This window comes from Entelurus aequoreus, linkage group LG08 (genome assembly GCF_033978785.1).
Source record: "Entelurus aequoreus isolate RoL-2023_Sb linkage group LG08, RoL_Eaeq_v1.1, whole genome shotgun sequence".
NCBI classification, from domain to species: domain Eukaryota; kingdom Metazoa; phylum Chordata; class Actinopteri; order Syngnathiformes; family Syngnathidae; genus Entelurus; species Entelurus aequoreus.
In genome coordinates, this window is record NC_084738.1 from 11,075,297 (window position 1) to 11,136,244 (window position 60,948).

At 37.8% G+C, this 60,948-nt stretch overlaps 4 protein-coding genes across 7 annotated transcripts; 2 read left to right on the forward strand and 2 right to left on the reverse strand.

Moving 5' to 3' along the window:
• Nucleotides 1–7,045: 7,045 nt before the first annotated feature.
• On the forward strand, nucleotides 7,046–25,954 carry LOC133655399 (catechol O-methyltransferase domain-containing protein 1-like). Of its 2 annotated transcripts, none has more exons than XM_062055520.1 (7): nucleotides 7,046–7,144; nucleotides 12,398–12,519; nucleotides 12,593–12,698; nucleotides 17,209–17,327; nucleotides 17,528–17,582; nucleotides 25,383–25,516; nucleotides 25,597–25,954. In XM_062055520.1, exons 2-7 carry the CDS (start codon nucleotides 12,418–12,420, stop codon nucleotides 25,747–25,749), a joined length of 669 nt encoding a protein of 222 aa, XP_061911504.1. In that variant the 5' UTR covers nucleotides 7,046–7,144; nucleotides 12,398–12,417; the 3' UTR covers nucleotides 25,750–25,954. The 2 variants fall into 2 exon arrangements, with proteins under 2 accessions (XP_061911504.1, XP_061911503.1); XM_062055519.1 differs by lacking the exon at nucleotides 7,046–7,144 and adding an exon at nucleotides 7,889–8,088.
• A 208-nt stretch (nucleotides 25,955–26,162) lies between these two features.
• On the reverse strand, nucleotides 26,163–33,435 carry LOC133655397 (voltage-dependent anion-selective channel protein 2-like). Of its 2 annotated transcripts, none has more exons than XM_062055517.1 (9): nucleotides 33,313–33,435; nucleotides 32,935–33,006; nucleotides 32,821–32,870; nucleotides 30,610–30,762; nucleotides 30,474–30,526; nucleotides 28,928–29,155; nucleotides 28,713–28,863; nucleotides 26,810–26,867; nucleotides 26,163–26,735 (listed from the first exon to the last, which is right to left on the reverse strand). In XM_062055517.1, the coding sequence occupies exons 2-9, from the start codon at nucleotides 32,999–33,001 to the stop codon at nucleotides 26,644–26,646; spliced, it is 852 nt and encodes a 283-aa protein (XP_061911501.1). In that variant the 5' UTR covers nucleotides 33,002–33,006; nucleotides 33,313–33,435; the 3' UTR covers nucleotides 26,163–26,643. The 2 variants fall into 2 exon arrangements, with proteins under 2 accessions (XP_061911501.1, XP_061911502.1); XM_062055518.1 differs by having other exon boundaries at nucleotides 32,935–33,003; nucleotides 33,313–33,430.
• Nucleotides 33,436–36,056: 2,621 nt separating this feature from the next.
• LOC133655396 (sphingomyelin synthase-related protein 1-like) lies at nucleotides 36,057–52,909 on the reverse strand. The gene is made up of 6 exons (XM_062055516.1): nucleotides 52,661–52,909; nucleotides 48,077–48,653; nucleotides 47,919–48,014; nucleotides 39,348–39,465; nucleotides 39,129–39,279; nucleotides 36,057–36,978 (listed from the first exon to the last, which is right to left on the reverse strand). The coding sequence occupies exons 2-6, from the start codon at nucleotides 48,631–48,633 to the stop codon at nucleotides 36,674–36,676; spliced, it is 1,227 nt and encodes a 408-aa protein (XP_061911500.1). The 5' UTR covers nucleotides 48,634–48,653; nucleotides 52,661–52,909; the 3' UTR covers nucleotides 36,057–36,673.
• Nucleotides 52,910–55,613: 2,704 nt separating this feature from the next.
• On the forward strand, nucleotides 55,614–60,453 carry LOC133655400 (dual specificity protein phosphatase 13A-like). 2 transcript variants are annotated; one of them, XM_062055521.1, is made up of 3 exons: nucleotides 55,614–55,755; nucleotides 55,830–56,053; nucleotides 60,132–60,453. In XM_062055521.1, exons 1-3 carry the CDS (start codon nucleotides 55,649–55,651, stop codon nucleotides 60,320–60,322), a joined length of 522 nt encoding a protein of 173 aa, XP_061911505.1. In that variant the 5' UTR covers nucleotides 55,614–55,648; the 3' UTR covers nucleotides 60,323–60,453. The 2 variants fall into 2 exon arrangements, with proteins under 2 accessions (XP_061911505.1, XP_061911506.1); XM_062055522.1 differs by having other exon boundaries at nucleotides 60,156–60,453.
• Nucleotides 60,454–60,948: the final 495 nt, after the last annotated feature.

Here is a 60,948-nt window from a genome sequence, read left to right on the forward strand (position 1 = left end):
GTCGCTTAAAACTTTTGACGCGTCTGCTAAATAATAAAGCCTTAAAGAGTGTGTGGGAGAATTTCTTTGGGTGGGTGGGGGGTATCAGAGGGACGATATGAATCGCAATTATTGTGCAGACTATAAAGTCAAAGAGTCGCACAAAAAGTCAAGAGTTTCAATCAAAGTCATTATGCAAGACGTCAGTCTACCTAATGAGACATCAGTTCAGTGAGCATCTGGACGACTTCTGCTTGTGCATCCCAGAGCTGCTTCCACCTTGTTCCACACACCGTACACCCAAAATCTTTATAGTGTACGCATTCTTTATTAATAATACAGTGCATAGCATTAGGACTGCAACGATTCATCAATAAAATCGATTAATTTTGTTGCTTCAATGACTGATGATGATTAAAATTCAGACTGCATGGAGTGCCCGGAACCTAAAATAAGCAAACATTGTTTCTATATTGAGATGTATGCTGCGCTGCTGGTGATGTGGCCTGTGGTGTGTGGCGGGGACTGAGCAGTGGCTAGAAGAAAAAGGAGAGCAAAGGGCCCAAAGAAGACGAGAGAAGCTCTCAAAAGGTTTTGCAATCATATCAAACTGAAAAAGACAGGCATTGTGGTGAAGTGTTTGCACTGTCAAATGTAGCTGGCACTTCACAATAGTGTAAGATAACGATGCAGCACGTAACCAGAAATTACTCTTCATATTTAAGAGCAGCAAATAATCAGAAACAAGATAAAAGCCTATTTTGGTAGCTAATGCCATATATTTGACTTACATAACTGAACTGGGCTGATAAAACGATAAATATATATTGGGATTAGAGATGTCCGATAATATCGGCCTGCCAATATTATCGGCCGATACATGCGTTAAAATGTAATATCGGAAATTATCGGTATCGTTTTTTTAATATCGGTATCGGGTTGTTTTTTGTTTGTTTGGTTTTTTTGGTTTTTTTATTAAATCAACATAAAAAACAAGATACACTTACAATTAGTGCACCAACCCAAAAAACCTCCCTCCCCCATTTACACTCATTCACACAAAAGGGTTGTTTCTTTCTGTTATTAATATTCTGGTTCCTACATTATATATCAATATATATCAATACAGTCTGCAAGGGATACAGTCCGTAAGCACGCATGATTGTGCGTGCTGCTGGTCCACTAATAGTACTAACCTTTAACAGTTAATTTTACTAATTTTCATTCATTACTAGTTTCTATGTAACTGTTTTTATATTGTTGTACTTTCTTTTTTATTCAAGAAAAGGTTTTTAATTTATTTATCTTATTTTACTAATTTTTAAAAAAAAGTACCTTATCTTCACCATACCTGGTTGTCCAAATTAGGCATAATGTGTTAATTCCACGACTGCATATATCGGTTGATATCGGTATCTGTAATTAAAGAGTTGGACAATATCGGAATATCGGATATCGGCAAAAAGCCATTAACGGACATCCCTAATTGGGATAGACACTTTTTCAATATAAAATGCACTCAGTAAGACATTCGATATATATTTATATTTTTTGGTCGGAAGAAACCAGAAATTATAAATCAAAATTTGTTTCATGAAGTCACTCGGACTTTGGGAACCCAACAAACAGGAAACGGGAAGTGTCACTAAGCAATGGGAGGGACATCACCTAACAGCATCAACTACAGAGTGTTACACCTTTCCTGCTGTTCGGCTCACAGACCGTAGGTGAGGAGCGCAGGGGAGACGTTCCTTCTAGAGCCGAAGTTCTTGTTGGGGGTAATGTCACGCCAATTTTCTTCCCATTACAAAAACCTTCCTACCCCCCATTTACTTCCGGGGTCATTTCCGCTTACGTCATTTCCTCTTACTTACGTCATTTCCTCTTACTTACGTCATTTCCTCTTACGTCATTGACAGCGATCGATAAATCCAAATCTCCTGAAAATGGTGGTGTCACTGGATGATATTCGTCTTTATCTGTCCCAGGGGACTTATGTCAAACACCAGCAGGCTTCGCAACATTTCAAGCGGAGTGTTAGGGCGGCTGCTGCGAACTTCTGTCTTCGTGGTGACGTGCAAAAAATATTAATTAATATATAATACCGTTAAATGTCTGTACTACTTTAAATCAACATTATTGTTGAAACCATTTCACTAATATTAATTAATATATAATATAATGCTTTTGTTTGCCTCATTTTAAAGTCTTGAAGAAATACCCAAGGTTTTTCTTTATTTTTATGTTCTTATTCTAAATATTGTCGTTTGTCCTGACCACGGGGTCATCTGACTTCACTGGGGTACATATGTGCACATAAATGTCATTTTAATTTAGTTCACTTACACAGAGAACTAAAAAAAACGGAATTTAATGAATAAATTTAGTTTTAATAATGTTGATTGATAATGAATTAACTTATTGTACACTGTTATTCATTTCCACATATGTCCACGAGTCAAATGTGCAGTCAGGAATATCCTCAAGTTAATTTGTCCGATTAATACTTGTCCGATTAATACAGACGTTTTGTTAACGCTATATTATAAAAAATAAAAAACCCCAGCGACGGGCAGTAAGAGGAAATGACGTAAGTAAGAGGAAATGACGTAAGCGGAAATGACCCCGGAAGTAAATGGGGGGTAGGAAGGTTTTTGTAATGGGAAGAAAATTGGCGTGACAGTAACAAGCTTCACTTTACCCGACAATGAGTGTGCTAAGTTCCGCTTTCAGATCGGAATAACAAGGCCGTCGATTTGCGACAATTTGGTCGCTTTATTGTTATTTCTGCAGGACAAACCCTACACATTCCCCACACTACGCCTGCTGTACGCTGCCACTCACTCTCCTCGCTCTTTGACTCACTCAACACACTGCCATTCTTAAAAGGAGCACACATACGCTACTCTCATAACAGTAGTGTGATTGCGCCATCTTTCTGTCTCGCTGTGGATTCTCTGCATGGAGTAAGAAGAGAAACTGTAATATCTTGATGAATCAACTCAACAAAAATGTGTCTTGAGTTTTGTTGGTTTTAATGCTGACGTGCGGTAACATGCTGACACTTCAAATGTGTCAGTTTAATGAGTAGCTCCCCAAATTACTCTGTGTATTGTTCATTAGCTTATACACTACTGCTATCTAGAGCCTCAAATCTGCATTTACCTTCAAATCAAAATATTCTATTACCGTATTTTCCAGACCATAGGGCGCACCGATTATAAGGCGCACTGCCGATGAATGGTCTATTTTCGATCTTTTTTTCATATAAAAGGCGCACCAGATTATAGGACGAGTCATATTATTTATTTGTTTTTTTCTAAATGTAAAACACTTCCTTGTGGTCTACATAACATGTAATGGTGGTTCCTTGGTCAAAATGTTGCATAGATGATGTTTTACAGATCATCTTCAAGCCGCTTTCTGACAGTCGCTTCCAAATGCGCCGTTTTGTGGGCGGTCTTATTTACGTGGCTCACCTTCGACAGCGTCTTCTCCCCGTCATCTTTGTTGTAGCGGTGTAGCGTGCAAGGACGGGAGTGGAAGAAGTGTCAAAAGATGGAGCTCACTGTTTTAATGACATTCACACTTTACTTAAATTAATAACGGAGCAGCTCCTCCTCATCCGTAAACAACAACAAGGCCGTAAATGTGTCCCGTAAAAAAACGTCCGACCGGAACTCTCTAATAACTAAAGTTCCTTGTTTGAATAATGTAAACTCACTACACCGGTATGTTTTAGCGCTTTCATGGCGAGTTTAGACTTGGACTTAGACAAACTTTAATGATCCACTAGGGAAATTGCTCAGTTACAATGATGGAAAGTGTAAGGATGGAAAGGACAATGCAGGTATAAATAGACTAATATAGCGATAAAAAAATCTAGCATACATACGAATATATACATAATATGTGTACAGAATTATATATATATATACAGATATATTATATTATGTCTACTTACTTACTGACCAATATAAGTAAGAACTTTACACTACTTTATATTAGAAATGGCAACAGCGGAGGATGAATGTCCCATAACAAGAGGATAGAGAAAAAGAAGAAGCTTATCGACTACGGCGTCGCCACGGACTACAAAGGTGGACAAACGCAATTTTTCAGGATTGATGCAGATCTCAAATACAGATCAGCAGGTACCAAAAGATAAGAAAAGTTCCTTTTGCATAATATTGCGAAACAAAACTCCAGATAATATGTCTTACCTTATACACACACCATAATAATACTCCTATGTTTAATGCGCAGACAATCCACCAAGCGGTGCGGCTTCATAGCTTACCAAAGTCATACTAAAACATTTTGATAGATTTTTGAGCACTTTGTGAAATGTTCTATATTTTCAATGGAACATATAAAATATTGGTGTTGTTTACTTGAGTCATATTGCCATCATACCTCTTACAACGCATCTCTGATGTTTGACTGCCATCTACTGGTCACACTTATTACATCATGTACCAAATAAAATTGCTGCGAGGTCGGTGAGCAAAACCAGAATTATTCCGTACATAAGGCGCACCGGGTTATAAGGCGCAATGTCGAGTTTTGAGGGGAAAAAAGGATTTTAAGTGCGCCTTATAATCCGGAAAATACGGTACCTTAGCCGCGCTCATCCGACCTGGCTACCAGACACTCTCTCCACTGATAAATCGCACCCTTGGTAAGTTAGAAATTGTGTTACTGTATTTACTAGTAGGCTTAAATAAGTCATAAACAGTATCAATAATTATCGATATTGATCAATATAAAAAAACGTATATCATAATATAGTTTTCGGCCCAATCGCCCAGCCCTATACATAACCAATGTTTTAATCAAAAGGATGTGAAGACTTGTCCAAAAATCAACTCCCCCATATATACTTATTATATTCTAATTTAAATCTACAGTATTCCTATTGAAATAATGTATAACCTACTCTTTTTATATCCTATAAATATATACTGTATAACCAGTGGTTCTCAAATTGTGTTTTAAGAAATACCACCACAAAAAACACTTGGCTCTACAAGTACCACCATAATGACCGACATTGAAATACAGTAGCATAGTAGGTCCAAGTTTTCATCAAAAACAAGGCAGAGGTCGTATTTAACAAGTATATTTAGTATTTTGGCAACTGTAACATTACACACAGTAACACTGTTTGAATATAGTAAATAAAACACTGTATTTTAAGAGATTTTTTTGGGGGGGGCTCACCACTAGATTGAGCCCGCTTACCACTGTTTAAGAATCACTGTCCTATTCACTTTAAAAAATGTATGCATTTGGTTTTCGCCCTCTTTTTGTGCCCTTGAAATAGGGTGAGAAGCTCTGTCATCCGGGAGGGGCTCAAACTAAAGCCGCTGCTCCTCCACATCGAGAGGAGCCAGATGAGGTGGTTCGGGCATCTGGTCAGGATGCCACCCGAACGCCTTTCTAGGGAGGTGTTTAGGGCACGTCGGACCGGTAGGAGGCCACGGGGAAGACCCAGGACACGTTGGGAAGACTATGTCTCCCGGCTGGCCTGGGAACGCCTCGGGATCCCCCGGGAGGAGCTGGACGAAGTGGCTGGGGAGAGGGAAGTCTGGGCTTCCCTGCTTAGGCTGCTGCCCCCGTGACCCGACCTCGGATAAGCGGAAGAAGATGGATGGATGGGTGTGCATTATATTTTCTATCCTCATCCTTCCCATCCTTTGTAACTGAGCTACTGTGTGGAGCAATTTCCCTTGTGGATCATTAAAGTTTGTTTTAAGTCTAAATCTAAATCATTATCGTTTTTGTGGTACACATGGGGCAAAATACTCGATGTTAGGTACGAGATTTCATGCTACTGGAAATTACTTTTACTTTTAGCACAAACAAATTGGACAAGTTTGAGGAGATGGGCTTGATGACATCAGTAGTCAGAAAATGTATTTCAGAATAGCTTAAAAAAAAATGTAACAGTAGAAACTAAAATGTTTCACGGTACAAACGAGCACAAACGAATGGCTGTGTTATTTTAGCATTTGCAATAATAACACCGGTCAAATGTTCTGCCGTTGGCTAAAAAAAGTATTTTATTTTATAACATTTCCTGCGAGAGGTGATCAAACAGGATATGGCAATGTGGCCTGACACGTTTCCAAAGCATAAAAAGCCTGCACGGGCATGTGACCTCATAAAAAGTAGAATACACACAGTAGACCAGAGTGTGCCGGTCTATAAAATCAAATCATGCCAACAGTGTTAGACATTATTGTGACATACCAGAACACGTCGTGTGGGTGTTTCTCTGCAGACGAGAGGCTCACTCGTCCTGAGGCCAGCGCCACACCTCGGCGACATCCTCCACTCCTGTTTGGACAGCCTGGGAAGCAGAGAGCAGACATTATCTTGATTGGCTCCTTCAGAGGGTCAAAACACATCCCTCAGTATGATTCTGTAGGAGTGTGCACCACTGCAGACAACCATTAAAAAACATTTAATTTCAGGCTATTTTAAAAGATTGAGAAGCTGTTTCTATTGGGCACTGTACTTGTTTTTATTGAAACATTTTCTTTTACCTATTGCATGTTTTTGTGTTTATGTTGTAAGTTATTTGTGCTTTTAACTATAGTGTGTGACTGCTACTGTGTTTGTTGTTGTTATATGTATTTTTGCTGGCCTTGTAAAGGAGATTTTCACCTCAATACATTTTTACCTGGTTAAATAAAAGAAAATGCAAAATTTTTAATTAAATTTAAGTTTTTAGAACGTTTGTATTGATGTAATTTTAGTGGTAAGAATATGCCAAATGTGGCCAGTGGGTGTTAATATTGTCACTGTCATTCCTTCATTGGATTTACAAACGATTTCATTGAAGAAACAACACTGCCACCTAGTGGATAAACACCTTTATTGCATCTCGGTGCATACAAAAAAACAGGCTTTTCTTCTTTAAAAAAAAAACAATCTCAGCTATGTTTACATCTATGTGGCTTTGAAATAAACAATGTAACCACTAAATATATGTGCACAAATCAACGTTTAGGAGTATAAAAATGTTATATAACTAAAATGCTGGCGCTTTAACGGTGCTTGTCATGTGACCACACAGCCTTGTTGATGTTTGTCGAGGTTCACTAGAGGGCTGGAATTCAGAGAGGCCAGCAAATCCCTGCTACACAACGAGTAGAAGGTAAAAAAGGTGGCTATTATCACTATCAAGGATGCTTCTGTTTATTTGTTCGGCGTTTGTTTATACCACAAATGTCCCCGTACTGCGGGAGCACATTGAGAACTCGTTCAGTTGCGCCAACTCTGATCATACATTCGCGCTATTTCGTTGCAAAAAAAATAAAAGTTGTTATGGTAAGGTGAGAACAAGCTGTGCCTCTTTACGCAGCAGTACGGTAACAGGTCCCACATAACTAATACTGACGTCATTCCTAGGGGCTACCCCTTAACGTTAACACAGCGTTAACAGTTTGTCGGCTAATTTAAAATGCACGTAGCGGCGGCTTCTAACGTGTTTTTTTATTTTTAAATGGTAGGGCGGTGTCACGCCAAATGTCTTCCCTCTACAAAAACCTTCCCTCCCCCGTTTACTTCCGGGGCTGCGTCCAATAAAATCACAAAGTTGCTGGGGGTCCTTTACCTGCACGCGACTGTCCTGTTTCGCGCCTGTACAAAAAAACAGCAATAATCGATTTCTTCAGATTCCAGCAGCTGTCAAAGACGAAGTATCCTTCCAGCGACGGGCAGTCAAAGCCGAAGTGCTATCGATCGCTGTCAATGACGTAAAAGGAAACATGACCACGGAAGTAAATGGGGGAGGGAAGGTTTTTGTAGAGGGAAGACATTTGGCGTGACAGCGGTCGTTGTCAAGTCATGGTGATGTGCTGGCTTTTTTTTTTTTTTTACGCGTCGCCTCTATTCGCGCAGTTACGGTAAAGAGGCGGCCACATGTGTGGCGACTCTTGGTGACGTCATTCCAGTGAAGCCTCGCATGATCCGCTCAGGTCATTTTTGATTATACTCCAATTAAAAAAAACCAAAACATGTCTTTTCGGAACATATCCAAAGAAGCGCTGGCTGGATCTGTCACGTTGGGATTCATTTTCGTAGCGGGCTATTTTCTCAGTAAGGACAGACACTTTTGCTATTTTTTGACCACTACTGCTTGAAGTGCTATTGTGCTTATTAGCTTACAAGAGAGCGTCACTATTGATTATGCGCACAATGTATAGTTGAACAAGAACGATGTCACATTTGAATGCGGTATGAGTAGTTAATAACTTATTGGAGAGGAAGAATGCATGTAAAAAAAAAAACAAAGTAACCATAATGTCCATCCATCCATTTACTACCGCTTATTCCCATCGGGGTCGCTGGAGCCTATCTCAGCAACAATCGGGCGGAAGTCGGGGTACACCCTGGACAAGTCGCCACCTCATCGCAGGGCCAACACAGATAGACAGACAACATTCACACTCACATTCACACACTAGGGCCAATTTAGAGTTGCCAATCAACCTATGTTTGCTCTATATATATATATTTTTTAAATTATTATTATTTTTAAATATATATTTTATTTTATTTTTTGGGGGGTGGATAAACATTATCTATGTATTTAATATGTGTTTACTTACTGTATTTTTCAGACTATAAGTCGCAGTTTTTGTCATAGTTTGGCTGGGGGTGCGACTTATACTCAGGAGCGACTTATGTGTGAAATTATTAAACACATTAGCGTAAAATATCAAATAATATTATTTAGCTCATTCACGTAAGAGACTAGACGTATAAGATTTCATGGGATTTAGCGATTAGGAGTGACAGATTGTTTGGTAAACGTATAGCATGAGTTATTATTATATATACAGGTATATTATATTATTGTTATAGTTATTTGAATGACTCTTACCATAATATGTGACGTTAACATACCAGGCACGTTCTCAGTTGGTTATTTATGCGTCATGTAACGTACACTTATTCAGCCTGTTGTTCACTATTCTTTATTTATTTTAAATTGCCTTTCAAATGTCTATTCTTGGTGTTGGCTTTTATCAAATAAATTTCCCCCAAAAATGCGACTTATACTCCAATGTGACTTATATATGTTTTTTTCCTTCTTTATTATGCATTTTCGGCCGGTGCGACTTATACTCTGAAAAATACGGTACTATGCTATATTTATTTATTCACTATTCTGTTACAGAGAACAAGGAAATTGGATAAAATTGCTATGGTGTGAAAAGGGGTAAGCTTAAATAAGCTCAGCTTCTCCCTATTCCTTTTCGGACGTGCTGTAATGAAACAACTGGAAATATGTGATGCATTACATTGTATACAATCGTATGCATGTTCAAAATAAACTGAAACTGATGTATGCTTCACTTCACATAAGTGAAGTGAAGTATATTTATATAGCGCTTTTCTCTAGTGACTCAGAGCGCTTTTACATAGTGAAACCCAATATCTAAATGACATTTAAACCAGTGTGGGTGGCACTGGGAGCAGGTGGGTATAGTGTCTTGCCCAAGGACACAACGGCAGTGACTAGGATGGTGGAAGCGGGGATCGAACTTGGAACCCTCAAGTTGCTGGCACGGCCCCTCCACCAACCGAGTTATACCGCCACACCTATAAAGAATGACAAAGGTCCCATATTATACAATAAATGACTAAATAATTATCAGGACCCACAATACAATAGTATTGGACCTGACAACAGTAAAGGCACGTCATCGGGTCATGATGCTGGAGTTTTGCCGGTATAAAATTACTGTACGTACAGTATGTTGGTTTCGTGTGTCTGTAGCTTTAATGCTAATGAGCCGTTTTCCACCACGCCTTTTCTGACTCCAAAAAATGGCTCGACTGTATTCCTTTTTTTTAATGTATATATTGTAACGACAAAATCGACACGACTCATTACATACAACAACGTAACGTTAAAGAGCGGGACGAGAGGACAAAAATTTTACACATTTAAAAAAAATTAAAAATCACATGCACATAAGTATTCACAGCTTTTGCCCACTACTTTGTTGATGCACCTTTGGCAGCAATTACAGGCTCAAGTTTTTTTTGAAGGAAGGATGCCCATGAGCCCACTTTTTCTTTATTTTCATGACTATTTACATTGTAGATTGTCACTGAAGGCATCAAAACTATGAATGAACACATGTGGAGTTATGTACTCAACAAAATAAAGGTGAAATAACTGAAAACATGTTTTATATTCTAGTTTCTTCAAAATAGCCACCCTTTGCACTGATTACTGCTTTGCACACTCTTGGCATTCTCTCCACGAGCTTCAAGCACACCTGTGAAGTGAAAACCATTTCAGGTGACTACCTCTTGAAGCTCATTAAGAGAATGCCAAGTGTGTGCGAAAAAGTAATCAGAGCAAAGGGTGGCTATTTTGAAGAAACTAGAATATAAAACATGTTTTCAGTTATTTCACCTTTTTATGTTAAGTACATAACTCCACGTGTGTTCATTCATAGTTTTGATGCCTTCAGTGACAATCTACATTGTAAATAGTCATGAAAATAAAGAAAATGCATTGAATGAGAAGGTGTGTCCAAACTTTTGGCCTGTACTGTATATTTGAAAAAGATTTAAAAAAATAAAAATACTTTGTCGGTTATTTTGTGTGGAATTTTGAGGACAAAATGTATTTATTCCATTTTGAAATGAGGCTCTAACACAGGGGTCGGGAACCTTTTTGGCTGAGAGAGCCATGAAAGTCAAATATTTTAAAATGTATTTCCGTGAGAACCATATAATATTTTTTAACACTGAATACAACTAAATGCATGCATTTTTAAGTAAGACCAACATTTTTAGAGTATAATAAGTCTCTTATTCTTTTTAATAACATTGTTATTCAGAAGCTAACCAATAATAAATAAAATACTTCTTACCATTAATGCGACTTCTTGAACGGGTGTGGTAAAAAACGGATGGATGGATTAAAATGCATGAGAATGTTTTATATTTTGTACGTTATTTTTAACACTGTGATTACCAGCGGAATTATTCATTACTTATCGTGTTAAGCAATGTAAGCTAAGATTTATCTGAGAGCCAGATGCAGTCATCAAAAGAGCCACATCTGGCTCTAGAGCCATAGGTTCCCTACCCCTGCTCTAACATAACAAAATGTGGAAAAAGTGAAGCGCTTTGAATACTTTTGGGATGCAATGTATGTGAGCTACTGCGCCAGCGTTACAAATCACATTTTACCAGCGACATCATGCTAGTTTGCTGGAGAGACAAAAGATCACACTTTCAGCTGATACAAGTAGGCAGGGCTTTATTTTAAGATGTGTAGCGAAGCGTGCGGTGGGCGTAGACACATAGATCTACCTAGGGGCGGGTCAGAGGTGTTAACATGTCCATGAGGAAGAAGCTTTTTTCTTCCTGTCATGATGGAATGAAAACCCGGAACTTCTGACTGCTGGCGTCAAAAAAATTACATTCTGCAAGATAGGGCACCTATAAGATAATATTTGCTACTAGTTGCAACAAAGTTTCCCTCGTCCAGTGTTTTTCAACCTTTTTTGAGCCAAGGCACATTTTTTTCATTGAAAAAACCCAGAGGCACACCACCAGCAGAAAACATAAAAAAATTAAACTCAGCAGCCGATATTGACAATAAAAAGTCGTTCTCGCAATTGTTGGATATGAATTCAAACCATAACCAAGCATGCATCACTATAGCTCTTGTCTCAAAGTAGGTGTACTGTCACCACCTGTCACATCACGCCGTGACTTATTTTGAGGTTTTTTTGGTGTTTTTCTGTGTGTAGTGTTTTAGTTCTTGTCTTGCGCTCCTATTTTGTTGTTGATTGTCATGTCATGTACGGATGTGATTTGTGGACGCCGTCTGCTCCACACGCTGTAAGTCTTTGCTGTCGTCCAGCATTCTGTTTTTGTTTACTTTGTAGCCAGTTCAGTTTTAGCTTTGTTTTGCATAGCCTTCCCTAAGTTTCAATGCCTTTTCTTAGGGGCACTCGCCTTTTGTTTATTTTTGGTTTAAGCATTAGATACCATTTTACTTACACGCTGCCTCCCGCATATTGTGATCATGAAAAACCATGTTCGCGACATCTACAAAGCAATTAGTTACCTGCTGCCACCTACTGATATGGAAGAGTATTACACGGTTACTCTGCCGATCTCTAGACAGCCCAGACACTCAACAACAACACATAATTTGCAGACTATAATCACTGGTTTGCAAAAAATATTTTTAACCCAAATAGGTGAAATTAGATAATCTCCCACGGCACACCAGACTGTATCTCACGGGACACTAATGTGCTGCGGCACAGTGGTTGAAAAACACTGCCCTAGTCAACGTCCACTTCCACTCCACTTTTCCAATGTATTGCCCTTTCTGAGCATGTTATCGTTCATTTCTGGCCTTCAGTGAAAAGAAAACCGTTCAGAATGATCTCCAAAAGTCACTGCGGCGGCAAAAACAACCCGCTGATGCAGTACGTCCTCCGTCACTCCATGAGGGAGCATCCCGCCTTGGCCAAACTCAGAGAGGTGAGCAGGTTTTATTATTATTATCTATATCAGACATGATCGCGTTTTATGACATGTGCGTTTGTGCTTTCAGACGACACTGGCGCACAACGGCAACCGTATGATGGTGGCCTGTGAGCAGTCGCAGTTCATGGCCAACTTGGTCAGGCTGATCAAATCCAAGAAGGCCATAGAGATCGGTAACGTCACAATTCCATCATTTTTGCTGCTAAAAGGACTCACTCACCATTACATACTTAAAAGCTCTCTTTCTTAAATAGGAATAGTATGTCCTTAAATAGTGCCAGAAGCATTCATTTAATCAAGTGCCAATTAGGGGTGAAAGGGTTTAATTAAGTGGCAACAAATGCATTATAATTAGATTGTTGATAAATGGCGTTTTGCGAGCAGCAGAGGTGATGGAGAGTTGGGCTACTCTGCCTCCACCCGAGGCACGACTAACTCCTCCTGGCGGCATCCTTTTCCTCCATCTGACATGGAAACTGGAGTTTAGAGCATTTAAAGAAAGGGAAGATTCTTTTTTCCACACAAATAATTAAATATGGGTTGAAAAATATACTGAATACGGTGCCGTGAATAAGTATTTCCCCCTTCTCAAGTTCTTGTTTTAACATATTCCCCACTTAAATGTTTAAGACCATCAAACAAATTTAAATGTTTAACAAAGAATCCCCTCAATTCCCCTCAAAAATTGATTAACTGGCTGGAATATAAAGACAATATAACATACATCCATAAACGTGGATGCATATGCAAAAGTGCAATATATTTATCTGTACAGTAATCTATTTATTTATATCTGCACCTTATTGCTCTTTTATCCTGCACTACCATGAGCTAATGCAACGAAAATGTGTTCTTATCTGTACTGTAAAGTTCAAATTTGAATGACAATAAAAAGGAAGTCTAAGTTTAAGTCTAAGATAACCAAAATAAACAGAAAATGCAGATTTTAAATGATTTAATGTTTTAAGGGGAAAAAATATATCCAAACCTATGTAAAATATTAATTGCGCCCCTTTATTAAATCATGAATTATCTATGGCTAATAAAACATTTTGGAAGTCTGAGTTCAGTTTCACTGAGCACACGCAAACCTGATTACCTCCAAACCTGTTCAATTAGTCTAACAAAATTAAGTCGGCCAAAAGATCTCAAAAAGCTGCAACAAAATGACAGGATCCAAAGTACTTCAAGAACAGATGAACAATAAAGTAATTGACATCGATCAGTCCAGAAAGGGTTACAAAGTCATTTCTAAAGCTTTAGGACTCCAGCGAACTGCGTTGAGAGCCATTATCCACAAATGGAGAAAACATGGAACAGTGGTAAACCGTACTAGAAGTGGACGGCCTACAAAAATGACCCAAGAGCACAGCGACGACTAGGTCACAAAGGAACCCAGGACAACATCTTAAAAAATGCCTGGCCTCAGATAAGTCAGTGTTCATGACTCAACCATTCGGAAGAGACGAGGCAAAAATGGCATCCATGGCAGAGTTCCGAGGCGAACACCACTGCTGAAGGCTCGTCTTACTTTTGCAAAACATCTGAATGTTTCCCAAGACTTTTGGGAAAATATTCTATGGCCTGACGAGACGTACGTTTTTGGAAGTTGTGTGTCTTGTTACATTTGGCGTAAATGTAACATAGCATTTTAGGGGAAAAAACATAGCAACAGTCAAACGGTGGTGGTAGTGTGATGGTCTGGGGCTGCTTTGCTGCTTCAGGACCTACACAACTTGCCATAATCGATAGAAACCATGACTTTTGCTCGTTACCAGAAAATCCTGAAGGAGAATATTCGGCCATCAGTTTGTGACCTCAAGAACCTCAAAACACACCAGTGAGTCAACTTCAGAACGGCTTAAAAAAACAAATGAAGGTTTTTCGGAGTGGTTAGTTAAAGTCCGGACTTGAATTCGATTGAAATGCTGTTGCATGACCATAACATTGCCGTTCATGCTTGAAAACCCTCCAGTGTTACTGAATTAAAACAAATCTTCAAGGAGGAGTGGGTCAACATATCTCCACAGAGATGTGAAAGACTCATTGCCAGTTGCTGCTGAGTTTGGCCCAATGAGTTAAGGTTAGAGAGCAATTACTTTTTCCACACAGTACTAGGTAGCTTTGAATAGTTTTTTTTTCTTTATTGGTATAATCACCACCTTAAAACTGCATTTTATGTTTACTTGGGTTATCTTTGTCTGATATTTAAATGTATTGATCTCAAACATTAAAATGGAGAAATGATACAAAAAAATACGAATTTGAGAAGTAGGCAAATACTTTTTCATGGCACTGTATATATCCATCCATCCATTTTCTACCGCTTGTCCCTTTTGGGGTCGCGGGGGGTGCTGGAGCCTATCTCAGCTGCATTCGGGCGGAAAGCGGGGTACACCCTGGACAATTCGCCCCCTCATCGCAGGGCCAACACAGATAGACAGACAACATTCACACACTATATATAGTGTATATTACAATATAATACAGTGACACTGTACCTCAACTTAGGAGTAGGGCTGCACGATTAATTGACACCAAAAAGACATTGAGGTTGTATTTAGTGCCATTACATAACCGCAGGATGCTGAATTTTTTTTTCTCCGCCGTCACCAGCATTTGAGTGACAGACATGTTCGTCATTCAGAATTGTTGAGCCTAGCGTTTCTTCATCTCTCGCTTCAAACAGGGAGAAAGACGTCTCACTCTGTGCATCGCTCTCAGCACCTGAACGTGTTTACTTGACAGTAGAATTAACTAACGCTCTATCCAGTCATTCACAATCTTTGTCTCGGTGAGCGACTCAGCGAGCTCGCGCACACAGGCAACACGAGAGCCATGCGACTCGCCAGTGCCAAGTGTTGCAAAGTAACAAAAATTAAGAAGAAAAAAAGCCAAATGTCCCGTTGTGGGAATATTTCAGCTTCAAATCGGATGGGCAATATGAGCCCATCAACATGGACGAACAAGCGAGAATGCCGTGATGACAACAAACAAAAAGAGAACGTCCAACCAAAATGCACTTTAAGATAGATATTCAATATTTATTTAAGGTACATTTTTTGCTTACATAAATGAGTCCTTTTTATTTTTGTTTATTTCTTTACGATAAAGTTATTTACCTTACAATTACAGTGCAATGGTAAGCAAGTCTACAGCAATGAGGAATAAAAGCGTATTTTCTTTTAAATGGTTACTTGCATTATTATTATATACTATGATTACATAACATTATAAACACTATAGTTTATCGGTTATTTTCTTCAGTTTAAGAGCATGCTGTAGACAAAAGCTCTTGAGTCTATGCAAAAAGCCAAATATTTTATAAAGTCAATTACTGCGTATTGTTGTAATGTGTAGCACCTTGAGACAAGATTACGTCAATTGACAGTCTAAAACAGTGGTTCTTAACCTGGGTTCGGTGAGTCGGGCTCAGGGGTTCGGCGGAGGTCAAGACACACCCGACTCATCGTGTAAATAAAAACTTCTCCCTATCGGCGTATTAAGGATACGGCAACAGCAGAAGTCAGACTGATTTACAGGTGTGTAATTTGTCGTGAGTTTATGCACTGTGTTGGTTTTGTTCTTTGAGCAAGGTGATGTTCATGCACGGTTCATTTTGCGCACCAGTATAAAAACATGGTAACACTTTAGTATGGGGAACATATTCACCATTAATTAGTTTCTTGTTAACATGCAAATTAGTAACATATTGGCTCTTAACTAGTCATTATTAAGTACTTATTAATGCCTTATTCGGCATGGCCTCATTATAACCCTAACCCTCTAACCCTAACCCTAACCAAATAACTCTAAATTAAGGTTTTGTTACTTAGAATATGTTCCCCTGGTGTCCAAAAAACTCTAAATTAAGTCTTTGTTACTTAGAATATGTTTCCCATACTAAAGTGTTACCAAAAACATTTTGTCTTGAATTTGAAAAAAAACATTTTATTTTTCACTAAAAAAAGGTTCGGTGAATGCGCATATGAAACTGGTGGGGTTCGGTACCGCCAACAAGGTTAAGAACCACTGGTCTAAAAGTAACATGTCTTTCTTCACTCGTTATTTTCGCTGTTTTATGCATTTTTATGTATAATATATGGAAATCGCAAATGCAATTTTGGAAAGAAAAATCGCAATTACATTTTTTTTCAAAATTGTGCAGGTTTATTTAAGAGTGTTTTTCTCTTGGCTAATCGTAATGCTTTTTGTTACAAGCAAAAATATGAGTTAGTCATTAGTTGGTGTAGAAAATGCCACAGTGAACCCTGTAAGATCTGCCTAAAACATCTCGTCTTACTCGCTAGCATTAGCTTAAAGCTAGAGATCGACGTAACTGTTTGCCAACCACGGGACGGAAGAAAGTGAGGTTTAATGACAGTGCTGAGAAGAAGTGGATGATATTCATTGAATTAAACAAAGAAATGATCAAAAACATGACCAAGCGTGTCGCCAGTTGGGCGAAGCAAATCGAGCGTGTCACTGCTAGTCTGCACCATAAAGTCATAAAGCCAGCCAAGAATGTTGTGTGGACAACATTATTTGTGCATTGTCTGAAGAAACATTTAATGGGAAGAGAGAACATAAACTTGCAAATAAAGCCAACAATTACGAGACTTATTTGTTTTTCAAACTACAATGTGCGGCGATCAATAAACATAAGTATCTCTCACGTTGTAGGAGTGTACACAGGGTACAACACGCTAAACATGGCCTTGGCGCTGCCCGAGGACGGTGTCGTGGTTGCGTGCGACATCGATGAAAACTTTGTCAATGTGGGCAAACCCTTCTGGAAAGAGGTACGTCAAAAACACTATTTGACTAGGAGTAGACTAATTGTCATGTGCTGCAAAATGTTGCTGAACGCAGAACTCGATTCATTACCAGTGACTGCTTATGAATTTCCCATGGTTTTTTGGAAATCCTTAAAGGTTCATCTTGTTGTCCACTTCTCATTGTTTGTGCAATAATCCTAAAAATGACGATGATTTCTTTGCAGGCAGGGGTGGAGAAAAAGATTGATCTGCGCATTCAGCCGGCGTTGAACACATTGGGTAAAGTTATGCACTTGGATTAGGGATGTCCGATAATGGCTTTTTTGCTGATATCCGATATTGTCCAACTCTTAATTACCGATATCGATATCAACCGATACCGATATATACAGTCGTGGAATTAACACATTACTATGCCTAATTTGAACAACCAGGTATGGTGAAGATAAGGTCCTTTTTTTTTAAAATTATAAGATAAAATAAGATAAATAAATTAAAAACATTTTCTTGAATAAAAAAGAAAGTAAAACAATATAAAAACAGTTACATAGAAACTAGTAATTAATGAAAATGAGTAAAATTAACTGTTAAAGGTTAGTACTATTAGTGGACCAGCAGCACGCACAATCATGTGTGCTTACGGACTGTATCCCTTGCAGACTGTATGGATATATATTGATATATAATGTAGGAACCAGAATATTAATAACAGAAAGAAACAATCCTTTTGTGTGAATGAGTTTAATTGGGGGAAGGAGGTTTTTTGGGTTGGTGCACTAATTGTAAGTGTATCTTGTGTTTTTTAATGTAGATTTAATTAAAAGAAGAAAAGAAAAAAAACGATACCGATAATAAAAAAAAAAGATACCGATAATTTTCGATATTACATTTTAAAGCATTTATCGGCCAATAATATCGGCAGGCCGATATTATCGGACATCTCTAACTTGGATCAATACATTGAAAGGTGAACTGCACTTTTTTGGAATTTTGCCTATCGTTCACAATCATTATAAGAGACAAAAACGCACGTCTTTTTTTTTTTTTTACAATTTTAAAGATGATAAAAAACTTGAAAGATGGGGCTAATGGGAGTCACCGTTGTAGCCTTCAAAGTCCTCTAAAACAACTTCAAAACCCTCCAACGTTTTGTATACACACTGCAAGTATATCAGTGTTTCCCACACATTCATTTATTTGTTGCGGCCCGCCACGAAAGAATTAAGGCCGCCACAAATATATATACTTTTTTTTTTCTTTTTTTTTTGTCCTGTCCAGCTTCTTAGGCAAATCATATAGTTGATGTAGATGCCCATATCGGCTGTTCAGATTTACTTTACAAAAGAGAAGTGTAGGATCAAGATTTTTGGAGCTCTTTGTTCAGTGGATGAGATGTTTGATGAAGCTCTGTGTCTATCTACAACCACTACTGTTTTCTGTTTATTTGTTACTGACTGTGGCAGGACACCTCTGCCTCTGTTTCACTTTATGTTGCTGGTAAATAATATGGTTGTAGTAGTAGGCTAAAGTTAAATTATTATTATTATGCACTAATTAAAGGGGCAGAGCTTTAACAGACATTTTAGCTTTTATATTTTTATAAGATATATTTTTTGTAAGAACCACAATTAATAAATATATTTCAGTGAATAACTTATTGTTCAAATCTGTATATAAATATGTACATAAAGTGTTGTAATTATACTGTAAAATGGATGGATGGATGGACGTTTAAAACAAAACTGTTATTATTAATTAGTAAGTATACATTTTTTTAGCCTTTTTAGAGAAAATCATATCATTATAGTAAATTATGCAAATTACTCGATGATGTCATGGTGGCCACGCCCATAGCCACGCCTCCACCGCCACAGGTATCTTGGCAGATTATGGGAAACACTGTATATATATATATATATATAATGTAGTAACAGTCTCGTTCATAACAATATGTTAGATGTTCAATATTTACCTTATTTTGATTATTTTAATAATTTCCGGAACTGATTTCTTTCAGGCATTGATTACTGTTTCCATAGCAATGCATGTCTGACTTCTGGCAACAACTTGTATTCCTACTTCTTGGAATTAAACACGAGTGTGTGTTCTAATCGTGGCAGACTTGGTAACAAGACAACAAAAACAACAATTTTTGGACAAATGAGGATTCACAGCCTTATACTTTTGAAGCTAAATGTAGTGCTGCAAAAGCGATTTTGAGGCTATAAATATATAGCTTGGAGACAAGCTATTTCGACATAAATGGCGTGCTTACCCAAAATCAACAGGAAATGTCCCCGGCCAGCTGGACCAGACGAACAACTGTCTTTTGAGTGAGTCACTTTAATATCGATCATGAGACACTCAGCACGTAATGCGTGTTAGTACAACTTCAGTCCAAACGCCGTCTGGCTAGCTGTGTACAAACAAAACATGAAATAATACTTTACAGATACTGTAATATGATTGTTCATGTTTTTCAGTCAGTACAAAATGGTGTCCTATCGCAGTGTTTTGCATTACAAACTCAAACGTGTTCGTGTTGTTGTAGAAGCCAGCTTATCTCTTGCCGTAGTTAGCGGTTACGGCTAATAACGTACGCCGATGTGTTACTACGATAGAAAAATAGTTCCTCAGTGTTCACTCTTACAATAACAATGCCGCTACAGCTTGGTTATTATACAGGTTACGTAAGATAAATGAAGTATTGTTGACGTTTTTAATGCATTTTTAAAGTGATTTAGAGGTAGAACGATTGCTCACATTAGCTGCATTGTGTGCCACCTAGAACAAGCCGATTTTTATATGTTAAAAAAGCGGGGGGAAAAAAACAAAAAACTTTTGTCTACTTGTCTCCCATAATGATTGTGAACAATAGACAAAATTCCCAAAAACGTGCAGTTCCCCTTTAAGAACTTCCTAGCCCAATAACAGGGCTCGAATTTTAACCGCTTCTACTTCTGTGGTGTGGGTTCACAGTGTGGCGCATATTTGTAACAGTGTTAAAGTTGTTCATACGGCAACCCTCCGTGTGACCTGTATGGCTGTTGACCAAGTATGCTTTGCATTCACTTTTGTGTATAAAAAGCAGCAGGTATTATGTGATTAGGCCGGCACACAAAGGCAGTGCCTTTAAGGTTTAGTGGCGCTCTGTACTTCTCCCTACGGTACACGTACAGCGGCGTTTTAAAAAGTCATACATTTTACTTTTTGAAACCTTTACCGATAATTTCCGATATTACATTTTAAAGCATTTATCGGCCGATATTATCGGACATCTCTAAAAAAAAAAAAAATCTATGTTTTGCCCTCAGGAGCTTCCCCCTTAAAGGCCTACTGAAATGAATTTTTTTTATTTAAACGGGGATAGCAGATCTATTCTATGTGTCATACTTGATCATTTCGCGATATTGCCATATTTTTGCTGAAAGGATTTAGTATAGAACAACGACGATAAAGATTGCAACTTTTGGTATCTGATAAAAAAAAGGCTTGCACCTACCGGAAGTAGCGTGACGTAGTCAGTTGAACATATACGCAAAGTTCCCTATTGTTTACAATGATGGCCGCATGAAGTGAGAGAGATTCGGACCGAGAAAGCGACAATTTCCCCATTAATTTGAGCGAGGATGAAAGATTTGTGGATGAGTAAAGTGCAAGTGAAGGACTAGTGGGGAGTTGAAGCTATTCAGATAGGGAAGATGCTGTGAGAGCCGGGGGTGACCTGATATTCAGCTGGGAATGACTACAACAGTAAATAAACACAAGACATATATATACTCTATTAGCCACAACACAACCAGGCTTATATTTAATATGCCACAAATTAATCCTGCATAAAAACACCTGCGTGTTTGTTATGCTAGCTCCTAGCTCCTCTGCTAGCTCCTAGCTCCATAGAACACGCCAATACAATTCAAACACCTGATCAACACACACAATCACTCAGCCCAAAAGACCGTTTACCTAACCCAAGGTTCATAAAGCTTATATATTTTTAAAAAGTTACGTACGTGACGCGCACATACGGTCAAGTTATCGAATGTTTAGCAGCCAAGGCTGCATACTCACGGTACCTGATATTCAGCTGGGAATGACTACAACAGTAAATAAACACAAGACATATATATACTCTATTAGCCACAACACAACCAGGCTTATATTTAATATGCCACAAATTAATCCTGCATAATAACACCTGCGTGTTTGTTATGCTAGCTCCTAGCTCCTCTGCTAGCTCCTAGCTCCATAGAACACGCCAATACAATTCAAACACCCGATCAACACACACAATCACTCAGCCCAAAAGACCGTTCACCTAACCCAAGGTTCATAAAGCTTATATATTTTTAAAAAGTTACGTACGTGACGCGCACGTACGGTACGGTACGTGTTATGCTAGCTCCTAGCTCCTCTGCTAGCTCCTAGCTCCATAGAACACGCCAATACAATTCAAACACATGATCAACACACACAATCACTCAGCCCAAAAGACCATTCACCTAACCCAAGGTTCATAAAGCTTATATATTTTAAAAAAGTTACGTACATACGCAAAAAAAAGCCAAAGCTGCATACTCACAGTAGCACGTCTGCGTCTTTGTCATCCAAATCAAAGTAATCCTGGTAAGAGTCTGTGTTGTCCCAGTTCTCTACAGGCCTCCTGGTTAGAGTCTCTGTTATCCGAGTTCTTCCATCTTGACTGCATCTTTCGGGAATGTAAACAAAGAAGCGCCGGCTGTGTACTGTTGTGGCTGACTACGTTCGAAAAATACGTCCATTTCGCACCGACAACTTTCTTCTTTGCTTGCTCGGCTTCCTTCTCCATAATGCAATGAACATGATTGAAACAGATTCACGAACACAGATGTCCAGAATACTGTGGAATTATGAAATGAAAACAGAGCTTTTTCGTATCGGCTTCAATGTGGAAGGCATACCCGTGTTCGCCGGGCTACGTCACACGCATACGTCATCCTCAGAGGCGTTTCGAACCGGAAGTTTAGCGGCAAATTTAAAATGTCACTTTATAAGTTAACCCGGCCGTATTGGCATGTGTTATAATGTTAAGATTTCATCATTGATATATAAACTATCAGACTGCGTGGTCGGTAGTAGTGGCTTTCAGTAGGCCTTTAATTCCATAGCAGAGATTCACACACCTAGCAAAACACAGCGAATGCTAACGCAAACAAGAGCGAGGCGCTTGATCCCAAAAAAAGAAGTGTTGTCAGTGGTTTAGATTTGCGGCAACAGGTGAAGAACAATTGACTGCACGCTGCAAAGTTTGTTTTAAAAAGGAAGCAGCACAATAAACTTATTCAGGCATCTGAAAACAAAGCACATTGCTAAGATGTGGTGCACATACAAAAGAAAAGCCTGCCTTTCGCCATTTACTAAAATTATACGGTCATTCTAATGTTCTACTTGATTATTTGCATACAATGTACAATACTACATTTTCATTTACAGGAGGTACATCATTCAAAACAGGTTTTAAGTTTGCACTTTATAGATTTCAATAATTTATTACAATTGATTAACTATTGATTAATTGGAGTTTATTTATTTGCATGTGATGTGCAATGCTACATTTGTTTCCAGGCATATTTTATTCAAGACAAAAGTTTTAAGTTTGCACTTTATTAATCTCAATGTGGGAGATTATTTGCATGCAATGCTACATTTTTGTTTACAGAAGAGTTTTATTCAAGACAGAAGTATTGCCTCCCAGAGGAAATTATTACATAAAAAGTAAAATGTATATCTGGTCTAAACTAACATTTTTACTAATTAGAATTTTGCCAAAAGTAAGATGCGGTGCATGCCGTGTCATTTCAAACTACTGGTGTGTGATTAAATAAAGGCAAACATTGTTTTGAATTATCTCTGTCATTTGTATTCATTGGTTTCTTTAAAAAAGTAAAGAGCTTAGAACAATTTAGCAATTTATAAAAAAATAATGGCAATCAACAAAATAATGTTCTTACTCCCGTTAAATTACATCCAATTGTTAAGCTAAATAAAGTCAGTTGAGCAAAATAACGGTTGGCTCTCATTCAAATCCTTTGGCTTTTAGCCCCTAAAACCATGTGGGTGTCCAATAACTTATGCACTGAAGTTTGTAGACTATATATAAATATATAAACATTATAACGATAGTGACGTAAATACAAAAAACAGGGAGAATTTAAAAATATCGATCTCAACACGCTAGTATCGATGTGGCACTGATCCTACATCTTACATTGTTGATACAAATTATTGTTACAGTGTAATAATTATTGTTACCTGTGGTAATGCCACTATGATACAACATCTGTATTATAATCCTTGAACAAAGTAACAGTGAAACTCGTGTGAATAATCACTGAATGGAGAACTGGGGGTGGGATTAAATAAATTATCTTCTTCCTACTCCCTTTCAGGCAAAACTGGACAATCATGCATTACATACTATACATTACCTTTTGCACTATATTAATTTATATTATGTGTTGTCAACGTTGTACTTTTTTATGTCATTGCCTGAAATAAATAAATAATGAATGAATGAATCCTGCCATTGGTATCATAGTATCGGTCTTTGGATGGACCCGCCCACCCTCTTTAATGAGGTCTGTGGGCTCAAAAAGGTTGGGGAACCGATTATTTACACACAAATGCACAATATAATAAGGCAGATAATATATATATATTGTAATATTCCAGGAATGTGGGCTCATACAACTTCTTAGTTTGTCTTGTCTTTATTGCACATGATGCAATACAACCACACAACACACCCCAATGTGCCTCTCGCTCCACTCTTTTCTTATCATCAACGTCACTTCCCTATTTCTCCCCGGAAGTCCCGCCCCCCAGCCAAAGTAATTGGCTAACACGCCGTAGCCAGCCGCTACAATATATATATATACATATACATATATATATATATATATATATATATATATATATATATATATATATATATATATATATATATATACACACACACACACACACAACATTTAAAAGGACAGTGTCGTTCTATCATAATGATAATATTTTTTTGCAATTATACCAACCGTACTGTTTGACGGAGTTTCAACTTCAAGTGACGTCAACATACAGGAGCTATACACAGCTGCTTTGTTACAGCCAATTAGCTAGCACAGGTGTGCCTATTTAAGTGTCTGGTAACGTTTCCTTGCCTTCAATCTAACATTTAGGGACAATTTATTCTAAAAAGTACTACTTGGAAGCATGAACTGATAACAGACAATCGTTGCTTTTTTTTTCAAATGCAATTACACAAAGCTAATAAAAGATGTCTCCCTAACATCAGTCTTAGCTAGCGCGCTACGAAGCTAATAGCTACCTCTGAGATTTTCACCCGGCATTTTTTTTTCGATAAAATAAAGAGTTGAGTGGGTTTTTTTACCTGAATTTGAGGTGTTCTACTCGGTTAGAGGCTTCACAGGAGGGTATTTTTTTCGTGGCGTTTAACAAAAAGAGCAAGCTTTTCTTTTTTTTCGACTTCCGGAAACAAGTATGGCGCCAAATGCTCAACGCAGTCGCGGGATGGTGACGTCACATATAAAGTGGCGTGTTCTGTGTAGTTCAATTGCTTTGTTTTAATACACACACTTATATATCATTTTGTACAGGTTGTGTGAATGTTGGTTCTATTTAAAAATGGCACTGGGGTTTGACCAAACAATCATTTGAGATTTGAATTGAAAATTACAAAGAATAAGAATTATGAGAAATACTTTCAACCTTATTGAAAGTAAGATATTCTTCATCTCAGTATGTTAATGACTGAATTAATTATATATTACAAAACCGTTGGGTATACTAATTCACAGATGTTATTTTATTATATAAAAAAGGTCAGTAAATTATTCAATATAATTGTAAACGCTCTGAAGTGGGAAAGGGGTAGGATTAAATAAGCTTTGCTTCTTCCTACTCTTTTTCGGACATGATGTTAAGTGAAATGATATGAAATTGTGTGATGAATTATGCTGTAAGTGTGTTCATGTTCGAAATAAACTAAAAGAAAGAAAGAAAGAAATTGAGTGTCTTTTTTTTCAGATGACCTCTTGGCTGCTGGCGATGCTGAAACTTTTGACTTTGTCTTCATTGATGCTGATAAGGTGAACTATGACTCCTACTATGAAAAGTCCTTGAAGCTCATAAGAAAAGGAGGCATCATTGCCATCGACAATGTAAGATAAAGTTGTTGTTTTTTAATTAAATAAGTCAAAGCATGCAGTAAATGACGGGTGTCACGTTCCTGCTTGTGCAGGTGCTTTGGGGCGGCAGGGTCCTGCAGCCAGCCGCCGATGACCTGGACACGGTTGCCATCGACAAACTGAACAAGAAGCTGCACCGAGATGCTCGAATCAATCTGAGCATGCTCACTGTAGGAGACGGCCTCACGCTGGCTGTAAAATTGTAGTCCTTTCAGTGCAATGGTGTTTTTTTAGTTGTAGGAAGTACAATCCATAGAATGAACTACTGAGGGGGTTTTTTAACTTCATTTTGCCTCCCTTCGTTGACTCAACTGCAGAGTACATTGCCTCAAAAAGCATGTCTCCAAACAACTGAGATGTCTTAAATATTTTTGTATTTTGGTTTAGGATTACATTTCTACAAAACCTTGAGACATGCTTTTTTGAGTTTTTTAAAAATATATTTTACGTAAAACTTCAATTAACATAATGAGTTACTGTTACTCTCCAAAAGCAGGGCCACTTTTTGAGGAAATCCAGGATTAATGATAGTGTGATTTTATTATTTTTTTTATGCATCATTTTCTACCGACAGAGCAAGAAAAATATGTATTCAAACATGCCTCGACAGTAAAAGATGTTATAAAGTTTAAAGTCAAACCTTTATTGCAAAGCTTTACACGCCTGATTAGTGTCATAAAGAATGGACAATAAACTGGGTTATTAATTCACCAACACATCAAGGGGAAGTAAAAGAACCCATTCTAGAGTCTTGCAAACTAAAAGTCGGTGAAGCGAGATAAACAGGATGAGCGAGTGAAACAAAAGGAAGCGCTTTAGTTGATAAAAAGGTAAAAGGCTAGTGTGCAAAATAACAGCTGAGTTATACATTCTACACCCACTTAAAGCGACACGCCACAGAAGGTTTGTGCAACCTGGATTGTCACGCTGAGGAAGTTTCCACATCGACAAAAAAAGTGCAGGGGTTGTGTCAGACTGATGCATGATGGGAGTTACAGTGAGAGGACGCTAGCTGGTGATCATGATGTTCAAATACTTGAAGGAATCCGACACAAGGGATCCACGCTCCACTATCTTCGTCAAAATGGGAATGGTCACCCTCATGCCTCCAGCTCCAGTCCCAGGCCGAGTTTGTGACCGCCGGCGTTGATATTCTTCCCGTCCACCAGCGCGGACAGAATGAGTTTCATACCTGTAACGAGAAATATTAAATATGACCTGTACAGGTTTGTTTTATATGGAATGAATGACAATGTTTTCTCTCACCAGGCCTAAGAGTCTGACTGTATCCGATCCCTACCAAGCTGGCGTTGTTCACCTTGGCCTGCACGACATTGAATTCATTATCAGAAACATCTGCATTTAATAAAACATTATCGACTGAAAAATCTGAAAATTGACAATAATTTTACATATCTCAAATTTAATAATGTAAATTAATTTAAAAAACAAAACAAATTGCTATTCACGTTCAATGATAATGTAAAATAATTCAATAACAGTATGTTGAAAAAAGAACATAAATAATGCTAAAATACTAATACTGATTTTGTAAAGTACATTTTACAAAATCAGTAAAATGTACTTTACAAAATCAGTAGCAATAATAAGTAATGAATAATGCAATAAATTATAGATTTCAAATTCATTTAATATAAAGTTTGAAAAAAACAACTACGGTAATAGTAAATATTATTTGGTAATTATTTTCATACATTTTCTTTATATACACAGTACAGGCCAAAAGTTTGGACACATTTTCTCCTCATTCAATGCGTTTTCTTTATTTTCATGATTATTTACATTGTAGATTGTCACTAAAGGCATCAAAACTATGAATGAACACATGTGGAGTTATGCACTTAAAAAAAAAAGGTGAAAACTGAAAACATGTTTTATATTGTAGTTTCTTCAAAATAGCCACCCTTTGCTCTGATTACTTTTTCGCACACTGTTGGCATTCTCTCGATGAGCTTCAAGAGGTAGTCACCTGAAATGATTTTCACTTCACAGGTGTGCTTGAAGCTCATCGAGAGAATGCCAAGAGTGTGCAAAGCAGTAATCAGAGCAAAGTGTGGCTATTTTGAAGAAACTAGACTATTTATTTACAGAGAAACATGGTTTTGTATTTCATTATTATTTATTTTGTTAATATCAGAGTCCGTTCTGCAAAAAGGTCATCCCTAGAAGCACACAGCTTATGGACAGGGACCCACAGTTAAAATATACATCATCATATAATATACAAAATACAGTACAATACAATACATTTCAAAAATCTACCCACCAAATACCCATTTACAATTTCACTTATAAATAAAAAAGGAATCTTTAAATCCACCAAATCAGTCTCAATATCCTATTATTCCAATTTGATTAAAAGGTTGCATCTTGAAAATGTGCGATGATCTCATCATACATACAGAATAGAATAGTTTTATTGTCATTGTTACAGTGAACAGGTTCAAAGAACAACCAAATTGGAGCAGGTCTCCTAAGGTGCATACACAATAATATAGTAATATAAATAGTAAAAACGATTACAAAAAAAAAGAGATATATATCTATATCCACACACATGTATATATCTATACATATGCATATATATATACATATACACATACATATATACACATACATCCATATACAGAGGTCAAGACCAAAATTATGCAACTAATGTGAATTCCTCAACCATAAAGGGTGTGCAAAAGTACATAAGTAAGTACATAACTCCACATGTGTTCATTCATAGTTTTGATGCCTTCAGTGACAATCTACAATGTAAATAGTCATGAAAATAAAGAAAAACACATTGAATGAGGAGAATGTGTGTCCAAACTCTTGGCCTGTACTGTATATATATTTGCAGTAGCTGGCAATAAATCAACAAAACAGAGACATAAGTGTAACGAGTTGATCTCACATTACTTCGTTTCTCATTGGCCGACAATTACAACACAAAGCTAATATGTTTGTTCAGATGGTTTAGCATATGTTGGCCTACACTAGATACATTTTAGCACCTTTAATGTACAAATTGTATCAAAGTGAGGCCGCATCCTTCTTTCACACGCAGTGTGTGGGGGAGTGCAAGTGCATATGAGACACAACAATAAACAATAGAGTGTGTGTGTACATACATATACACACAAACATGTTGTGCACTCACTGATATGGACGCACTGGAGTCCAGCTGGTATTTCGCAGCGATTCCAAAGCGAGTGCCGTTGCTGCCCGCCGCCCACGCGAGATTGACGGCCGTCTCCAGCTGGTCGTTAACCTTCTGGTAAATGGACCCCCCGAACTCAGAGCCGTTGTTTCTGCAGACACGATAAGACAGTGTTGTTATGTTCGCTCTCTTTTAAGCGTGACGCACGGACGTACACGTTGGTGTGCAGCTGGAAGTCTCCCGTCTTGTAGCCGACGGCGAAGTTGCTCTGGAGCATCCTGGACTTGGCCGTGTCGAAGCTCATCTGGTATCCCGCGAGCCATCCCTCGTAGCCGGCCACCACCGCTCCGTGGATGGTGGGGCCGGCGAAATCCAAATCCACGTCCACTCCGCCGTGGAGGTACTCGCGCTTGTACGCAGTCTTGATTTTGCCGCTTTTTTTGCTGTGCAGACAAAAATACAGTGGAACTTGATTTACGAACCCTTTTATTTGCAAAGCTTTCGATTTACAAACTTTGTATGCCTGTGTGTGTGACCCATGTCTCTTCATTCATTCATTTTGTGTCACGCCTGCAGGCAAAAAGCAGGGCGCAGCATTTATGTGCAGGCGGAGCCATTCGTGTCACTTGCTGCGCAGTACATTACACTAGGAGTCACTTCTCAGCGCTTCACCGTGTGCCTGTTCTGTGTTTTTTCGCCTTTTTGCTAAGTGAATATGAGTCCCAAAAAGACGCCTGGGAATAAGGGAATTGGTGTCGTGTTAAAAAAAAAAAAACACTATTGGCGAAGAGTGCATTGATGCGTTTCAGTTTTATGCTCCTTAAATCTGGAATAGTCTTCCTGAAGATGTGAGACCAGTCTCAACGTTGGCAATGTTCAAATCCAGCCTGAAAACACGTTGATTTAATTGTGCATATGACAACTGAAAGTATTTTATCTACAGTATTTGATTTATTTTTAGCTAATTATGATTGTATTTTCTTTTGAATCATTTTTCCTTCTTTTAATTTTCTGTAAAGCACATTTAATTGCCTACAAATAAAATTCCCTTGACCAATGGTGCTCACAAATATGGAAGAATCAACGAAGCAGGCTTCATACCACAGCAAGTTTTAATTGTGGTGAGAACGGACTTTTCTGGAAAAACATGCCTCTTTCAAAACTCACACACGGTCCTTCGCCCCCATCTCTCCCTTTTGTGATTTCTGATTGTTTGTAAGGGCACCAAAGGGACTTCTTTGTGCTGACAGAGCAGCACATACAGAGGAAAGCAGCTTGTTGTTGCTTTAGCTTTGTTAATTAAGAGATCCATCACCCACTTTCTATGTATGTTTTTATATTGTGATCAAAGTGTACAAACCTTCAATCAAATATGGACTTTTGTCATATTTACATTGCTTATGAAAAAAATTTATTTACTATACAAACTTTTAGATTTATAACCCTGTTCGAAAAACAAATAAATTTGGAAATCAAGGTTCCACTGTAATTACACAAAATAAGGCGTGCGTTGAGCGTCCACATTTTTTTATTTTTTTTATTGGTCTTTGGCACGTTCTAAAAATGTTTTAAATATTTTAAAGTTAGAAAAAAGTAGAGGAAAAAGTTTAAATTGTAATATTATTAAATAGTTTGGTTTGAGCCTTTTTCACAAAATGAAAAATATTGAATCTATTTGTCAGTATGCGGCCCTCAGTAAAAAAAAGTTTGGACACGCCTGTAAACAAAAGGGAAAGAGTGTTCAGATTTTTTAGTACATACCCAGTATTTGGTGAGAATGTGGTGTCAAAATTTAGTTTTAGTCCCTTGGTGACCTAAAGAAGCACATCATTGTGTCACTTTATCGAAATGTACGCCAGTAAGATGGAGGCCTCGTAAGAAGTTTAATAAAACAAACCTTATCCTCAATGCAGATTTCCGTTCCAAGCGTGTTCTCCGTGGTCCACTTCTCTGTGAAAGTCAGCCCGTACTCGGCCCACTTGTACTTGGTCTCCAGGGTTCCGATCACCTTGCTGGTGTCCACGTTGGACGAGCCCGAGGTTTTAAACTCCTGCAAGGTATCTTTATTCAAGCATGACAACGATGCAGGTGCAACAGAAACAAACATGCGCGGGAAAAAAAGAGCCCCCTAAATAAAACATTCCAGACACATTATTTGTCAAAACAGACTATATGGTTTGACAAAAACAGACTATCTTTGAATCTCAGTAAAACTAAAATAATGCTATTTGGTAACAGTAGAAGGGAAAGTCAAACACAAATACAAATAGACGGAATAGAAACTGAAAGAGTAAATTAAACCACATTTCTAGGTATAATGATTGATGATAAATTGAACTGGAAATCTCATGTAAAGAATATACAACATAAAGTAGCAAGAAACATCAATAATGAATAAAGGAAAACATGTTCTAAACCAAAAATCACTTCATATTCTCTACTACTCGCTAGTGTTACCATATCTGGGTTCTTGTGTAGAAATATGGGGAAATAACTAGCAAAGTACACTTCATTCATTAACGGTGTTACAAAAATGATCAATTAGAATAATACATAATGTTGGATATAGAGAACATACAAACCCTTTATTTATTGAATCAAAAATACTGAAAATCCACGACACAGTGAATTTGCAAACAACTAAAATTATACACAAAGCAAACTACAATCTGACACCCAAGAATATACAACAATTCTTCTCAACAAAAGACGAGAAATATAATCTTAGAGAAACATTTAATTTAAAACATTTGTATGCTCATACAACACTTAAGACCTTCGGTATATCAGTATGTGGAATTCAATTATGGAATGGATTCAGCAAAGAAATCAAACAATGTACTAATATGATCCACTTCAAGAAACTCTTCAAACTTAGTGTTTACAAAGTTCAAAGAAGAAGAACCATTATAAACATTCTGAATTTATGTCATCCATCCATTTATTTTCTAGATAATCTTACTCATCTCACCATATGAAATATAACTTATTTCACCAATCATTATTTATTTATTTATTTTTATTGTTGTTACTTATGGAGTATATTGTGAATTAATTGAGAACAGGAAGTGAACAAAAGTTTTAGCAACTGCTATGTAAAGGAAAAGGGGTAGGATTAAATCAACTCTGCTTGCCTTTTCGAACATGTTGAATAGAGAAACTGGAAATTGTGATGTATCATGTTGTATGCATGCATGTTCCAAATAAACTCAAACATTTGTACACAGTTTTACCAGTTGTTTTTAAACGTAAAATCTACACATATTACCAACTATTATAACAAAGTGGTGTATTTAGAATAGAATAGAATAGAATAGAATGGACTTTATTGTCATTATATTTGCATAAGTTAGGGCTGGGCGATACATCGAATATACTCGATATATCGCCGGTTTGTCTCTGTGCGATATAGAAAATGACTATATCGTGATATTCCAGTATACGTTTTCACGCAGTTGAGACCAACAAAATGCCAAAGCAACCATTTCCAGATCAACACCGTATGAAAAAAATAGTCAACAACAGAAGGAGATAACGTCCGCAGGAACCTACCACATAGCGAAGGACATACACTATTTGATTTCCTATTATGCAGCTCATTTTTATTTGATAGTTATTGAAATATCTTGTGTGACATCATGCACTAAAGTGCACTTCATTTGTTTTAAACTATTGTAGTGGCGTTCTGTACAAAAAGTGCCCTTTAAATTTAGTGTTGTTTTGATATGTCATCTTAGTGACATCATGCACAAAAGTGCACTCATAGCTTGTTTTAAAATGTCTCTGACAATCTTGCACTTTCGGTTTTGGAAATGACATGAATGTTTGTGCCACTGCTTAATAACTGTTTAATAAATACAGTTTTTGTAAATTGACTTAGTTGTGAAGTTAGTTTAAAATGAGCATATATTAATGCAGTATGAACAAGAATGTTTTAATGTAGACGCATAGAATCATCATACTGCTGTGATTCTATGCATCAAGTGTTCATTCAAGGCTAAGGCAAAATATCGAGATATAAATCGTGTATCGTGACATGGCCTAAAAATATCGAGATATTAATAAAAGGCCGTATCGCCCAGTCCTAATTTAAGCCATTTGTACTCACCACTCCACTTGATGACTTTGTCTTCACGTCAAGCTTCACCAGTCCAAATCCTGCCAGCACAATGAGCGTATTTAATATGCATTTTTAACCAAATAGAAAATAAACTAGAGTTACCATATCCCTTGCTGAAGATATCCTTGGCGGACTTCCCAAGATCTGCATATGCTGGAGGGACTGCCATAGCTTCTGGTCACAATACATGTTATAAAATGTTACTTCATGAGAAAAACACATTTTTTTGTTTGAAAATACTTGCTACTTAGGGAAAATTATTAAAAAAGTAGCCTTGATTTATAATTTTAACCAGTGCGAAGAGGTGGATAAACACCTGCTTGACATTTTGTACTGTTTTGTTATTTAGTGTTGAAGGATGAGTGCTAGCTAGGGGCGTTTACTAGCTAGCAAGTAGGACGCTTGTCAAAATCTTTTTGTCAAACTTGTCGCCATTACTTAAAATAAACAACCCTATAAACAGTACCTGGTTTTACTCACCGAAATAAGTAATGTTGTTGTTAGAGTCTCTGTATAGGATAAATGTTTGCGTTAAGCGTAAGAATGCCGGCCGGTATAGGACGATGTGGAGACACGACTGACCTCAGTGATAAGGACCCGCAGCTTTAGCTTGTCTGTCGCGCGCCTGATTAAAAATAACAAACATACAACTTTATTATCCTTTAAGAAACATATAATTATAGAGTAATATTACAACGATGGCATTCTTTGGCGGCATGGAATATGTTTTCAGTTTTAGCTGTATTTGTAAGGAAAACGCCGATTTCGTCGAAATCTTAAGCAGGCATATGAGAATGCGATTTAGTTACCATAGCAACCTTTTTTCCACTACAACTTTATTGACTTTGCCATTATATAAATATTAAATGTAGACAAACTATATTCATCCACAATTGTTCCTTTATTATTTTTTATATATTATTAATTATGTTGCAATATACATTTTGCGCACATAAAAGATTTCTGAACGTGAAACCTGAATTCTCCCCTTGGATTAATGATTTAAAATTAGGGATGTCCGATAATGGCTTTTTTGCCGATATCCAATATTCCGATATTGTTCAACTCTTTTAATTACCGATACCAATATCAACCAATACCAATACTTACAGTCGTGGAATTAACACATTATTATGCCTAATTTGGAAAACAAGGTATGGTGGAAATAAGGTCCTTTTTTTAAAAAAAAATGAAATAAAATAAGATAAATTAAAAACATTTATTCTTGAATAAAAAAGAAAGTAAAACAATATAAAAACAGTTACATAGAAACTAGTAATTAATGAAAATGAGTAAAATTAACTGTTAAAGGTTAGTACTATTAGTGGACCAGCAGCACGCACAATCATGTGTGCTTACGGACTGTATCCCTTGCAGACTGTATTGATATATATTGATATATAATGTAGGAACCAGAATATTAATAACAGAAAGAAACAACCCTTTTGTGTGAATGAGTGTGAATGGGGGAGGGAGTTTTTTTGGGCTGGTGCACTAATTGTAAGTGTATCTTGTGTTTTTTATGTTGATTTACTTAAAAAAAAAAAAAAAACTAAAAAACCCGATACCGATAATAAAAAAATGATACCGATAATTTCCTATATTACATTTTAAAGTATTTATCAGCCGATATTATCGGACATCTCTATTTAAAATGTATTAATACAATCTTGGAAAATGATACAAATAAGAAAATCCCTTCAATTACTGTCTTTATTTGAGGAATGTAAGTTGGTTTTTTTTAGATAAGAACATTTTTTGTATTTTTTTGTTAGTTTGTGTTGTATCTTCGACATTTTATGTTTGTATAGATATTGATTGCTCGGCCGAGTAAATGTAACGTTGATGTGTATTGTGAGTGCCATTGTTGTCATTATGTACTGTTTGTGTGTTCTATTGTTCAATAAAATATGTATATATATGTATGCATGTACAGTATGTACATAAATAAACATACACTATATTGCCAAAAGTATTTGGCCACCTGCCTTGACTCGCATATGAACTTGAAGTACCATCCCACTCCTAACCCATAGGGTTCAATATGACGTCGGTCCACCTTTTGCTGCTATTACAGCTTCAACTCGTCTGGGAAGGCTGTCCACAAGGTTGCGCAGTGTGTTTATAGGAATCTTCCACCATTCTTCCAAAAGCGCTTTGGTGAGGTCACACACTGATGTTGGCTCTCAGTCTCCGTTCTAATCCATCCCAAAGGCGTTCCATCGGGTTCAGGTCAGGACTCTGTGCAGGCCAGTCAAGTTCATCCACACCAGACTGTGTCATCCATGTCTTTATGGACCTTGCTTTGTGCACTGGTGCACAGTCATGTTGGAAGAGGAAGGGGTGTGCTCCAAACTGTTCCTACAAGGTTGGGAGCATGGAATTGTCCAACATGTTTTGGTATCCTGGCACATTCAAAGTTCCTTTCACTGGAACTAAAGGGGCCAAGCCCAACTCCTGAAAAAAACAAAAACACCATAATTCCTCCTCTACCAAATTTCAGACTCGGCACAATGCAGTCCGAAATGTACCGTTCTCCTGGCAACCTCCAAACCCAGACTTGTCCATCAGATTGCCAGCGTGATTCATCACTCCAGAGAAGGCGTCTCCACTGTTCTAGAGTCCAGTGGCGACGTGCTTTACACCACTGCATCCCACGCTCTGCATTGGACTTGGTGATGTATGGCTTAGACACTGCTACTCGGCCATGGAAACCCATTCCATGAAGCTCTCTGCGTACTGTACGTGGGCTAATTGGAAGGTCACATGAAGTTTGGAGCTCTGTAGCAACTGACCGTACAGAAAGTCGGCGACTTTTTTGCACTTCAGCATCCGCTGACCCCTCTCTGCCAGTTTACGTGGCCTACCACTTGGTGGCTGAGTTGCTGTTGTTCCCAAACTCTTCCACTTTCTTATAATAAAGCCCACAGTTGACTTTGGAATATTTAGGAGCGAGGAAATTTCACGACTGGATTTGTTGCACGGGTGGCATCCTAGGACAGTTCCACGCTGGAAATCACTGAGAGCGGCCCATTCTTTCACAAATATTTGTAGAAACAGTCTCCATGCCTATGTGCTTGATTTTATACACCTGTGGCTGGCCCAAGTGATTAGGACACCTGATTCTCATCATCTGGATGAGTGGCCAAATACTTTTGGCAATATAGTGTATATAAACATACTTTGCCATTGCATGTTAAATAACATAATGCACATTCAGTAGGCAAAAAAAAACAACTCAGTTTATTTATTGAATGATGGAAATGGCTCTTAACAATGGCTCTGCAGGAGCATACTGGTTCTTAATAGTTTTACATTATTGTTTACCACCATTAAGGGAGGCGACTTTCACTCTGAGGCCAACAAACCAATCGTTGCACTTACACTCACAAAAGAAAAAGCACATAGTGTCACTTTGAGCAACTGTAAACATATCTTAAGTGTGCATGTTGCTGCGGCAAGTACAAAAATACCTTGACATGTACAAACATGAAATAAATAACACCAAGAAATACAGAATGCTTTTAAATAATTTACAACAGAATAATGTCCTATCTTAGTGCCACAAAAAAAGTCCCTTTGTTGGTAGAAAAGTCATTCTGTCATCAAACGTGGAGAAAAATGTACATTTCTATACACAATTGGCAAATGGAATCATATTTAAGACAAAGGGAGAACATTTTAGTAGTTGTTTTTGGCAGATTTCATACTTCCTACAAATCCTGTAAGGTAAAAGGCGATAATGGCGCTTTAAAATATTAGTTTCTTATACCGACAGGGGAGGTTCCCCGTCAAGCTTTGCCGCTGATAGGCTCATGTTAGTCTTGAAGCGGTCACTCTGCTACCCAATCAGCATCCTCATGACGGCGGGCCGGGAGAAAGGCCAGCAGTACTCGTTAGGCACGGGCCCGTTGACGTTGCACTCGAAGAAGGAGAACATGGGAAACCAGATGCGCGCTCGGCGACTCTGCTGGTAGGCGCGCGTGTTGGCCAGCGTGTGGTAGTACAGGAAGAGTCTGGTGGTGATGTAGAAGGCGATGAAGACGTCGATGGAGTAGTGCTCGTGCGCCGCCAGGATGAAGAAGATGCCAAACAGGTTGAGCACCCAAGAGAGAGTGTGGATGAAGTTCCAGCTCCGCGGTGTATCTGCGTTTGAAAACAAACCTTTTAGATGGGGGGGGGTCTTTGTCATGTGCACTACCGAAGAAGAACGCTAGGGGGAGACAAAGACTGATTCCACCTCATTTAAACTACACAGGAAGTAACTCTTTGTCTATTTATTATATCACAACTTTTTTAAACAGCACTAAAGACATTTTGCATCTAAGTAATTAAGTCGTTGTTAAATTGATTTCTAAAAATGTATGCCATTTTTTATTCTTTTACTACTTCAGACCAGGAGGTTTAATGTGTGTCTTTATTACAAAAGCTTTGTTTTTGCTGAATTTGTAGTGAACAGAAGTTTTATACATCAAATTGTGCTGACAAATTTAATTGTGAGAAAAAGTGTGCGTTTAAAAATGTAGTTTGTTAAAATTCAGTGTATTAAAAAGTTAGTTTTTTAAAATTAATTGCAGAAAAATATAGTGCAGAAATGTTCGCTGCTTTAAATATTCCTGCACTGAATTTTTCTGCACTAAATTTTAAAACACTGATTTTTTTTACGGCCTAAATTTTGCTCACAAATGTTTGCTAAAACTGTTCACAATATTCAAACACAAAAAATTTAGTTACTTTAATTCAGTGTCCAAAATAAGTTTCCGTAATAAAGACCTCCATAAGAATTAAATATTAGAAGTTGCCAGTTTATTTGTTGACCCAACCAATTTTGTGGAATAGCCTTCATTTCTAAGAACAAGAATAGACTGTCGAGTTTCAGATGAAAGTTCTCTTTTTCTGGCCATTTTGAGCGTTTAATTGACCCCACAAATGTGATGCTCCAGAAACTCAATCTGCTCAAAAGAAGGTCAGTTTTGTCGCCTCTGTAACGAGCTAAACTGTTTTCAGATGTGTGAACATGATTGCACAAGGGTTTTCTAGTCATCAATTAGCCTTCTGAGCCAATGAGCAAACACATTGTACCATTAGAACACTGGAGTGATAGTTGCTGGAAATGGGCCTCTATACACCTATGTAGATATTGCACCAAAAACCAGACATTTGCAGCTAGAATAGTCATTTACCACATTAGCAATGTATAGAGTGTATTTCTTTAAAGTTAAGACTTGTTTAAAGTTATCTTCATTGAAAAGTACAGTGCTTTTCCTTCAAAAATAAGGACATTTCAATGTGACCCCAAACTTTTGAACGGTAGTGTGTATATATATATTAGGGCTGCAACAACTAATCGATTAAAATCAATTCTAAAAATAGTTGGCGATTAATTTAGTCATCAATTCGTTGGATTTATGGTATGCGCACGCGCAGAGGCATTTTTTTAATGAAAAAAAATACAATAAAATGTTTATATATATATATTTTTTTATAAACCTTTATAAACTGCAACAGGTACAAACAGCTGAGAAACAATCAAAATAAATATGGTGCCAGTATGCTGTTTTTTTTTCAATAAAATACTGGAAAGGATAGAAATGTAGTTTGTCTCTTTTATCTGATTATTAATCGATTAATCGAAGTAATAATCAACAGATTAATCGATTATCTAATTAATCGATTGGAATCCAATGAGTCCTTTTACCTAAGTTACGGTCAGAGCGAAAAAAGATACGTCCTGCACTGCACTCTAGTCCTTCACTCTTACGTTCCTCATCCACGAATCTTTCATCCTCGCTCAAATTAATGGGGTAATCGTCGCTTTCTCGGTCCGAATCGCTCTCGCTGCTGGTGTAGACAATGGGGAAATGTGAGGAGCCCTTCAACCTGTGACGTCACGCTACTTCCGGTACAGGCAAGGCTTTTTTTTTATCAGCGACCAAAAGTTGCGAACTTTATCGTCGATGTTCTCTACTAAATCCTTTCAGCAAAAATATGGCAATATCGCGAAATGATCAAGTATGACACATAGAATGGATCTGCTATCCCCGTTTAAATAAAAAAAATTCATTTCAGTAGGCCTTTAAGGGTATTTTCAGTATGGAATTGATACTAGTTTGACATTTCTTTTTATAAAATAAACATAAAATCATGCACTGACTAACAAAAAATTCCAACAACGGTATATATTAATTGATTTGGTATTGGATAGATACCAAATGGTCCCCTGCTGCCAAGGCAGCTCAGCAACGTTTGATCATTTCATAGATCTTGCGATATAGAGCGTTCAACTTGCTACTCACACTCTGTGACAAAGAAGTTGAGCATGGTGAGGACGACGGTGTGGCCGCTGAACATGTAGTCGCCGCACGTGTGCACGCCCGTCAGAGTCATCCCGAAGCCGCTCCAGATGGCGACGGCCCGCTGCAGCTTGGCCCACATATCTCCGTAAATCTACACGTCAGAAAACAAATTGGTGATATTGTTAAGGGGACAGGGAGCGGCGTGGGCGGAGACGTTACCTTTCCGGAACACTGCAGGTGTTGTCCCGGCACAGACAGGGAGGTGACGAACATGGTGATGCAGCGCAGCATGAACACGGTGCCCATCAGGCTGCACAAGCGGCGTAGAAGAATGGACCTAACGCAAAAAAAGTCACATTGATATTCTCAGCACATCAATAATTCATGTTTCCTAATCATTAGGCATGTTGCCATCGAGGTTTTATGCTGCCGATACCTTCAAACATGAGTGAGATTGGCCGATACCAATACTGATCACATGTATTAACTGTACATTTTTCAATTCATCAATAACAATATTAATACAATATTTACAGTACTTCGTTTTTTATTATTGATCAAAACAATGTCAATAGTACACAATAACTAAAAAAAAATAGCATCTACTACTCATTTAAATTAGAGATGTCCGATAATATCGGACTGCCGATATTCTCGGCCGATAAATGCTTAAAAATGTAATATCGGAAATGATCGGTATCTGTTTCAAAAAGTACAATTTATGACTTTTTAAAACGCCGCTGTACGGAGTGGTACACGGACGTAGGGAGAAGTACAGCGCGCCAATAAACCTTAAAGGCACTGCCTTTGCGTGCCGGCCCAGTCACATAATATCTACGGCTTTTCACACACACAAGTGAATGCAAGTCATACTTGGTCAACAGCCATACAGGTCACACTGAGGGTGACCGTATAAACAACTTTAACAGTGTTACAAATATGCGCCACACTGTGAACCCACACCAAACAAGAATGACAAACACATTTCGGGAGAACATCCGCACCGTAACACAACATAAACACAACAGAACAAATACCCAGAACCTCTTGCAGCACTGACTCTTCCGGGAAACTACAATATACACCCCCCGCTACCACTAAACCCCCCTCTCCCCCCACTCTGGACTGAAGCTGTGGGCCTTCATTGTTTTTGTAGCTGTTGTTTTGAGGCATGTTTAAAAAACATAAAATAAATAATGCACTTTGTGAAAGTCAAAGTATAGTATTTCCCATAGTTGTAGTGGGTATTGGGATTATCTCAGGGAGAGCATGTCCCAAATTCCAAGCTGCTGTTTTGAGGCATGTTAAAAAAACTAATGCACTTTGTGACTTCAATAATAAATATGGCAGTGCCGTGTTGGCACTTTTTTCCATAACTGGAGTTGAAGTTGTTCTCTTATTTTGGAAAACCTTGTTTTTGATTGATTGATTGAAACTTGTATTAGTAGATTGCACAGTACAGCACATATTCCGTACAATTGACCACTAAATGGAAACACTTGAACAAGTTTTTTTACTTGTTTAAGTCGGGGTCCACTTTTATCAATTCATGGTAAAGTTACATTGTTTAATGCAGGGGTCACCAACGCGGTGCCCGCGGGCACCAGGTAGCCCGTAAGGACCAGATGAGTAGCCCGCTGGCCTGTTCTAAAAATAGCTCAAATAGCAGCACTTACCAGTGAGCTGCCTCTATTTTTTAAATTTTATTTATTTACTAGCAAGCTGGTCTCGCTTTGCTCGACATTTTTAATTCTAAGAGAGACAAAACTCAAATAGAATTTGAAAATCCAAGAAAATATTTTAAAGACTTGGTCTTTACTAACTGACAAAGAAACAGATAACATATTTGGTGTCCAGTTCAAAGTGTGACATGATTTATTTAAAAATTTGAGAGTTTACTTTTATATTTTACATGAGTTATTTGTACAAACATGGTGCAAAGTAATTCATGATTTGTTAAAAAATGTTAGTGGCTAGCTAGTTAAAATGGGATATTGTGATTTCACAAGACTGTCTTAGAAGTGATCATTTGAAAATGTTCAATTTGAAAAATGTGCACTTAGAGAAAATATAAAAATAAAGTGTTGCATATTGATATTTATCTGTTTCTATATATATTTATTGTGAGAAATCATTAAGATGATCAGTGTTTCCACAATGATAAATATAATTAATTATTAATAATAACAGAGTTAAAGGTAAATTGAGCAAATTGGCTATTTATGGCAATTTATTTAAGTGTGTATCAAACTGGTAGCCCTTCGCATTAATCACTACCCAAGAAGTAGCTCTTGGTTTCAAAAATGTTGGTGACCCCTGCTTTAATGCATCCAGCGGGGCATCACAACAAAATTAGGTATAATAATGTGTTAATTCCACGACTGTATGTATCGGTATCGGTTGATATCGGAATTGGTAATTAAGAGTTGGACAATATCGGAATATCGGCAAAAAAGCCATCATCGGACATCTCTAATCAAAACAATGTCAACAACTAGCATCTACTACTCATTTAAATCCTTTGGTTTTTGCCTTTATAGTCCTCCTGTGTCCAGAAAATTACTCCCTGAGTTTGTTAACATGAACAAAACTACCAAAATATTATTTAGAAAAAATAAAAATATCGACCTAATCAGTCTCGAATCGATCATATACTGACAGTAGGGCTGGGCAAAATATATAAAATGATCACGATTAATTTCTTCATATCATTTTATCTCGTTGAATATTAAAAAAAAAAAATGTTTTAATTAAAGCAGATTGTGTTACGGCGCACGCGCAGTCTGCTTCTCCCTCCTCTGCGGGAGCACCTAGTAGCTCCGCAAGACACGCCGCCGCAGCCGTAGGCGATCGGCGCACTTGGACCTGATGAGATGGAGCTGAATAAAGGACCAGTGGACCCAAGGATCCTGGCGGGAACTTAGTTTCTCTATGGTGAACCGTAAGCCGACAAGCTTTATTCTCTCTCCGTGTTTCCTCGTTGATTTGTCCCCCGTCTTCTCCCTTGTGCCCGCAGTGTTTTCCTTCCATTGCCCCGGATCTCAACTGCCTCCCTTGTTCCTCGACCCCCGCTCTGGACACGGACTCCGACGCCTCTCTCTCTGCCCCGCGGACCTCACTTGGATCACGGACCCCTTTCGCCTAGCCCCCTTTGGATTTGTCTTGCTTCCTCATCCAACATCACAGTAACACACAACAGTTAATAACACACATAGTTTAACACCACACACACTCTTGGATTTTGGTCACACATTCCATTCCTTAGTTTAAGTATCGTTAGTTAGTATTGTTTATTATTATTATATATATATATATTGATGATATATATAATAAATCATTGAACATTACTGCCCCCTCGTGTCTGAGCCGTCATCTCCCTCTGCAGTAACCATAATAGATTGTCCCATGCAGGATTATAGCGAGGACCCTACTCTTTATTACTGCAAGTCTTGTAACAGACATTTCTGCCATATTTGATCAAGGTAATACTGTATATACAGTGTTTCCCATAAACTGCCAAGATACCTGTGGCGGTGGGGGCGTGGCTATGGGCGCGGTCACCATGACATCGAGTAATTTGCATAATTTACTACAATGATATGATTTTCTCTAAAAAGGCTCAAAAAATGCATACTTACTAATTAATAACAGTTTTGTTTTAAACGTCCATCCATCCATCCATCCATTTTACAATATAATTACAACACTTTATGTACATATTTATATACAGATTTGAACAATAAGTTATTCCCTGAAATATATTTATTAATTGTGGTTCTTACAGAAATTATATCTTATAAAATATAAAAGCTAAAATGTCTCTTAAAGCTCTGCCCCTTTAATTAGTGCATACTAAATAATTTAACTTTAGCCTACTACTACAACCATATTATTTACCAGCAACATAAAGTGAAACAGAGGCAGAGGTGTCCTGCCACAGTCAGTAACAAATAAACAGAAAACAGTAGTGGTCAAATATAAATAAGGCAACAAGAGAAGTATCCTACACTTCTCTTTTGTAAAGTAAATCTGAACAGCCTATATGGGCATCTACATCAACTATATGATTTTCCTGAGAAGCTGGACAGGACATAAAAAAACAAAAATAATTTTTTTTAAATAATTTTTTTAAATTTGTGGCGGACGTAATTCTTTCGTGGCAGACCGCCACAAATAAATGAATGTGTGGGAAACACTGATATCCTAACAACTGACAACTGTCATTGTGTTCATATCTATGATTGTTTACTAGAGGTGCAACGGTACAGGTAACCCACACTATGGTCCGTAACTCCCTTTTAGGGCCACGGTTTTGCTTCTTTTTCGGTATGTTATGTGGCGGTAAAGAGGACACCTTTTTTTTCCCCTCTCAAAAGTTATGTTGCATGTCATCACAAACTTCATTCTGCAGTAAACAAGTGGTGTAGTGGATACCATAAGACTTGTATTTCAAGTTAACATGTACTACACAACACTTTTAAATGGTGATATAATATTTGTATTCTTTGATGACTTGTATACATCAGTGCTTCTCACCAGTGCTTCGGTAAACAACAAGTGGTGACCCAGATGTTTAAAACTCCAATTCTGTATCTTATGTTTAATGAAAATACATTAAAGTGCAGTGTGAATTTGAGGTACTGTAAATAATGTGTACTAAGACATAAAACATGTTCAATGATTATTTCAGGAACAAAATGTTTTATCCACAAACTCAAAAATGATTTTAACAAAGTGTTTGATGTTTTTTTTTATTACTACACGTTATAGCAGAGCAGTTGAATCAGAGCAAACACATAAACAAAAAGTCTGATTCAAAAATATTTAGATATAAAATGTATTTTTTTCATGATTGAATTAGTACAGTCCTTCTCAAACAGTGGGGAGGTGTGTTGTGTTGCTTCCTTTAATGTTAATAAACTTACAATGTTATGCAGAGGTGTAGTTATAACAACTTTATAGACAAATGATTAAAAATGGTGGAGTGGGTGGGGTGGGGCGCAAAATATTTCCTTCTTCCTAGAAGGGGCGTAACAGAAACTTTTTGAGAAGCACTGAATTAGTACGTGTGTTTATTCTCCCAGTCGTGACCAATAGGCAAGCACATTCGGTGCCTGTGAGACCGCATTGAGGGCAGGATTACCGCGGACACCACAATGTGAGCTGCATCAGTCAGGGAGACTAAAGTCTGTCACTGAAGTGTCTGCTCCAATCTAAACTAAGCACTTACTTATTTAGTGTTGTTTCAAGATAGCTAAGCAGTAAGCTTAACTATTAGCATTCCTGCTCCCGGCTTGCTCTCAGTATGTAACATGTTTAGTCTCATCTTCCAGTGATAATGCTACTTAAAGGCCTACTGAAATGAATTGTTTTTATTTAAACGGGAATAGCAGATCCATTCTATGTGTCATACTTGATCATTTCGCGATATTGCCATATTTTTGCTGAAAGGATTTAGTAGAGAAAATCGACGATAAAGTTCGCAACTTTTGCTCGCTGATAAAAAAAGCCTTGCCTGTACCGGAAGTAGCGTGACGTCACAGGAGCTAGTATTCCTCACAATTCCCCGTTGTTTACAATGGAGCGAGAGAGATTCGGACCGAGAAAGTGACGATTACCCCATTAATTTGAGCGAGGATGAAAGATTCGTAGATGAGGAACGTTACAGTGAAGGACTTGAGAGGCAGTGATGGACGTATCTTTTTTCGCTCTGACCGTAACTTAGGTACAAGCTGGCTCATTGGATTCCACACTCTCTCCTTTTTCTATTGTGGATCACAGATTTGTATTTTAAACCACCTCAGATACTATATCCTCTTGAAAATGAGAGTCGAGAACGCGAAATGGACATTCACAGTGACTGAACATGTAAATACACGATTAATAATATTCAGCTTTGCGAAGCTAAAAAAATAGAAGCTAACCTAGCAACGTAGCCAACGTGATAGCATCAGTCTCAAATGCAGATAGAAACTAAATTAAAAAAAACCCTGACTGGATGGATAGACAGAAGATCAAAAATACTATTAAACCATGAACATGTAAATACACGATTAATAATATTCAGCTTTTCGAAGCTAAAAAAATAGAAGCTAACCTAGCTACGTAGCCAATGTGATAGCATAGCAGTCTCAAATGCAGATAGAAACTAAATTAAAAAAAACCCTGACTGGATGGATAGACAGAAGATCAAAAATACTATTAAACCATGAACATGTAAATACACGATTAATAATATTCAGCTTTTCGAAGCTAAAAAAATAGAAGCTAACCTAGCTACGTAGCCAAAGTGATAGCATAGCAGTCTCAAATGCAGATAGAAACTAAATTAAAAAAAACCCTGACTGGATGGATAGACAGAAGATCAAAAATACTATTAAACCATGAACATGTAAATACACGATTAATAATATTCAGCTTGGCGAAGCTAAAAAAACAGAAGCTAACTTAGATGCGGCGGCGGGCGTACTCACTGTAGTGCGTCTGCTATCCTGCTCAAAACACAACACAACCTCCTGGTGTTGGTGTCGCTGTAGTCCGCCGCTCCACCGATCGCACCTACAACTTTCTTATTTGCAGTCTCCATTGTCCATTAAACAAATTGCAAAAGATTCACCAACACAGATGTCCAGAATACTGTGGAATTTTGTCGAAGAAAACAGAGGTATTTGAATTGGGTCCAAACACTTCCCTTGCCCTCGTGACGTCACGCGCATACGTCATCATACCGCCACGTTTTCAAGCGGAAGTTTCCTGGGAAGTTTAAAATTGCACTTTATAAGTTAACCCGGCCGTATTGGCATGTGTTGCAATGTTAAGATTTCATCATTAATATATAAACTATCAGACTGCGTGGTCGGTAGTAGTGGGTTTCAGTAGGCCTTTAATGATACATAAGATACTAAAAAATGCAGTTTACCGTATTTTTCGGACTATAAATCGCTCCGGAGTATAAATCGCACCGGCCGAAAATGCATAATAAAGAAGGGAAAAAAACATATATAAGTCGCACTGGAGTATAAGTCGCATATTTTACGGTAATGTGTTAATAATTTCACACATAAATGATAAATGATAAATGGGTTATACTTGTATAGCGCTTTTCTACCTTCAAGGTACTCAAAGCGCTTTGACAGTATTTCCACATTTACCCATTCACACACACATTCACACACTGATGGCGGGAGCTGCCATGCAATAAGTCGGTCCTGAGTATAAGTCGCACCCCCGGCCAAACTATGAAAAAAACTGCGACTTATAGTCCGAAAAATACGGTACTTGCCGTAATGGAGGTAATTATCATTAACTTAGTGGAGCAGCTTCACATTGTGTATGGCAGTCCACCAAGGGGTGTGCGGTGCGATGCCAGTACCATATCAGTATCAAACTCGTTTTGAAAAGCTATGCAGTACAAAACGTGCTCATTGTAGCCATTAATCCTGACTTCCTCATTTTGACCAAAAACATTTTTTGTAATATTTTTTGTTTTGTAGGTTACGTGTTTTGTATTTTGTGCTCCTGAATTAATGTCGCTGATCAATTTGAATATATTATTAAGTTCATTTCATTTTATTTTTCAGTATAAAATGGCTGAAGTCGGTCAAAAAATATTTGTAGTTTTAGGAAGGATTACATTATTCTTTTAATTTCAAGCAAATTGAGGCACTTTAAATCTTTTCTGCTGCAGACTAAACAATGTTGAAAAATAAGTTATTCTTTGTTGTAAATTGATCGATATTTTTTTCGTCTTGTTGTCTTCTTTAATGTAGGGTTGTCCCGATACCAATATTTTGGTATCCGTACCAAAGTGTATTTCGATACTTTTCAAAATAAAGGGGACCACAAACAATGTAATTATTGGCTTCATTTTAACATAAAATCTTATGATACATTAAATATCCGTAATTTTGTCATAAAATAGGATAGTGAACATACCAGACAACTTCTCTTTTAGTAGTAAGCAAGCAAACAAAGGCTTCTAATATGCCTGCTGACGTATGCAGTAACATATTATTATTTCTCATTCAATTTTGTGTTACAATTATAAAGGACAAGCTGTAAAAATGATTAATAATGTACTTGTTCATTTACTGTTAATATCTGTTTTAACATGTTCTATCCACACTTATGTTCAAATGTAATAACCACTTATTCTTCTGTTGTTTGATACTTTACGTACGGGGGGTGTATATTGTAGCGTCCCGGAAGAGTTAGTGCTGCAAGGGGTTCTGGGTATTTGTTCTGTTGTGTTTATGTTGTGTTACGGTGCGGATGTTCTCCCGAAATGTGTTTGTCATTCTTGTTTGGTGTGGGTTCACAGTGTGGCGCATATTTGTAACAGTGTTATAGTTGTTTATACGGTCACCCTCAGTGTGACCTGTATGGCTGTTGACCAAGTATGCATGGCATTCACTTGGGTGTGTGAAAAGCCGTAGATATTGTGTGATTGGGCCGGCACGCAAATGCAGTGCCTTTAAGGCACGGCCCCAATATTGTTGTCTGGGTGTAAATCAGGAGAAATTCGGGAGGGGCACTGAAATTCGGGAGTCTCCCGGGAAAATCGGGAGGGTTGGCAAGTATGACTGGGAGACGCAACTGCTCTGTACTTCTCCCTACGTCCGTGTACCGTTTTAAAAAGTCATAACATTTTCCTTTTTGAAACCGATACCGATAATTTCCGATATTACATTTCAAAGCATTTATCGGCAGTCCGATGTTATCGGACAGCTCTAGATAAAACATTTCAAAATGGCCCTTGATGCTTTTATTGTTGAGGACTCCAAGAGATACCTGTGTTTGTGTAGCAGGAGAACCAGCAGCCAGATGTTACACAGGATCACGCCACACGTTTCAGCCATGGCGAAGGCCCACGGGATTCGAGGCACGCTGTGGACAAAAAAGCGTGTAATATTAATAAAGCGGGCTGATGTTAGTAAGAGAGTAGTCACCTGTCCAGGAAGATATCCGGCAAGGGCGGGTACGTGCGCATGTCAGGGACCCTCTCGTGCACGATGACCATGACGAAGGAGGTGAATCCAAACACAAAGACCACATAGACGGAGCTGAGCACCGTCTTCCAGTACTCGGGATCCAGCCTGCGCGCTTGCTGCTTGTACTTCCCGTTGGTGTACTGCTGGTACTCCTCGCCCACGGGCGCCGTGTCCGTGCTGTCGCAGTCCCTCCCGGGCTCGCCGTTGCACAACCAGTCCACGTTGCCGCCGGCGCCGGTCGGGGAGTGTCCGTCGAAGGGGAGGCCCAGCTCATCCAGCAGGTCCAGGTTCTGCTTCTGGAGCTTGCGGATGGATACCATGAGGCGCTTGATGTCGCCCAGCACCTTGAGCTCCAGGGGCGGCGAGCGCAGGTCGTACTCGCTGAGGGCCAGCAGGCTGGTGCCGTCCAGGCGGTGCTTGTAGCACAGCAGGTCCACATAGTCGCAGAAGCCCTCCTCCTTCAGCCACTTGGCCACGTGTTTGGGCGTCCAGCGGCGGACGCTCGGCTGGCTCATTTCCTCCTTCGCTCCCAAAACTGTGGGACGACAACAGTGAGTGTGAGTCCACATTAACCCTCATGCTACCTGTTTGAAGTTCTCTTTGCAAATATCAAAACAACACTGCCATTAGTCTGTGCTGCTTTGTAAAAAAATGCTCTAATATTACTAGTTTATTTATTTATTTTCTCAGAATATTATACACACATTGGCGTTGTATTGCAACTGTAGTTTACCTTTCAACATTACAAGTTACTCATCTGTACTTTATTCTAATAAAAAGTAATTGTGGCCGAGGGCGTGGGGTAGGGCTGGGCGATATGGCCTTCTATTAATATATCTCGATATTTTTAGGCCATGTCACGATACACGATATATATCCCGATATTTTGCCTTGGCCTTGAATGAACACTTGATGCATATAATCACAGCTGTATGATGATTCTATGTGTCTACATTAAAACATTATTTTTCATACTGCATTAATGTATGCTCATTTTAAACTTTCATGCAGAGAGGGAAATCACGACTAAGTCAATTTACCAAAACTGTATTTATTAAACAGTTATTAAGCAGTGGCACAAACATTCATGTAAATTCCAAAACAGAAAGTGCAAGATTGTCAGAGACATTTCTAAAACAAGCTATTAGTGCACTTTTGTGCATGATGTCACTAAGATGACATATCAAAACAACACTAAATTAAAGTGCACTTTTTGTACAGAACGCCACTACAATAGTTTAAAACATATAAAGTGCACTTTTGTGCATGATGTCACATAAAATATTTCAATTAGTGTCAAATAAAAATGAGCTGCATAATAGGAAATCAAATAGTGTATGTCCTTCGCTATGTGGTAGGTTCCTCCTTCTGTTGTTGACTAGTTTTTTCATATGGTCTTGATGTGGAAATGGTTGCTTGGGCATTTTGTTGGTGTGGCACCGAACGGAGATGTTGGCATGCGGAGTTTCAAGCACTCCTTATTATTACCATGAAAGTGTAGATGTGGTGGTTTTTAAACGACTGATGATCTACATACAGGTGAGAATAATCAATTCAATGTATCATATGCATGTATGCCCTGGCACACCATTATCATCATTTCATGACCCAAGCAAAACATGTTTTACACTTTTATGCTGAAATAAATACACCTACAACTTCTTAAATAAAAATATTTTAAAAAATACACCGGTTTTTTGATTGATTGATTGAGACTTTTATTAGTAGGTTGCACAGTGAAGTACATATTCCGTACAATTGACCACTAAATGGTAACACCCGAATAAGTTTTTCAACTTGTTTAAGTCGGGGTCCACTTAAATTGATTCATGATACAGATATATACTATCATATATACTATCATCATAATACAGTCATCAAACAAGATAATCACATTGAATTATTTACATTATTTACAATCAGGGGTGTGGAGGGGGGGGGGGGTATGGACATCAAGTAGTGGACATAGAGAGAGAGAGAGAGAGAGAGAGAGAGAGAGAGAGAGAGAGAGATCAGAGAGATCAGAGAGATCAGAAGGCATAAGAAAAAGAAAAAGTATCTGCATTTGATTGTTTACATTTGATTATTAGCATACCGGGGAGGGTGTTAGTTTAGGGTTGTAGCTGCCTGGAGGTGAACTTTTATTGCGGTTTTGAAGGAGGATAGAGATGCCCTTTCTTTTATACCTGTTGGGAGTGCATTCCACATTGATGTGGCATAGAAAGAGAATGAGTTAAGACCTTTGTTAGTTCGGAATCTGGGTTTAACGTGGTTAGTGGAGCACCCCCTGGTGTTGTGGTTAAGGCGGTCATTTACGTTAAGGAAGTAGTTTGACATGTACTTCGGTATCAGGGAGGTGTAGCGGATTTTATAGACTAGGCTTAGTGCAAGTTGTTTAACTCTGTCCTCCACCTTGAGCCAGCCCACTTTAGAGAAGTGGGTAGGAGTGAGGTGGGATCTGGGGTGGAGGTCTAGAAGTAACCTGACTAGCTTGTTCTGAGATGTTTGGAGTTTAGATTTGAGGGTTTTGGAGGTGCTAGGGTACCAGGAGGTGCATGCGGTAAAGTTTAGATCCGTGAAGGAAAGAAGTAAGTGAATGAATGTTTATAACCGGATACATTTACATATGCATAAAAATGTGTTTTCTTTTTTTTTAATGGATTAAGTAACGTTTAGGACAACCTTTGTCCAAAACTGAATATAGAATGTGAGATATAACAGGATAATGCATACATTTATCATTTGTTTTCAAAACACTTACAAAAAAGTGGGACCCCAAATATTTAGTGTGGGACCTACCGTGAATTGATTAACGTGGACCCCGACTTAAACAAGTTGAAAAACTTATTCGGGTGTTACCATTTAGTGGTCAATTGTACGGAATATGTACTGTACTGTGCAATCTACTAATAAAAGTTTCAATCAACCAATCAATCAAAAACCTAATTTTTATGACTTGATGGGGTCCCTGGACCCCGTTTTGAAAATTCCTAGCGCCAACACTGTATTTTACAGTGCAAGTGTCTTCCATCCATTTTCTACCGCTTGTCCCTTTCGGGGTCGCAGGGGCGTGCTGGAGCCTATCTCAGCTTAATTACAATTCTTTTTGATGTAGTCAAACTTTTATTCTGACGCTAAACTGGTATTTTTACTTTTGTTATCGTATTAATCCTGACGTTCACTCAATTATTGTGGATCAGAAGTATTACCTTCATAAATATATGGATGTTTTTATTTAATAGTGAATATAAGGCATGTGTGTCATCCACTAGGGGGCATTTTTTGGGGGGTTGCTATTAGAGATGTCCGATAATATCGGACTGGCGATATTATCGCCGATAAATGCTTTAAAATGTAATATCGGAAATTATCGGTTTCAAAATTATCGGTATCAGTTTCAAAAAGTACAATTTATGACTCTTTAAAAAAACACCGCTGTGTACACGGACGTAGGGAGAAGTACAGAGCGCCAATAAACCTTAAAGGCACTGCCTTTGCGTGCCGGCCCAATCACCGAATATCTCACACACACAAGTGAATGCAACGCATACTTGGTCAACAGCCATACAGGTCACACTGAGGGTGACCGTATAAACAACTTTAACACTGTTACAAATATGCGCCACACTATGAACCCACACCAAACAAAAATGACAAACACATTTCGGGAGAACATCCGCACCGTAACACAACATAAACACAACAGAACAAATACCCAGAACCCCTTGCAGCACTAACTCTTCCGGGACGCTACAATATACACTCCCCGCCACCCCCTGACCCGCCCACCTCAACCTCTCTCAGGGAGAGCATGTCCCAAATTCCAAGCTGCTGCTTTGAGGCATGTTCAAAAGAAAAAAAAGCACTTTGTGACTTCAATAATAAATATGGCAGTGTCATGTTGGTATTTTTTTTCCATAACTTGAGTTGATTTATTTTGGAAAACCTTGTTACATTGTTTAATGCATCCAGCGGGGCATCACAACAAAGTTACGCATAATAATGTGTTAATTCCACGACTGTATATAGCGGTATCGGTTGATATCGGTAATTAAGAGTTGGACAATATCGGCTAAAAGGCCATTATCGGACATCTCTAGTTGCTATGATGTACTGTGATGATAGCTAAGCTTATTGGGCACCTCGAATGAACTTTTTTCGCAATTAAAAGCACTAAATGCCATAACCCAACCAAAAATAACGCCTGTTCTTCCGCTATGAAGCAACTATTAAAATAATTATTGGTGAACAATGTGGTTTAGCGCAGGCTAATTGTTAGTTAGCTTAAGTGGCTAACGTGACATGTTTGTGGTTTCACGTTCAAAACACACCTTGGCTATTCCACCTTTTTTAAAATGCAAACAAAGAGGCGAAACCAGAAGATTAATGACATGATTATGTGATGGAATGGCGAGGAAATAACGATGTAACTGACGCACACGCCCGAGGCCAACAGGACTTCCCAATGGCAACACAGGTGGCTAATCACTTAGCTGCTAGCGTCGAGCTAACGACGTTAGCTTCCCTTCGAGGCTCACTCACCCGAGCTGAGAGGTTGTTCAAAGAAGGCGACGCCACCGGAACGTGCGGGCTCCCGGGAAGCTAGCTGTAGGGCATCTCACACGGTTGTGAGCGATTCGTGACGGTGGAAATAATACTAATGTTGATATGGCTGACAATCATGTCGCGCTGGTTAGCATCCCGTTATGTTGGCAGTATGGCACTGGGAGAGGTGACAGCGACACCAGCTGACAGCGACACTCAGTGGAGGAAGTATGAACTGCAGCGTGACATGCACTTCAACTCCCTCTTATATTATCCTAACTTTACTCTCAGAAATGATGGTTTCGTAATTATGATTTTTTTAATATACTCTAATAAAACAAAAATGTGCAATATTACATGATTTAGGTTGTATTGGAGAAATGATGAATCAGAATTTGATGAAAATAAAGTCCTGGTATTCATCCATTTTTTTTTTTTACCCCATATTCCCTTCAAATAAAACATCCATGTAAGGGAAGTAAAGTAATAATTGTGTGAATGCATTCACACACATATGGTTTTTCTTCTTCTCCTCCAGATTTTGGCGCGCTCTACCTTTCACATTTTTCATCCGATCCAAACCGTTCCAACTTCAAACTGTTCAGCCTATTCCAGAATCGCAGGCTTTCCCTTGACAAATTCCAAAAATTCCCAGATTTCCTGTTTTTTCCCGGGACATTTTTCCCCATTTAAAATTAATTGGCCATTTTTTAAACTTCTATCATTTCCACATTTTTCAACCTATTCAACCCATTCCACCTTCAACCCATACCACCATTCTGGAAATTCAAACTACCCTTTTTCCAAGTAAAAAAAATAATTCCAGGATTTTCCAAAATTACGGGTTTTCCAAAGCCATATTTTTCTGGCAACTACTCCTTCCACATTTTTCAACGCATTTTAACCGTTCCACCGTCAAAACATTCCTCTTAATCAGGACAAAAAACTAAGTTGTTTTTTAAACTGGAAAAATTATCGGTTTTCCCGCAATTCCATAATACCATTTCTAAATTCAACATGTTACTACTTCAACATTTCTCGACCGATTTGAAAAATTTCAACACCAACCATTTCAACTCATTCAGAACATTCAAGTTTTTAACCATTTTCAAAAAAATTCCCGCTTTACCCGAAATTCCCATTGAAAACATTGGTACAGTCTTCAAAGTTCCACAATTCCCACATTTTTCATCCGATTCAAACTGTTCCAACTTCAAACTGTTCAGCCTATTCGGGAATGGTGGGCTTTCCCTAGACAAATTCCAAAAATTCCCAGAAATGACATTTGAAATGAAGTGGCCATTTTTCAAACTCACCATTTCCAACCATTTCAACTCATTCAGACCATTCAAGTGTCTTACCATTTCCTAAAAAATTTCCGCTTTACCCAAAATTCCTACATTTTGGGGAAATTCCCATTGAAATCAATGGGACATTCTTCAGAGTTCCACAATTCCCACATTTTTTATCTGATTAAAACTGTTCCAACTTTAAACTGTTCAGCCTATTCTGGAATCGCAGGTTTTACCTTGAAAAATTCAAAAAATTCCCATATTTCCCAGAACTCCCGGTTTCCCCATTTAAAATTAATTGGCCATTTTTCAAACTTCCACCATTTCCACATTTTTCAACCGATTCAACCCATTCCACCTTCAACACATTCCACCATTCTGGAAATTCAGACTTATTTTTTTCCCAAGTTAAAAAAAATCCAGGATTTTCCAGAATTCCTGGTTTTCCAAAGCCCTATTTCCACCCTTTTTTCTGGCAACTACTCCTCCCACATTTTTCAACCCACTTCAACTGTTCCACCGTCAAAACATTCCTCTTAACCAGGACAAAAAATGAAGTTGTTTTTTTGAACTGGAAAAATTCCCGGTTTTCCCGAAACTCCAGGGATTCCGTAATACTATTTTTCCATTCAACATGTTACTATTTCAACATTTCTCGACCGATTTGAAAAATTTCAACACCAACCATTTTAACTCATTCAGACCATTCAAGTTTTTTTCACCATTTTCAAAAAAATTCCCGCTTTACCCGAAATTCCCAATTTTTTTGGGAAATCCCCATTGAAATCAATGGGACATTCTTCAGAGTTCCACAATTTCCACATTTTTAAAAATCAGATTCAAACTGTTCCAACTTTAAACTGTTCAGCCTTTTCGGGAATCGCGGGTTTTCCCTTGAAAAATTCAAAAAATTCCCTGATTTCCCCCATTTAAAAATGAATTGGCCATTTTTCAAACTTCCACAATTTTCACATTTTTCAACGTATTCAACCCATTCCTCCTTCAACATATTCCACCATCCTCGAAATTCAAACTACATTTTTTCCAAGTTCAAAAAAATTCCAGGATTTTCCAGAATTCCTGGTTTTCCAAAGCCCTATTTCCACCCTTTTTTCTGGCAACTACTCCTACATTTTTCAACCCACTTCAACTGTCAAAACATTCCTCTTAACCAGGACAAACAAATGAAGTTATTTTTTTGAACTGGAAAAATTCCCGGTTTTCCCGAAATCCCGTAATACAAGTTTCCCATTCAAAATGTTACTACTTCAACATTTTTCGACCGATTTCAAATAGTTTTTTTTCCTCACAACCTCTTGAGAATTTTTTTCACCTCATAATATTATGAGTACATTTCTACAATAATTACCATTTTGTCATAATTAGGAATTTCTCTTTGTAATATCAGAAATTAATTTCCATTTTTTTCCACATAATATTAACCTTATCCTGGCATATTTAGAAGGGGGAAACTAAATGCCTGTAAAGGATTGAAGGACTGCACAGTGGTTAGAACATGGGTCATCAATGATTAATTTTAGACACACACACACACACACACACACACACACACACACACACACACACACACACACACACACACACACACACACACACACACACACACACACACACACACAGTCAGCTGTCATTGTCAGTCGACCTGAGAAATGCACGAGACTCTGATTTAGCAATGGAGAAGAGTCCATGTGTGAAAGACTTGCAGAAAGTTCTGTTTGGCGGCAAACGTTTTGGCAATCATGTGGATGAAGTTAGTCCTGGTCTGTTCCTTGGTGACATGTGAGTCTTCTGCCTCATAACAGGAATAATTCTTGCTTTAAAAACCCAACCACTTTTGCCTCTATGGTTCAAAGGTCAGCAGCCAATGACCGCTACATGGTGTGGAAGCTGGGAGTTACACACGTCTTGAACGCAGCACACGGCAGCCGGTGCAGTGAAGGCAACAGACATTACTACGGAGACGGCGTACATTATTACGGCGTGCCTGCAGACGACTCGCCCACCTTTGACCTTTCGCCGTATTTCTTCCCGTGTGCACAGTTCATCCACCACGCACTTTGCACGGCCGGAGGTAAAGGTGAGGTTTGTGTCGCTGTAGGCCAAACTCAACCTGATTATGGAACATACAAATATATACTTTAACGAGACAAAAAGTTGCAACGTTACATGAATTAGGTTGAATTGGAGAAATTATCAATCAGTGCCTTTTTACACAAATAAAACATCGTCCATATAAGGGAAGTAAAGTAATAATTGTGTGAATGCATTCACACACATATGGTTTTTCTTCTTCTTCTTCTTTTTTCCAGATTTTGGCGCGCTCTACCTTCCACATTTTTCATCCGATTCAAACCGTTCCAACTTCAAACTGTTCAGCCTATTCCGGAATCGCAGGCTTTACCTTGACAAATTCCAAAAATTCCCAGATTTCCCGGCATTCCCGTTTTTTCCGGGACATTTTTCCCCATTTAAAACAAATTGGCCATTTTTCAAACTTTCACCATTTCCACATTTTTCAACATATTCAACCCATTCCACCATTCTGGAAATTCAAACTACCCTTTTTCCAAGTTAAAAAACATTCCAGGATTTTCCAGAATTCCTGGATTTTCCAAAGCCATATTTCCATCCTTTTTTCTGGCGACTACTCCTTCCACATTTTTCAACGCATTTTAACCGTTCTACCGTCAAAACATTCCTAATTAGAACAAAAAACAAAATTGTTTTTTGAACTGGAAAAATTCCCGGTTTTCCCGGAACTTTGTAATACCATTTCTCAATTCAACATGTTACTACTTCAACATTTCTCGACCGATTAGAGAAATTTCAACACCAACCATTTCAACTCATTCAGAAGATTCAAGTTTTTTTTTTTACCATTTTCCCAAAAATTCCAGCATTACCCGAAATTCCCATTGAAAACATTGGGACAGTCTTCAAAGTTTCACAATTCCCACATTTCTCATCCGATTCAAACTGTTCCAACATCAAACTGTTCAGCCTATTCCGGAATCGCAGGCTTTCCCTTGACAAATTCCCAGATTTCCCGGAATTCCCGTTTTTTTCAGGACATTTTTCCCATTTAAAATGAATTGGCCATTTTTCAAACTTTCACCATTTCCACATTTTTCAACCTATTCAACACATTCCACCTTCAACACATTTCCCCATTCTGGAAATTCAAACTACCCTTTTTCCAAGTTAAAAAACATTCCAGGATTTTCCAGAATTCCTGGATTTTCCAAAGCCATATTTCCACCCTTTTTTCTGGGGACAACTCCTTCCACATTTTTCAACGCATTTTAATCGTTCTACCGTCAAAACATTCCTCTTAATCAGGACAAAAAACAAAGTTGTTTTTTGAACTGGAAAAATTCCTGGTTTTCCCGGAATTCCGTAATACCATTTCTCAATTCAACATGTTACTACTTCAACATTTCTCGACCGATTAGAGAAATTTCAACACCAACCATTTCAACTCATTCAGAACATTCAAGTTTTTTTTTACCATTTTCCCAAAAATTCCCGCTTTACCCAAAATTCCCATTCAAAACATTGGGACAGTCTTCAAAGTTCCACAATTCCCACATTTTTCATCCGATTCAAACCGTTCCAACTTCAAACTGTTCAGTTCATTCGGGAATCGCGGGCTTTCCCTTGACAAATTCCCAGAAATGACATTTGAAATTAAGTGGCCATTTTTCAAACTCACCATTTCCACATTTTTCAAATGATTCATACCATTGTACATTCAACATATTCCACGATCCTAGAAATTCAAACTACCCTTTTTTCAAGTAAAAAAAAATTCCAGGATTTTCCATAACTCCTGGTTTTCCAAAGCCCCATTTCCACCCTTTTCGCATTTCAACCGTTCCACCGTCAAAACATTCCTCTTAATCAGGACAAAAAACAAAAAATTCCCGGTTTTCACGGAATTTTGTAATACCATTTCTCAATTCAACATGTTACTACTTCAACATTTCTCGACCGATTTGAAAAATTTCAACACCGACCATTTCAACTCATTCGGAACATTCAAGTTTTTTAGTTTTCAAAATTTTTTTCGCTTTACCCGAAATTCCCATTCAAAACATTGGGACAGTCTTCAAAGTTCCACAATTCCCACATTTTTCATCCGAATTGAAACTGTTCTAACTTCAAACTGTTCAGCCTATTCGGGTATCGCGGCCTTCCCCTTGACAAATTAAAACAATTCCCACATTTACCCAAATTCCCAGTTTTCCCATTTAAAAAATGAATTGGCCATTTTTCAAACTTTCCCCATTTCCCCATTTTTAACCGATTCAAACCATTCCACCTTCAACACATTCCACCATCCTCGAAATTCAAACTACCTTTTTTCCAAGTTAAAAAAAATTCCAGGATTTTCCAGATTTCCTGCTTTTCGAAAGCTCTATTTCTACCCATTTTTCTGGCGACAACTCCTTCCACATTTTTCAACGCATTTTAACCGTTCTACCATCAAAACATTCCTCTTAATCAGGACAAAAAACAAAGTTGTTTTTTGAACTGGGAAAATTCCCGGTTTTCCCGAAACTCCAGGAATTCCTTAATACCATTTCTCAATTCAACATGTTACTACTTCAACATATCTCGACCAATTTGAAAAGTTTCAACAGCGACCATTTCAAGTCATTCAAGTTTTTTTTTTTACCATTTTCAAAAAAATTCCCGCTTTACCCGAAATTCACAATTTTTGGGGAAATTCCCATTGAAATCATTGGGACATTCTTCAAAGTTCCACAATTCCCACATTTTTCATCCGATTCAAACCGTTCCAACTTGTAAATATTCAGCCTGTTTGGGAATTGTGTGTTCTACTTCAACAATTAGCTATTTTGAAGTTCAACTTCAGCATCGGAGCATTCACACGCAATTCCTTCAGGAATAGCTTCATCTCATTAACTAAAAATGTAATCATACTATGAAATAATTTTTTTTTTTTGTCAGAATACATTTTATATTAAAAAAGTTACCATCTTCTCAAAAATCTGTTTATGCAAATAAGTTGTCGTACTGTATTATGCAAAGAAACTTGTAATATTATGGAAAAAAGTTATACACTGATAAATAAATAAAATTAAAAAATAGCCTACGCCAGTTTTGTCCAAACGTTTTTTTTGGTGATAATTTTGAGTATCTCAACGGACACTAAAAAAGGCTGAGAGCGCCATATTGATATTTTGCACTTTCAAAACCAGTACAATATATAGTTGTTGATTTAAAGAAGAAAATAACAGTTTGTTCTTTCATTCCACTTGTTATTTTTTCAGCAACAATATTTTTTAAATGCGATGTGGGCCGTTCCAAAAAAAAAGCTGCAGGCTACAAATCTGGTAATTAATTATTAATGATCAGATAAACAAAACAATAAATACAAATAGTAATAATAAATAATTAATAACAAAGAACACAAAATAAAGATGTTAAACAAATGAAAAAAACAACAAAACATTATTCTATTTTTAAAATGCATTGAGGGCCGTTAAAAAAAATAGCTGATTTTTGTGAGCGCTTTTAATAATAATATAAATATATGTGAGAAAAATATATGTCAAGGAAAACGTTTACGTATTCATACAAATAAAGTCCTTTTGACAAACTTATTTAATGTATATATTTCATCTATATAATATATTGTAAAGTTATGAAAAAAGGTTATATGCTAAAAGTAAACAAAACGGCGCTTTTGAAAATAATAAACATTTAAAGTTCCAATAATATGAAAGAAAAATGCAAATGTAACAAAAAAAAAAGATCATAATTTACAACAGCAAAGTAATCTTTCTTTTATAGAAATAAAATCATAATTTCATGAGGACAAAAAAAAACATGACAAAGTGTGTATATTGTATAATAAAAAAAATTGTAACATGAGAACAAACATTTCTAAGAATAAAGTTGTAATATTAAGAGGAAAAAAACCAAAAAGTTGTCAAGACAAATATGTAAAAAATAAGGAGACAAGCTCTAATTTCAAAATAAAGAATGACTGGCAAGAAGAAAAACTGAACTTATGATAAATATACAAGTATATAAGAATAAAGTTGTTTTTAGTGGGATATTTAATAATACTTGTTATCACTATCATTGTCCTCTCCTGCTTCCTCTCATTATTTGTAACCCCTTAGCTGCTGTGTTGGTCCACTGTGCAGCAGGTGTGAGCAGGTCCGCAGCCCTGCTCTTGTCCTACTTCATGATCTGTCACGCATGCACGCTGATGGACGCCATACTGAAGGTCAAAGAGCGACGCTGGATTTTCCCCAATAAAGGATTCCTCAAGCAGCTCTGTGCTTTACAAGTCAAACTACGGCAGCCATAGTTTTTACATGCATACTGTACATATATACATACATACATACTGTAGTTCATATTTGAACGTCATGCATGTTGTGTGATTGCTTACGTAAACATTTGACCTCTGACATTGTACATAGGGGAATAAAAGACATCTTTATGGAATCTGTGCTTTGATAAGTGGAAATACTGCATCGTATGTAGAAAGTAAACACACACACTTCATTGACACAATCAATAACCCACCTCAAGGCGCTTATTGACACCAAACACTGCATTTTCATCGTATAATATTCTTTGATATTAAACATTTCTACAGTATAGTATCATATATTATATTATTACTGTAGGTACACCTGCATATTTTACACCGGCCTTCAGCTCATCAAAGCCATGCTCCCCCCACCATCACCCTCCCCACCAATGCCAGCACATCATTAAAGGAGTTAAAGGACTCAAAGGACTCCAATGACATCACAGGACTCCAAAAATATCATAAGACTGTAAAGACCCTCTCCATCAAAGAAGAGGATGTACGCCGGCAGTTCTTGAAGCTGAATACGCGGAAGGCCCCCGGGCCGGATGGTGTCTCCCCCTCCACTCTCAGACACTGTGCGGACCAGCTGGCTCCTGTCTTCACTGACATTTTTA

Excerpts from the sequence above, each read along its gene's own strand:
- LOC133655399 (XM_062055519.1), top strand. The coding sequence starts at position 8,007 with ATGTCTTTTCGGAACATATCCAAAGAAGCGCTGGCTGGATCTGTCACG. Across the intron at positions 8,089-12,397 it reads CGTAGCGGGCTATTTTCTCA|TGAAAAGAAAACCGTTCAGA; the intron begins GTAAGGACAGAC and ends TCTGGCCTTCAG. Across the intron at positions 12,520-12,592 it reads CCTTGGCCAAACTCAGAGAG|ACGACACTGGCGCACAACGG; the intron begins GTGAGCAGGTTT and ends TTGTGCTTTCAG.
- LOC133655400 (XM_062055521.1), top strand. The coding sequence starts at position 55,649 with ATGGAGAAGAGTCCATGTGTGAAAGACTTGCAGAAAGTTCTGTTTGGC. Across the intron at positions 55,756-55,829 it reads GGTCTGTTCCTTGGTGACAT|GTCAGCAGCCAATGACCGCT; the intron begins GTGAGTCTTCTG and ends TATGGTTCAAAG. Across the intron at positions 56,054-60,131 it reads TTGCACGGCCGGAGGTAAAG|CTGCTGTGTTGGTCCACTGT; the intron begins GTGAGGTTTGTG and ends GTAACCCCTTAG.
- LOC133655397 (XM_062055517.1), bottom strand. The coding sequence starts at position 33,001 with ATGGCAGTCCCTCCAGCATATGCAGATCTTGGGAAGTCCGCCAAGGAT. Across the intron at positions 32,871-32,934 it reads TATCTTCAGCAAGGGATATG|GATTTGGACTGGTGAAGCTT; the intron begins GTAACTCTAGTT and ends TTGTGCTGGCAG. Across the intron at positions 28,864-28,927 it reads TTCCAGCTGCACACCAACGT|AAACAACGGCTCTGAGTTCG; the intron begins GTACGTCCGTGC and ends TCGTGTCTGCAG.
- LOC133655396 (XM_062055516.1), bottom strand. The coding sequence starts at position 48,633 with ATGAGCCAGCCGAGCGTCCGCCGCTGGACGCCCAAACACGTGGCCAAG. Across the intron at positions 48,015-48,076 it reads CCGGATATCTTCCTGGACAG|CGTGCCTCGAATCCCGTGGG; the intron begins GTGACTACTCTC and ends TTTTGTCCACAG. Across the intron at positions 36,979-39,128 it reads CAACTTCTTTGTCACAGAGT|ATACACCGCGGAGCTGGAAC; the intron begins GTGAGTAGCAAG and ends TTTCAAACGCAG.